At 45.5% G+C, this 72089-nt stretch overlaps 1 protein-coding gene across 2 annotated transcripts; it reads right to left on the reverse strand.

Moving 5' to 3' along the window:
- Positions 1–17339: 17339 nt before the first annotated feature.
- Positions 17340–55097, reverse strand: LOC148521801 (keratin, type I cytoskeletal 12-like). 2 transcript variants are annotated; one of them, XM_088474751.1, is made up of 8 exons: positions 54750–55097; positions 37959–38041; positions 36613–36769; positions 25206–25370; positions 22323–22448; positions 20451–20671; positions 20148–20200; positions 17340–17585 (listed from the first exon to the last, which is right to left on the reverse strand). In XM_088474751.1, coding segments are annotated over exons 1-8 (1155 nt in total). In that variant the 3' UTR covers positions 17340–17583. The 2 variants fall into 2 exon arrangements, with proteins under 2 accessions (XP_088330877.1, XP_088330876.1); XM_088474750.1 differs by having other exon boundaries at positions 17340–17606.
- Between the last annotated feature and the right edge of the window lie 16992 nt (positions 55098–72089).

Below are 72089 nucleotides of genomic sequence, written 5' to 3' on the forward strand. Positions count from 1 at the left end.
AAATATTTTCTGACGCTTTTGGTGAAGCAAGTGTATAACTGGCAGCCTAAGTATATCCTAGGTCCTGGTACCAACACAGACCCAAAAAATCAAAGGTAAGAAACGGAAAAATGTGTTAGTCCTTCCTGGATGGCTATGTTACCATTATATCTGCATTCAATATCCACCATCAATGCATGTGGTTTTAGCCGATGAGTTTAAATCATGTGTCCACGCTACTAAATTCCATCTCAATTCTATTTTACCATAACAGCAATTCCTCACCTGTAAAAATAAAGTTATTATTTGCCTAGAAAATGCTATTGTACCAATTATCCTCTTAACTATAGATCTGTGGACAAGTGGTACTGGTCAAACTAAAGATTACATGACTATGACAGCCCACTGGGTGAGTGAACGTATCAGCAGCAGCAGCATCTAACACACAACCCCAGCTCATTTAGATCAGATGCAGGCTGCTCTCTGTAACACTGGCTTCACTAGACATATTGGTGTGAATCTGTTGGGAAAACTCAGGGATGTGATAGCAAAATGGCTTTCTCCGCCAAGACTCTTATATCATTTCCGATAACGCTATTGATATTGTTCTATCATTACAACTGGGTCAATTTGAACATATACCATGTTTTGCACACGCAATAAATTAGGTGGTTCAGATTTTCTTTAAAAAATAACAGGTGCATACAGGACAAGCTGAGTGTGGCCCGTGAAATTTCTTGGCAGTTTTGGCTAGACTAGTAGTTTTACACTACTGACTGTGAAACAATCATGTCTTCAGTGATCCGCTGTGCAACAGGATGGCGGCTGGTTGGCTTGGTTCCTCTTGCAAATGATTGTTTCACAGACAATAGTGTAAAATGACTAGTCTTCTTGGCCCCCTTCTGTGAAGAAGATTCACAACCAGTAGCAGCAGCTCTAACACAATGGGGAATTCTGGATAGGGGAGGAGTCAGAAGCTTTCATAAATTGTATGCAATAGGACTACCTCCGATCATAAATTAGGAGGTTGATAATGAAGGTGTTGGCAGTGGAGATTGCATGTGCTGGGATCTATCCATGCTGCTGGCAGCTGATGCTGGACTGCTTGTTATTATGTTACTTGATTTTCCAGATTTTGATAAATAGTTTGCATGATATCACTGCAAAAGGTGGCTGACACAAATAGCATCATCCACCTGAATTTTTCAACTTGTTTTTGTTCAATACATTCATAATCAATGTCATCCTTATTAGTGTTAGATAAACAATTATCCCCCTTATCCTGTTGCAACTTATAATGTTGCATCCTCAATTTCTATGTCTAAACCATCATCATTACTTTTACTACAACTCATTTGGAGGAGGTAACAGGGGATGATTAAAAAAATGCAGGAGTGCTGAACTGCTTAAACACTGTTTTCTGGGCGTCCAAAAATTAGCCACTAGAAGTGTGTGGAGACCCTTTATGTCTATGACAGCTTAGACTTACTCCGAAGGCTGATGGCCAACTGATCAGCGTTCGATGTTTCTGGTTTTGTGCATGAGCAGCGAATGTGAGGTCATTAGCATATTTTTGCAATTGCGATCTGTGATAAATCACTGCTGCGATGACATTAGTGTCCACATCTGAATCAAGCCCAGACACACAGCACAGTCAGTATACTATTTATTTGGACAAATAATCTTGAAATCACACACTGTCTCTAGTCTATACCCTTATTATACACAAGTGACAATATAGATTACGTGTATATAGATTAGGTATTCTTGTGAAAAAATTAGTGCAACAACTTCAGTTTAACAAACATATACAGCAGCCTGTTTGCAGCACTGGATTGCAGATGCTACTATGTCATTCTGCCAAACAAACAAACACAGTAGTCTGTTTGCAGTTTTCTGTGCACTGAAATGCAGTTGCTAGCTACAGTAGTGTGTCTGACAAACAAACTAGGACAGGCCTTGGCAATCTCAGGGCTGCACTGGGGGGTTGATTTGTTCACCTCGGCCAGGGGTAGATCCAGGCGGCAGCAGCCTCCCTATACTCTCCACTGCTGTGTGCTGGGCTGGTGAACGAGACTGCTGCCACTGAATAGCTGCAGTATCCTCCCTCTCCCTTCCCAATGTGCTACTGACCCAGACCCCCGCCTGGCCCCTCCAGCTGGCCCGGGTAAGTAGTACAAACCCACCCTCAGCGCCCATGAACTGACCTCCCTGATAATGTTTACACCCAGACAGTCCAGTCTACTTGCAGTCACTGCTTGGTTGGCACTAGAATGTGGAAAAGGTACCTGTGCTTCAAGTTTGAAAACTAGTGTGACAGGAGAATATTACCATTATATCAATTAGGGGTGTGCACCGGCCACTTTTCGTGTTTTGTGTTTTGGTTTTGGATCTGGATATTTCTTCGTGTTTTGGATCTGGATTGGTTTTGCCAAAACCACCCTTCCGTGTTTTGGGTTCTGGGTTTTGTGTTTTGGATCTGTATTTTTTTGAAAAAAAGCATAAAAACAGCTAAAATCACATAATTTGTAGGTTTTTCTGCTCCTATGCTATTATTAACCTCAATAACCTTAATTTCCACTCATTTCCAGTCTATTCTGAACACCTCACACCTCACAATAGTGTTTTTATGTCCAAAAGGTTGCACCGAGGTAGCTGGATGACTATGCTAAGCGACACGAGTGGGCGGCACAAACACGTGACCCATCTAGGCGTGAAACTGCAGTGGCAGACAGGATGGCAGTTTGAAAAACTAGGCCCCAAACTGTACATAATGCAAAGAAAAAAAAGAGGTGCAAGATGGAATTGTCCTTGGGCCCTCCCACCCACCCTTATGTTGTATAAACAGGACATGCACACTTTAACAAACCAATCATTTCAGCGCCAGGGTCTGCCACACAACTGTGGCTGAAATGATTGGTTCGTTTGGGCCCCCACAAAACAAGCTGGCAATTAATGTGTTCCCTGCACAAACTGGCTCTACGGAGGCAAGATGTCATCCTCATCCTCCTCATCCACCGATTCCTCACCCTCTTCAGTGTGTACATCCTCATCCTCACAAAGTATTAACTCGTCCCCACTTGAATCCACCACCACAGGTCCCTCTGTACCTTCTGGAGGCTGGTCTCCCTGGAAGAGCTGATAATTCATTTTGATGAACATCATCTTCTCCACATTCTGTGGAAGCAACCTCCTACGCCTTTCGCTGACAAGGTTCCCGGCTGCACTAAACACTCTTTCGGAGTACACACTGGAGGGGGGGCAACTCAGGTAAAATAGAGCCAGTTTGTGCAGGGGCCTCCAAATTGCCTTTTTTTCCTGCCAGTACAGGTATGGACTGTCTGACATGCCTACTTGGATGCTGTCACCGATGTAATCCTCCACCATTCTGTCAATGGTGACAGTATCATATGCAGTGACAGTAGACATGTCAGAAATTGTTGCCAGGTCCTTCAGTCCGGACCAGATGTCCAAACTTGGTCCTGCCTGCCCTGCATCACCGCCAGCGGGTTGCTTAGGATACCTAAGTTTTTTCCTTGCAGCCCCAGTTGCGGGAGAAAATGAAGAAGGAGCCGTTGACGTGTCACGTTACGCTTCAGGTGACAGTGTGTTCACCAGCAGGTCTTTGCACCTCTGCAGGCTTGTGTCGGCCGGAAAGAGAGACACCACATAGGCTTTAAACCTAGGATCGAGCACGGTGGCCAAAATGTAGTGGTCTGATTTCAACAGATTGACCACCCTGGAATCCTGGCAAAGCGAATGAAGGGCTTCATCCACAAGTCCCACATGCCGAGCGGAATCGCTCCGTCTTAGCTCCTCCTTCACTTTCTCCAGCTGCTTCTGCAAAAGCCTGATGAGGGGAATGACCTGACTCAAGCTGGCAGTGTCTGAACTGACTTCACGTGTGGCAAGTTCGAAGGGCTGGAGAACCTTGCACAACACGGAAATCATTCTCCACTGCGCTTGAGTCAGGTGCATACCCCCTCCTTTGCCTAGGTGGATGTATAGGCTTGTATGGCCTTTTGCTGCTCCTCCATCCTCTGAAGCATATAGAGGGTTGAGTTCCACCGCGTCACAACCTCTTGCTTCAGGTGATGGTGGGGCAGGTTCAAGAGTGTTTGCTGGCGCTCCAGTCTTCGGCATGCAGTCGCTGAATGGCGAAAGTGGCCCAAAATTTTTCGGGCCACCCAAAGCGTCTCCTGCACGCCCCTGTCGCTTTTCAGAAAATTCTGCACCACCAAGTTTATTGTGTGAGCAAAACATGGGACGTGCTGGAATTTGCCCAGATGTAATGCCCGCACAATATTGGTGGCGTTGTCAGATATCACAAATCCCCAGGAGAGTTTAAGTGGGGTAAGCCACTGGGCGATGATTTCCCTCAGTTTCTCTAAGAGGTTGTCGGCGGTGTGCCTCTTACTGAAACCGGTGATACACAACGTAGCCTGCCTTGTAACGAGCTGGCGTTTCTGAGATGCTGCTACTGGTGACGCTGCTGCTTTTGCTGCGTAAGGTGATACATCTACCCAGTGGGCTGTCACAGTCAAATAGTCCTTAGTCTGCCCTGTTCCACTTGTCCACATGTCCGTGGTTAAGTGGACATTGTGTACAACGGCATTTTTCAGGACATTGAGGACACTTTTTCTGACGTTTCTGTACAGTCTCGGTATCGCCAGCCTAGTGAAGTGGAATCTAGATGGGATTTGGAACCAGGGACACACTACCTCCATCAATTGTCTAAATCCCACTGCACTAATGGCGGATACCGGACGCACGTCTAACACCAACATAGCAGTCAAGGCCTCAGTTATACGTTTTGCTTCAGGATGACTGCTGTCGTACTTCATCCTCCTCGCTAAGGACTGTTGGAGGGTCAATTGTTTAGTAAAAGTAGTGGTGTTCCTACTTAGTAGGCGTAGCAATGCAGGATCCTCCGGAGGATTCCCGGATAGGAGAGTCAGTCATGCCAGTGACATGGCCTGCAGGACTACTTCCGATCCTGACTAAGGAGGAAATTGACGAGGAGGGAGTTGACGGTGTGGTTTGCAGGCGCTTGGATACAACAGGACAACGGGATTTACGTGTCCCTGGACTGCTTACGGTCTTAGCCAAAGTTTCTGAACTTGACAGTAACTTTTTATGAACGCGCTGCAGGTGCCGTATAAGGGAGGATGTTCCTAGGTGGTTGACGTCCCTACCCCTACTTATTTCACCTTTACATATGGTACATATGGCAAGACAGTTGTTGTCCGGATTTGGATAGAAATATTGCCAGACCAAAGAGGTGGAATGTTTGGTCTTCTGCCCAGGCATGACCGTGATGGGCTTTTTCATCCCACGGACAACAACTGTCTCCCCCGGAGCCTGATTTAAACAAACCACATCACCATCAGAATCCTCCTCGCCAACTTCCTCCTCAGCGCCAGCTACACCAGTATCCTCATCCTGTTGTACTTCAACAGTGACATCTTCAATTTGCATATCAGCAAGTGGACTGTGGGTGCTCCTTTCAGCACTTGCAGGGGGCGTGCAAATGGTGGAAAGAGCCACCTCTTCCCGTCCAGTGCTGGGAAGGTCAGGCATCGCAACCACCACCACACTTGGACTCTCCTTGGGGATTTGTGATATCTTCTTAGAAAGCACAGTTCTTCGCTGTGCTTTTGCCAGCTTAACTCTTTTGATTTTTTAGTGGGAGGAGGGCTTCCATCGTCATGTGAAGCTGAACCACTAGTCATGAACATACTAGGGATCGACCTTAGCCGTTCCTTGCCACTCCGTGTCGTAAATGGCATATTGGCAAGTTTACGTTTCTCTTCAGCTGATTTAATTGTTTTTTCAAGGTCATTTTCCTGAACTTTGTCATTTGGGATTGTATGTGCCCTCTACTATGACATTTGGCATCGGCCTTGGCAGACGACGTTGATGGCATGTTATCGTCTATGTCATGACTAGTGGCAGCAGCTTCAGCACTAGGAGGAAGTGGTTCTTGATCTTTCTCTATTTTATTTTTATCGGAGAAAGTTTGGTCCTCCATTTATGTTATATCGATTTGATATATACGTGCGGCTAAACACAGAAAATATTTTTTTATTTTTGCTGGAGAGTAGTGCACTTTGTGGGTTACACCAGCCTTTAAGAAATGAGCCAGCCGGCTCTTTACTTATGGGACACAGGCGCACGCTTGGCGCTGCTCCTTTGTTGATGCACGTGCGGCTACTGCGCACACAATTCACAAACACAGAAATTTTTTTTTTTTTTGGTTTGGAGTGTTCTTTGGGGGTTACAGCACCCTTTAACGGTCAAGCCTGCCGGCCCTTTACTTATGACACAGGCGCACGCTTGGCACTACTTTGTTGATGCACGTGCGGCTACTGCGCACACAATTCACAAACACAGAAAATAATTTTTTTTTTGGTTTGGACTGGAGTGTACTTTCGGGGGTTACAGCACCCTTAACGGTCAAGCCAGCCGGCCCTTTACTTATGACACAGGCGCACGCTTGGCACTACTTTGTTGATGCACGTGCGGCTACTGTGCACACAATTCACAAACACAGAAAATTATTTTTTTTTTAGTTTGGACTGGAGTGTACTTTCTGGGGTTACAGCACCCTTAACGGTCAAGCCAGCCGGCCCTTTACTTATGACACAGGCGCACACTTGGCACTACTTTGTTGATGCACGTGTTGCTACTGCGCACAGAATTCACAAACACAGAAAATATTTTTTTTTTTGGTTTGGACTGGAGTGTACTTTGGGGGTTACAGCACCCTTTAACGGTCAAGCCAGCCGGCCCTTTACTTATGACACAGGCGCACGCTTGGCACTACTTTGTTGATGCACGTGCGGCTACTACGCACACAATTCACAAACACAGAAAAAAATATTTTTTTTGGTTTGGACTGGAGTGTACTTTCGGGGGTTACAGCACCCTTAATGGTCAAGCCAGCCGGCCCTTTACTTATGACACAGGCGCACGCTTGGCACTACTTTGTTGATGCACGTGCGGCTACTGCGCACACAATTCACAAACACAGAAAATAATTTTTTTTTTGGTTTGGACTGGAGTGTACTTTCGGGGGTTACAGCACCCTTAACGGTCAAGCCAGCCGGCCCTTTACTTATGACACAGGCACTACTTTGTTGATGCACGTGTTGCTACTGCGCACACAGTTCACAAACACAGAAAATAATTTTTTTTTTGGTTTGGACTGGAGTGTACTTTCGGGGGTTACAGCACCCTTAACGGTCAAGCCAGCCGGCCCTTTACTTATGACACAGGCGCACACTTGGCACTACTTTGTTGATGCACGTGCGGCTACTGCGGACAGAATTCACAAACACAGAAAATATTTTTTTTTGGGGTTTGGACTGGAGTGTACTTTGGGGGTTACAGCACCCTTTAACGGTCAAGCCAGCCGGCCCTTTACTTATGACACAGGCGCACGCTTGGCACTACTTTGTTGATGCACGTGCGGCTACTGCGCACACAATTCACAAACACAGAAAATAATATTTTTTTGGGTTTGGACTGGAGTGTACTTTCGGGGGTTACAGCACCATTAACGGTCAAGCCAGCCGGCCCTTTACTTATAACACAGGCGCACGCTTGGCACTACTTTGTTGATTCACGTGCGGCTACTGCGCACACCATTCACAAACACAGAAAATAATTTTTTTTTGGTTTGGACTGGAGTGTACTTTCGGGGGTTACAGCACCCTTAATGGTCAAGCCAGCCGGCCCTTTACTTATGACACAGGCGCACGCTTGGCACTACTTTGTTGATGCACGTGCGGCTACTGCGCACACAATTCACAAACACAGAAAATTATTTTTTTTTGGTTTGGACTGGAGTGTACTTTGGGGGTTACAGCACCCTTTAACGGTCAAGCCAGCCGGCCCTTTACTTATGACACAGGCGCACGCTTGGCACTACTTTGTTGATGCACGTGCGGCTACTGCGCACACAATTCACAAACACAGAAAATATTTATTTTTTTGGTTTGGACTGGAGTGTACTTTGGGGGTTACAGCACCCTTTAACGGTCAAGCCAGCCGCCCCTTTACTTATGACACAGGCGCACGCTTGGCACTACTTTGTTGATGCACGTGCGGCTACTGCGCACACAATTCACAAACACAGAAAATAATTTTTTTTTTGGTTTGGACTGGAGTGTACTTTCGGGGGTTACAGCACCCTTAACGGTCAAGCCAGCCGGCCCTTTACTTATGACACAGGCGCACGCTTGGCACTACTTTGTTGATGCACGTGCGGCTACTGCGCACACAATTCACAAACACAGAAAATAATTTTTTTTTTGGTTTGGACTGGAGTATACTTTCGTGGGTTACAGCACCCTTAACGGTCAAGCCAGCCGGCCCTTTACTTATGACACAGGCGCACGCTTGGCACTACTTTGTTGATGCACGTGCGGCTACTGCGCACACAATTCACAAACACAGAAAATAATTTTTTTTCTGGTTTGGACTGGAGTGTACTTTCGCGGGTTACAGCACCCTTTAACGGTCAAGCCAGCCGGACCTTTACTTATGACACAGGCACACGCTTGGCACTACTTTGTTGATGCACGTGCGGCTACTGCGCACACAATTCACAAACACAGAAAATAATTTTTTTTTTGGTTTGGACTGGAGTGTACTTTCGGGGGTTACAGCACCCTTAACGGTCAAGCCAGCCGGCCCTTTACTTATGACACAGGCGCACGCTTGGCACTACTTTGTTGATGCACGTGCGGCTACTGCGCACACAATTCACAAACACAGAAAATATTTTATTTTTTTAGCACTTGGGGGGAGCACCCCTGATGGACAGAGCACCCCCTGGACAACACTACAGCACCCCTTTAGGACTTGGACACTGCACAGGACTTTGGAGTGGACACAGCCCCTATGGAGAACTGACTGCACAACACAGTCCAGCCAGCCCCTATGGACTTTGAAGTAGTGGACACAGCCCCTATTAACAACAGCAGCACAGCACAACACAGCCAGCCCCTATGGACTTTGAAGTAGTGGACAACAGCAGCACTACACTACACTACACTACACTACACAGCCCTAACGCCCACCCTCCCTCTTCACTGTCCACAGCCGAGAGAGAAAATGGTGCCGACGCGGGTACCTTATATAGGATCCAAAACCCGCGAGACTCGGAAGGCGGGATGATGACGTTTTTCCTCGATTTCAGATCCGAGTCAGGCGGGAAAAGTCGAGCCTGACTCGGTTCGGACTCGGATCGGGGGGGCTCGGGGGGGTTCGGATTTCAGAAATCCGAACCCGCTCACCCCTAATATCAATATGTTTCACAGTAGAGGAAATACATGGGAACCAGACCACTTTATTGATAACTCTACTCTTTGACTAAACATCACCTCTAAAACAAACTTGGTAGTTTCAATCAAACTTGAAATTGTCTTTTAGGTAATGCAGCAGAGCTGGAACTCCATGTCTTTAGGACAAACACTTGCAGTTTTGTCATCTACAGTACATTGTTCTATATAACAGATATTACTGATCTCTGGACTCTACTGTTGCAACCAAGATCCATGGCTTCAGCAGTCTTGTACAGTCTTGCCCTGCCCCAGCCCCCCCCCCCCCCACACACACACGCACACACACACACAAACACATACACACCTCAAACCAATGAAAACGTCCTGGTACTAGTGGTGTGACGGTGCATTGCCACACACCTTTTGAATGCAGGGGCTCTTTACAGAAGGGGTTATCTTCAGTGGCTATGGGCCTGTAGGAGATGAGGGAGCCAGTAACCAATGCAGCCCAGCAATCACAGTATTTGCACCATTGCCTGTATATGCTATAATCTCAGAGCAAGCACCCATGTATTCTCTACAGACCAGAGACCACAGGAGGGTGAACTTCGTCACTGGGAACTCCCAAATTTTGCTGTGGGTTCCAGTGATGTAGTATTCCATCCCTTTTGTAACATTATATGCTTAGATTTAAAGGTGATTTTGTTTATTAGCTAATATAATGAGTTTTAAAAACATATGTCAGTGTTATCTGTATTAGAGGAACATTTGATGCCAATTAACTTATGCATTACCAGGTAGGTACAGTATATATGCAATTGTCATGCAGATACTGAAAATTTACATTGGCTACAAAACCCAAACAGTGAGTAGTTATACCATCTAAATTAGGGGTGAGCGGGTTCGGATTTCTGAAATCCGAACCCCCCCGAGCCCCTCCGATCCAAGTCCGATCCGAGTCAGGCTCGACTTTTCCCGCCTGACTCGGATTCTGAAATCGAGGCAAAACGTCATCTTCCCGCCTTCCGAGTCTCGCGGGTTTTGGATCCTATATAAGGTACCCGCGTCGGCGCCATTTTCTCACTCGGCTGTGGACAGTGAAGAGGGAGGGTGGGAGTTAGGGCTGGCTGGGCTGTGTAGTGTAGTGTAGTGCAGAGTAGTGTTGTGCTGTGCTGTGCTGCGCTGTGCTGCTGTTGTCCACTACTTCAAAGTCCATAGGGGCTGGCTGTGTTGTGCTGTGCTGCTGTTGTTAATAGGGGCTGTGTCCACTACTTCAAAGTCCATAGGGGCTGGCTGGACTGTGTTGTGCAGTCACTTGTCCATAGGGGCTGTGTCCACTCCAAAGTCCTGTGCAGTGTCCCAGTCCTAAAGGGGTGCTGTAGTGTTGTCCAGGGGGTGCTCTGTCCATCAGGGGTGCTCCCCCCAAGTGCTAAAAAAATAATATTTTTTTTGTGTTTGTGAATTGTGTGCACAGTAGCCGCACGTGCATCAACAAAGTAGTGGCAAGCGTGCGCCTGTGTCATAAGTAAAGGGCCGGCTGGCTTGACCGTTAAAGGGTGCTGTAACCCCCAAAGTACACTCCAGTCCAAACCCCCCAAAAAATTATTTTCTGTGTTTGTGAATTGTGTGCGCAGTAGCCGCACGTGCATCAACAAAGTAGTGGCAAGCGTGCGCCTGTGTCATAAGTAAAGGGCCGGCTGGCTTGACCGTTAAAGGGTGCTGTAACCCCCAAAGTACACTCCAGTCCAAACCAAAAAAAAAAATATTTTCTGTGTTTGTGAATTGTGTGCGCAGTAGCCGCATGTGCATCAACAAAGTAGTGCCAAGCGTGCGCCTGTGTCATAAGTAAAGGGCCGGCTGGCTTGACCATTAAAGGGTGCTGTAACCCCCAAAGTACACTCCAGTCCAAACAAAAAAAAAATATTTTCTGTGTTTGTGAATTGTGTGCGCAGTAGCTTCACGTGCATCAACAAAGTAGTGCCAAGCGTGCGCCTGTGTCATAAGTAAAGGGCCGGCTGGCTTGACCGTTAAAGGGTGCTGTAACCCCCTAAGTACACTCCAGTCCAAACCCAAAAAAAAATAATTTTCTGTGTTTGTGAATTGTGTGCGCAGTAGCCGCACGTGCATCAACAAAGTAGTGCCAAGCGTGCGACTGTGTCATAAGTAAAGGGCCGGCTGGCTTGACCGTTAAAGGGTGCTGTAACCCCCAAAGTACACTCCAGTCCAAACCAAAAAAATATATATTTTCTGTGTTTGTGAATTGTGTGCGCAGTAGCAACACGTGCATCAACAAAGTAGTGCCAAGCGTGCGCCTGTGTCATAAGTAAAGGTCCGGCTGGCTTGACCGTTAAAGGGTGCTGTAACCCCCAAAGTACACTCCAGTCCAAACCAAAAAAATATATATTTTCTGTGTTTGTGAATTGTGTGCGCAGTAGCCGCACGTGCATCAACAAAGTAGTGCCAAGCGTGCGCCTGTGTCATAAGTAAAGGGCCGGCTGGCTTGACCGTTAAAGGGTGCTGTAACCCCCAAAGTACACTCTAGTCCAAACCAAAAAAAAAATTATTTTATGTGTTTGTGAATTGTGTGCGCAGTAGCCGCACGTGCATCAACAAAGTAGTGCCAAGCGTGCGCCTGTGTCATAAGTAAAGGTCCGGCAGGCTTGACCGTTAAAGGGTGCTGTAACCCCCAAAGTACACTCCAGTCCAAACCAAAAAAATATATATTTTCTGTGTTTGTGAATTGTGTGCGCAGTAGCCGCACGTGCATCAACAAAGGAGCAGCGCCAAGCGTGCGCCTGTGTCCCATAAGTAAAGAGCCGGCTGGCTCATTTCTTAAAGGCTGGTGTAACCCACAAAGTGCACTACTCTCCAGCAAAAATAAAAAAATATTTTCTGTGTTTAGCCGCACGTATATATCAAATCGATATAACATAAATGGAGGACCAAACTTTCTCTGATAAAAATAAAATAGGGAAAGATCAAGAACCACTTCCTCCTAGTGCTGAAGCTGCTGCCACTAGTCTTGACATAGACGATAACATGCCATCAACGTCGTCTGCCAAGGCCGATGCCCAATGTCATAATAGAGGGCACATACAATCCCAAATGAAAAAGTTCAGGAAAATGACCTTGAAAAAAACATTTAAATCAGCTGAAGAGAAACGTAAACTTGCCAATATGCCATTTACGACACGGAGTGGCAAGGAACGGCTAAGGTCGATCCCTAGTATGTTCATGACTAGTGGTTCAGCTTCACATGACGATGGAAGCCCTCCTCCCACTAAAAAAATCAAGAGTTAAGCTGGCAAAAGCACAGCGAAGAACTGTGCTTTCTAAGAAGATATCACAAATCCCCAAGGAGAGTCCAAGTGTGGTGGTGGTTGCGATGCCTGACCTTCCCAGCACTGGACGGGAAGAGGTGGCTCTTTCCACCATTTGCACGCCCCCTGCAAGTGCTGAAAGGAGCACCCACAGTCCACTTGCTGATATGCAAATTGAAGATGTCACTGTTGAAGTACAACAGGATGAGGATACTGGTGTAGCTGGCGCTGAGGAGGAAGTTGGCGAGGAGGATTCTGATGGTGATGTGGTTTGTTTAAATCAGGCTCCGAAAGAGACAGTAGTTGTCCGTGGGATGAAAAAGCCCATCACGGTCATGCCCGGGCAGAAGACCAAACATTCCACCTCTTTGGTCTGGCAATATTTCTATCCAAATCCGGACAACAACTGTCTTGCCATATGTACCTTATGTAAAGGTGGAATAAGTAGGGGTAGGGACGTTAATCACCTAGGAACATCCTCCCTTATACGGCACCTGCAGCGCATTCATAATAAGTTACAGTCAAGTTCAGAAACTTTGGCTAAGACCGTAAGCAGTCCAGGGACACCTAAATCCCGTTGTCTTGTTGTATCCAAGCGCCTGCAAACCACACCGTCAACTCCCTCCTCGTCAATTTCCTCCTTAGTCAGGATCGGAAGTAGTCCTGCAGGCCATGTCACTGGCATGACTGACTCTCCTATCCCGGATTCCTCCGGAGGATCCTGCATTGCTACGCCTCCTGCTGCCGCTGCTGCTGTTGCTGCTGCTGGGAGTCGTTCATCATCCCAGAGAGGAAGTAGGAACACCACTACTTTTACTAAACAATTGACCCTCCAACAGTCCTTAGCGAGGAGGATGAAGTACGACAGCAGTCATCCTGAAGCAAAACGTATAACTGAGGCCTTGACTGCTATGTTGGTGTTAGACGTGCGTCCGGTATCCGCCATTAGTGCAGTGGGATTTAGACAATTGCTGGAGGTAGTGTGTCCCCTGTTCCAAATCCCATCTAGATTCCACTTCACTAGGCAGGCGATACCAAGACTGTACAGAAACGTCAGAAAAAGTGTCCTCAGTGTCCTGAAAAATGCCGTTGTACCCAATGTCCACTTAACCACGGACATGTGGACAAGTGGAACAGGGCAGACTAAGGACTATATGACTGTGACAGCCAACTGGGTAGATGCATCACCTTACGCAGCAACAGCAGCAGCGTCACCAGTCGCAGCATCTCAGAAACGCCAGCTCGTTCCAAGGCAGGCTACGTTGTGTATCACCAGTTTCAGTAAGAGGCACACCGCCGACAACCTCTTAGAGAAACTGAGGGAAATCATTGCCCAGTGGCTTACCCCACTTAGACTCTCCTGGGGATTTGTGATATCTGACAACGCCACCAATATTGTGCGGGCATTACATCTGGGCAAATTCCAGCACGTCCCATGTTTTGCTCACACAATAAACTTGGTGGTGCAGAATTTTCTGAAAAGCGACAGGGGCGTGCAGGAGACGCTTTGGGTGGCCCGAAAAATTTCTGGCCACTTTCGCCATTCAGCGACTGCGTGCCGAAGACTGGAGCGCCAGCAAACACTCTTGAACCTGCCCCACCATCACCTGAAGCAAGAGGTTGTGACGCGGTGGAACTCAACCCTCTATATGCTTCAGAGGATGGAGGAGCAGCAAAAGGCCATTCAAGCCTATACATCCACCTATGACATAGGCAAAGGAGGGGGTATGCACCTGACTCAAGCGCAGTGGAGAATGATTTCCGTGTTGTGCAAGGTTCTCCAGCCCTTCGAACTTGCCACACGTGAAGTCAGTTCAGACACTGCCAGCTTGAGTCAGGTCATTCCCCTCATCAGGCTTTTGCAGAAGCAGCTGGAGAAAGTGAAGGAGGAGCTAAGATGGAGCGATTCCGCTCGGCATGTGGGACTTGTGGATGAAGCCCTTCATTCGCTTTGCCAGGATTCCAGGGTGGTCAATCTGTTGAAATCAGACCACTACATTTTGGCCACCGTGCTCGATCCTAGGTTTAAAGCCTATGTGGTGTCTCTCTTTCCGGCTGACACAAGCCTGCAGAGGTGCAAAGACCTGCTGGTGAACACACTGTCAGCAGAAGCGGAACGTGACACGTCAACAGCTCCTTCTTCATTTTCTCCCACAACTGGTGCTGCAAGGAAAAAACTTAGGTATCCTAAGCAACCCGCTGGCGGTGATGCAGGGCAGGCAGGACCAAGTTTGGACATCTGGTCCGGACTGAAGGACCTGGCAACAATTTCTGACATGTCTACTGTCACTGCATATGATACTGTCACCATTGACAGAATGGTGGGGGATTACATCGGTGACAGCATCCAAGTAGGCATGTCAGACAGTCCATACCTGTACTGGCAGGAAAAAGAGGCAATTTGGAGGCCCCTGTACAAACTGGCTCTATTTTACCTGAGTTGCCCCCCCTCCAGTGTGTACTCCGAAAGAGTGTTTAGTGCAGCCGGGAACCTTGTCAGCGAAAGGCGTAGGATGTTGCTTCCACAGAATGTGGAGATGATGTTCATCAAAATGAATTATCAGCTCTTCCAGGGAGACCAGCCTCCAGAAGGTACAGAGGGACCTGTGGTGGTGGATTCAAGTGGGGACGAGTTAATACTTTGTGAGGATGAGGATGTACACACTGAAGAGGGTGAGGAATCGGTGGATGAGGAGGATGGGGATGACATCTTGCCTCCGTAGAGCCAGTTTGTGCAGGGACACATTAATTGCCAGCTTGTTTTGTGGGGGCCCAAATGAACCAATCATTTCAGCCACAGTTGTGTGGCAGACCCTGGCGCTGAAATGATTGGTTTGTTAAAGTGTGCATGTCCTGTTTATACAACATAAGGGTGGGTGGGAGGGCCCAAGGACAATTCCATCTTGCACCTCTTTTTTTTCTTTGCACTATGTACAGTTTGGGGCCTAGTTTTTCAAACTGCCATCCTGTCTGCCACTGCAGTATCACGCCTAGATGGGTCACGTGTTTGTGCCGCCCACTCGTGTCGCTTAGCATAGTCATCCAGCTACCTCGGTGCAACCTTTTGGACATAAAAACACTATTGTGAGGTGTGAGGTGTTCAGAATAGACTGGAAATGAGTGGAAATTAAGGTTATTGAGGTTAATAATAGCATAGGGGCAGAAAAACCTACAAATTCTGTGATTTTAGCTGTTTTTATGCTTTTTTTCAAAAAAATACAGATCCAAAACACAAAACCCAGAACCCAAAACACGGAAGGGTGGTTTTGGCAAAACCAATCCAGATCCAAAACACGAAGAAAGATCCAGATCCAAAACCAAAACACAAAACACGAAAAGTGGCCGGTGCACACCCCTAATCTAAATAATATATCATGACTGTTCTATGTTAGCATATAATTTGCCTTAGCCAGAAAACCATCCTATTCATTGAAAAGTAGTGCCCAGACTGGTAAAAACAAAAACTAACAGAATTGAGGTTAACATTTTATTTTACAAAGTACTTAAATATAAGAATATTTTCAATCAAGAGGAACAGAAGGTGTGCTATTTGCTTGTCGTGTATTAAACACCTAGTATGTGTATGTCTATATTTGGCTCAGCAGGGGTAAATGTATTGTTGGGTTTTTTTTCTGTGTTATGGCCAGTTGATAGTTAGACAATCAACTGTTTAAGGGTGTGTTTGTGGGTGAAGTTTGTGGCGTTGTTCTGGTTGTTTCTGGGTAGAGGTGGCCTCTTTGTTTTCCAGACATTCCCTCCCACCCGTCCCATTTTATTACTTACTGTAGTTTTCAGCTTTATCAGGAAAGAATGGTAGCAGTGGCTGTCTCACTAGTAGATCTTGAGGTGCTCTCCTTGTTAATACATGGGTTAGGCTGATTGTACCCTACTGGGGTCAGCAGCACCACTGGTCCTGGTGAGCCTATTATGTGTCATTGGGAGGGAGCTTGGATATCTTAAAGGAGCGTACACACTAGACGATATGCTCCCTGAGCGATATCGTCTAGTGTTCCCCGGCAGGGTGTGCTCAATGCCGTTCATGACATTGAGCACACCCTCTGAACGATATCATTAACGATATCGTTCAGCGCCGGGCTCTCTCCCCCATTCCCCAACATGCAGCAACCTGACAATATCGTCAGGTTGGCCTGCAGGTTTACCCGATGAACGATAATGACGAACGACCCGCAGTAACGCGCATTGTCGTTATCGTTAATTGTTTTGGTGTTAGAAATGGACGATAAAGTGGACGACTGAACGATAACGATATCGTTATCGTTCAGTCATCCACTTTAATCGCCCAGTGTGTACGCACCCAACGTGTGTATGATGGGCTGACAAAAGGCTCCCACCTAGGCCTGACTGGGGTGGTGAGCAGATAGTAACACTGCTGTATAGAAATGTGGCATGGTTTTGGTTCAGAATCAGATTTGGTTTTGGTTTTCTTTATGTGCAATCCAAATCTGAGATTCGTTTTTTAAATCCTAGTTCTGAACTAACAGCATCAAGATTCGGTTTTACTCGGCGTCGGAACCCCAAAAGTGATCCGAGCTGGGACGCGATTCGTCTTGGAACCCCTAAGTTTTAGTGTGTTTGTTTTTCAGGAAATCCGCTCATCTTTACTGCTGTGTAAAGCCGTACTTTCTTCTCCAGCATTATTTCCCTTCCTCCTCTTTACATATTATTATTAAATAAATAAATAAAGCCAATACATCTATTTGTATTTATTTATTTAGTGTAATGGTTTATTGTTAACACCTGCAAAAATGTAGACAGACATTAGATAATAGGTAATTTAGCGAATTGAGACAACTCTGTCCTGGGAATCAATACATAAAAAATTAAATATAATCATGACTTCTGATTTTCTATATTAATAAATAGTTTTATTTAACTTTGTCATGGGACTTTTAGAAACCTGAAAGGCCACCATTTGTTGTGTGTCCACTTGTCAAATCTTCAACTGATTAGTTTTTGCTGATGACGGAAAATGACTCTGAAATCAAACACAGTAACACTGAAAACTTCAATGAGCAATTGTGCTTTGATATAGACATAGTATTAAAATAAGACATGCTAATGAGAGAGTCTAGGCATTCTCAGTAGAGACATTAACATATGGTATGTTATTTGTAAGTCTTTTTCCTACAAGCTCTGTATTTGTTTTACTGCACTCTATTACTTAACACTTTAGTAACTGATTACATTTGCACTTAGAATTTAATGGCCTCCGGGAAATGGAGGCCATCGCCGCCTCCTCCCGCCCACAAACGGCTGCAAACTGTGAATCACTGACAGTCTGTTGCCAGACTGTGGGCCTGATTCAGACCCTCTCGCGAGCGCTGAGTGCTCGCAAGCGGGTTGATGGTGCCCTAGTGCGTATGCGCACAACGAAGGGAGCTCCGTCGTGCGCATGCGCGAGACCCGCATAGCGACGGCCAAGCCATTGCTATGGGTCTCGCACCAAAGTGGGCGTGCTGTCGATGGTGAGTGACAGCACGCCCCCTTTGGTGGGCGTGCCGGGGGCGTTGCTGCCCAGACGGAGGCGTTCCCATGGGAACGCCTACCGTCTGGGGTCGGCCCCACTGACATCACTAGTGATGTCAGTGGGAGTGCTTTTGGCTCTGATAGAGCCAAAAGCACTCCTGGGCTTGCGGCAGCGAGACCCTACCGCAGGGTCTCGTCGCAAGCCCGATGGTCGCGATGGTCTTGACCATCGCGACCATCTTTTTGGCCGCACGCATAAGCTGTGGGTGGTCACCCACAGCTATGCAAGCGGCCAGGAGGCCGCTAAAATTTTAGGTGGGAGGGACTGATTCAGAGCGAGCGCTCTTGTCAGAGTGTCCAGCTCTGAATCAGGCCCAGTGTGCGAACATGCAGGACCCATACAGTACATGCGCAGTAAGGGTCCGGCACCTGCACAGACTCCCGACCATCCGGAATCTGCGTTCAGAAGTTTATTTAATCCATGGAGACTTAAAAGTAGACTCAATACAGAGCGCAGAAGATTTCTTATGTTTTTTTTTTGAAGGATCAAGATACTGTAAAAGCTATTAAGCCAACATAAAAAGCCTTTTTAACAATTTACAAATGATTAGGAGTTAAAAGATTTTAACTACCTATTTTCTATATTCTTTCATAAGCATCTCTGTGGCTCGATGCCACAATTTCACTTCCGCAGTACAACCAATCTATAAGGATTTATATTTTACCCCATAAGAGTGTGCAGTATTATTTATTTATGAACAGTTATTTATATAGTGCAGACATATTCCACAGAACTTTACAGAGAATGTTACAGTCATTCACATCAGTGTGTGCCCTAGTTGAGCTTACAGTACATATTCCATATCACATATACACACCAGGGTTAATATTTTTTGCCGGAATGGGATTGTAATGCCGGCGGTTCAAATCCCGACACTGTGAGCCCGACAGGAGGAAATCCCAGCAGTGTGAGGTAAGTACCCTAACCCTCCCCTCTCCCCCCCCCCTAACCCTCCTTTAGGGGTGCCTAACCCTAACCTCTCTCCCTAGTGCCTAACTCTAACCTCCCCCCCAGGTGTGGCTATACCTAACCCCCCCTTCCCGCACACTAAACCTAACCCTCCTGGGGGGTGCCTAACCCTAACCTCCCCCTGGAGTGCCTAACCCTAACCCCCCCTTCCCCTAGCCTAACCCTAACCCTCCTGGGGGGGTGCCTATCCCTAAGTCCCCCCGGGGTGCCCTAAACCTAACCCTCCCCTCCGCGGCTAATAGGACAGGCGCACCGTACTTACCTCGGCCGCCGGTCACATAACTACATACCTTTTTTGTCAGAAGCCAATTACACACTCTACATCGCCGCTCACTCAAACCAGGGGATATATTTACTGATGTGAGGGTTTTTAGATGTGGAGATGTTACCCATAGCAACCAACCAGATTCTAACTATTATCTTCTAAAATGTGTTAGATAAAGTAAAATCTGATTGGCTGCTATGGGAAACACCTCTACTTCTGAAAACCCGCATTGTGGTAAATATACCTCCAGGTGTCTCCTGCTGAATGGCATATTGAGGCTAGGTTATACATCTGTAACCTACCAGTATGTTTTTGATATGTGGGAGAAAACTGAAGTACCTGGAGAAAATCTACACAAGCATGGGAGCAAATACAAGGGGCCATGACCAGGAATTTAACTCATGACCGCACTGCTCTGAGGCAGTAATGCTAACCACTACACCAACCTTTTTGCCCATATGCTTATAATGAGATATGATCATTATTGATAAACTCGTGAAATTATATTACAATTAGAGATGAGCAGTTTGGTTTTACTCAGTTATGTTTGGATCTCAAAAATGGCATCTTATTTACTATCCAGCTCTCACGTGTTTTGAATAGAAAATAAGATAAATCCAAACTTGCTTATTTCGCAAAAATAACCGAGTCAAAAGTGAACCGCTCATCCCTAATTAGAATACACATTTAAAATAATTGGCAACAACTGTATCCAGGTTTAATAAGACATATATTTTCTGGATATCTGTGTTTTAAATGTAATATGGCAAACTTACAGTGTCTGTTATTTGGAGTTCCACAAGATGACTCACTGATCACATCTTCCATCCTATGGAAAGAGCAATGTGTCATGGTTAGAAATAGAATCAGCAAAATCCAATGAAACTCTGAAGCAATGGGTAGACCCCCAAAGCTCACCATGTGCATCCGCCCTTAGATCTGTCATAACACCAATTTTATTTCATATTTAAGCCAATTTAATGTGTGACTTAAACATCAGTGATTTAGTTTCCACTCGAATTACACTGATATTTCATATTTTCATTTAATTCAATAGTAACCTGTAGATGTCTTCCTACCTGCTACTCTCCTCATCCATTAGCATACTGTATGTTCTTATTTCCATCTCCAGAAGGTCCTTCAGATAATACAGTATTCTACTGTCAGAATTCAAACTATCAGCTTCAGATCTAATTTTTGCCAACTCATCTTCTATCTTTAACATAACTTCCTGGATATTCTCTAACTGAGCAGCATAACCAGACTGAACTTCATATAGAGCCGCTTCCCCGAGAGATTTCTGCAAAGGAAGAAACAGCGGAATCAGTTAATACTCCTGGATTAAATGACCAGACAGAGGTAGAGGACAGAACTGTCCAGAGAGTGGAAGAACAATTACTTAGTTTAGTATATGTTAATTTTCTGGGAAAAAATTATGTAATCTGAGGTCTAGTTATTGCTTAGCACTGCTAAATTAGCAGATACCTGGATATGAACACGATTTGTCAACAAAAATAGTATTTTGTAGTTACTACTTATCTAATTAATTGGCAAATGGGAGAGGGGAGGTGTGCTATATACTGTATACATATGCCCTCTCTCTCTTTATTAGTAGATGACCCCATAATGAAAAAAAAAAATAATAAAAAAAAATATATATATATATATATATATATATATATATAGACACACACACACATGTGTCCTCTGATATCTGGTACCAAAATGTTAGCTGCTGATCCCTTAAGTCCTGTAAGTTGCGAGATGGGTTCTCCATGACTCTGACTTGTTTTTCCAGCACATCCAACAAATTCTCGATCGGATTAAGATCCTGAAAAATGTTTGCAGTGTGGTAGGGTGCATTAACCTACTGAAAGAGGCCACTGCTAGCCATCAGGGAATGCCATTGCCATGAAGGGGTGTACCTGATCTGCAACAATGTTTAGGTAAGTAGTACGTGTCAAAGTAGCATCCACATGAATGCCAGGACCCAAGGATTCCAAGTACAACATTGCCAAGAGCATCACACTGCCTCTGCAGGCTTGCCTTCTTCCCATAGTGCATCCTGGTGCCAACTCTTCCCCAGGTAAATGACACACATGCATGTGGTCATCACCATGATGTAAAACAAAATGTGATTCATAAGACCAGGCCAACTTCTTTATTGCTTCATGGCCCAGTTCTGATGCACACATGACCATTGTAGGCTCTTTCTGCGGTGGACAGGGATCAGCATGGGCACTCTGATTGGCCTGCAGCTATACAGCCGCATATACGCAGCACACTGTGATGCACTGTGTGTTCTGACACCTTTCTATCATAGCCATCATTAGCTTTTTCAACTATTTGTGCTACACTAGCTCTTCTATGGGATAGGTCCAGACAGGCTAACCTTTGCTCCCCACGTGCATCAATGAGCCATGGGCACCTATGACCCTGTCACCGATTTACGTGTTCTTCTTCTTTGGACCACTTTTGGTAGATACTAATCACTGCATACCGGGAACACCCCACAAGACTTGCTGTTTTGGAGATACTCTAACCCAGTCCTCTAGCCCTTACAATTCGGCCCTTGTCAAAGTCAAACAGATCCTTACTCTTGCCCATTTTTACTGCTTCCAACACATCAACTGAGTGTTCACTTGCTGCCTAATATATCACACCTTGACAGGAGCCATTGTAACATGATAATCAATGCTATTCACTTCACCTGTGAGTGCTGTTAATGTTATGGCTGATTGGTGTATAATCAGTGTATAATCAGTGTTTAAATCATGAACATATAGAGTATAATTATACATTTAGAAAATATGAAATACAAATATATAATTCCTGTAAATAATCTGCACATCCACTGATTGGACTATTTTGACTGGTGAAGCTTATTTCCTGAGGTCAGGCTATTGCTTTGGTAGTAAGTTCATGCCAAATTGTTCTTGCTGTATTCATACCATGCTATAAAGAACTTCGATTTCAACCTTCAGGTCCTGCACTGTCCTCCTCAACATACTCAGCTCTCTACTATGGCTGTCAAGAAAGTCTGTGCCAACTCTGCTCTTCTGGACAACTTCCTCACTCTTTAAGAAAAAAAGAAATACAGTATGTAGATCAGAAACATTAATAATCAATTTATATACACCCTTTTCAAGATTCTATCTATCTATCTATCTATCTATCTATCTATCATGGGCTTAAATGTTAAGTGTCAATCTAGCAGTTGCGCTCTAGTACAGAGGAAAAATCGTACTTTGCCTCACAACTCTCAGCGACTACTAGTGAAGAGATGGAGTGAGGCCCCTCCTGCTCACGTGCACTGAAGGACAGAGCAGGGAAAGATGAACAGAGGCATGTCTCACTGACTGCTTGATGTTCGGACAAAGCCTCTATTCTCTCCCCAGCACTGTATGGATGTACAGGTCTGTGCCTTCCTGTCAGCACCCAGAGCCAACAAGACTGTGGTAGCGGTGACAGAGATAAGAGAGAGAGATGGATGGGGGGGGAGAGAAGAGGAGAGAGAGACAATTGTGAGTGGGGGCAGGGATGAGAGAAATGGGGAGGAGGAACAGAGATGAGAGAGAGATAAACTGGATGATAGGGGGCAGAAATGAGAGAGACTGTGCTTTGTTTAGGCTAATTTGTACCCTACTGGGCTCAGCTGCATCATCTGTCCTGATTTGCCAGTCATGGTGGTCATTAAAAAAGAGTATGGATATTTAGGAAAGTTGATGTGGAATGGGCTGGCAGAAGGCCCCCATCGTCATCAAATCTTTATGTTAGTTATCCAGGCAGGTGGAGTTTGTAGTGCAATAATTAGTCGATCTTTCACATTTAAGCTGACCTTTTTGCCCCCCCCTCCCCTATACTTGTCTGGTCTAATTATTTTTAGATAAGTGGCTTGGATATGTAAGTTGCTGCTCCTGGTGGGGGTTTGATGGAGGATGCCATCAGCCACAGGGAGTTTATCAACACAAATATAAAAGTATATCCTTACTAAGAAATTGCACCCTTAGCCATCTGAAAAGAAAGCACGTTAATGCGCCTTTTTTATTTTTTATTAATAACTTAGTGCTTAATTACCATGATAGGTTACTGGAGATCTGAATCCACAAAAATGGAAAGGATTCTACCACCTCAATATTCATGAAAACTACTAAAACTACTGGTTCAGTAGACTATTATTATGCAGTCTTGTTTCATATCTGCATTAATTCCCAATTTCATTCCTGTGCAGAATATGCTGGTGCTATACACATAATTGTTAATAACGTATATAATGTTATGTCGAGTACACACTGGACAATGGCCCTGATTCAGAGCCGCTCGCTCTGACCAGAGCACTCGCTCTGAATCAGGGCCCTCCTCCTTTAAAATGGAGCGTCCTCCTGGACGCTCGTATAGCTGTGGGTGACCACCCACAGCATATACGAACGTCCAAAAAGATGGTCGCGATGGTCTTGACCATCGCGACCATCGGACTTGCGAGGGAAACCCTGCAGTCGGGTTTCCCAGCCACAAGCCCTGGAGTGATTTTGGTTCTATCGGAGCCAAAATCACTCCCACTGACATCACTAGTGATGTCAGTGGAGCTGGCTTCAGACGGTAGGCGTTCCCATGGGAACGCCTCCGTCTGGCCGGCACGCCCACCAAAGGGGGCGTGCTGTCAGTCACCATCGACAGCACGTCCCCTTTGGTGCGAGACCCGGAGCGACAGCTTGGCTGTCGCTGTCCGGGTCTCGCGCATGCGCACGACGGAGCTCCCCCCGTCGTGCGCATGCGCAGTGGGGACCATCGACCCACTTGCGAGCATACTGCCGCTTGCGAGTGGGTCTGAATGACCCCCTATGTGTAGATATTGCACCATGGGTATACTTGAGAATGATGTAATGAACGACCACTCGTTCCGCCTTTCATTAACATGATTGGGGCCGCATGCAACATCGTCAGATTTGATGTGCAGCACATCAAACCTGACAACATTGCATGCGACCGTGGGATCGCGTATCTCATGTATACACACTGCACAATATCTGTGATATATAGATGCAATTTGTAAAAATTGTAACAACATCGTCCCAGTGTGTAACCGGCATTAGTGCCCATTATCCACTATGTGCATGCACAGGCATTTGAAATGCCTCCAATAAGCATAACGACATATTACTAAACAATAATGACCTCAACATGTGAACAACTATGCTGCTACTTATAGGAACAGGAACAGAAACTGACGTAAAAAGTAAAATTAAACACCACTAGCTCTTTTATGTTGTGTCCAGATGAATGTACTCCATATTCTGTTTGCACCGATGATGGTAGCATATTACCGTACATATGCACCAACCACAACCATTGAGTGGACATAAACCTGTGTATCATTGCCTGTAAACATGTAGGAATCTTAACATTTATTGTATGTATGCTAAGAAAATTTGAAATGGCCCAATGTGCAAACTGACTGCAGGCCCAGCACTGTGCGGCAGCATCTTTACTCTGGTCTAGAGATCCCCTTGCCATTAGTATCAGGAGGTGGCTCCATATTTCAGGTGACAGTGAAATGCTAAGACATGTACTTTCCTGAGCAAAATGCATCAGTCGTGAAGACATAATCAACACAAAGAACGAAAGACTGGCCTGATAGATGTAAGCAAGTGAAGCAAAAGCCAACTATGACATAACCTAATGAGAACATAAATCCTAATTGCAGGAGTTATGAACTTGCGGTAAACATAAGCTCAAACCTGGTCAAACCTGCCCAGCTCTTCCTAATATTTAGCGATGTGTCGCTCAAACTTCTACAGACCCACCAAGATGTATCCCAAAATAATTATCCAAACCTTGTGCTTATACAAAGCTTCTAAGGCCTTCTGGTAATAGCTGGCTATTTCCTTGTATCGCTGTCTCATTTTCTCCAGGGCTTTGGCTAGGTCTGGTGCTGGTGTGCTGTCTACTTCAACATCTACTTGACACCTTGATTTCTCTTGGTGATTATGTTCTCTTCTCTGTAATTGAAAGAAAAACAGCATGTTTATGTTATTGGTAAATATATTGGAGAAATATCAAGACATCTACTTTTAGCGAAGTTTTTAGCTTGAAAGGTGTGTTATGACTGTTACCGCTGTGACTACATGGCTGGATTCATAGGTAACCACAAACAGCAACATTTTTGGGATTGGTTCAATTAGGAAACAGTTTAAATTTTCACCTCCCCCACACTTTTCAAAATGAAATCAAGCATGTTTGTTTAATACACACACATTTATATATATATATGAAATGGTATTTCAGCTAATATATATATTAGCTGAAATACCCGGGTTTAAATCTTCAAGTTATTAAGTTTTATTATGTGATGTCATCCAAAGGCACAGAACAGGCTATCTGGGTCAAAGTTCTACGCAGCGCACGCCTCCATGAGGTCCGACTGGGACCCCAACCACTCCATTAGGCATCCCAGACCAATTGCCACCCCTCTGTGAAGTTTTCATGCAAATCCATCCAGTGGAAGACCCAGAACAGGCTCCCCAAGTCAAAGTTCTGCCCAGCGTACATCAACGGGTGGTCCGACTGGGACCTCAACCCCCTAGTATGTCTTTTTGGATCCAATGTTACCGCTCTGTGAAGTTTTTGTCTAAAACCATCCAGTGGAAGGCGAGGCACAGATACTGCAGGTCAAAGTTCTGCCCAGCGTACACCAACGGGATGGCCGACCGCGACTCTAACCTCTTTAAAGCCTGGCCAGGATCCCAATTCATGGCCAGGATCCCAATTTTTGCAGGATCCCAGTCGGTGCAGGGATGTTTCTTCAAGTTATTAAGTTTTATTATGAGATGTCCTCCAAATCCATCCAGTGGAAGGCCCAGAACAGGCTCCCTGGGTAAAAGTACGGCCTGGTGCACTCCATCATGAGGTCCAACTGGGACCCCAACCACTCCATTATGCATCCCAGACCAATTGCCACCCCTCTGTAAAGTTTTTATCCGAATCCATCCAGTGGAAGGACCAGAACAGGCTCCCCACTTCTGCCCAGTGTACACCAGTGGGAGGTCTGACCTGGACGTTGACCCCCTAGTATGTCTTTTGGCCTGTAATGTTATCTCTTTGTGAGGTTTTTGTCCAAATCCAACCTGTGGAAGGCCCAGAACAGGGTCCCCGGGTCAAAGTTCTACTGAGTGTCCCCAGGTCAAAGTTCTGCCCACCATACACCAACAGGAGGTCCGACCGGGACCCTAAACCCCTTAAAGAATGCCCAGGATCCAACTGGACCACCTCACGTTGGTTTCATCCCAATCTGTGCGGGGGTGTCTGAATGTATAATTAGACAGACAAACAAACAAACAGACCAATGAATTTTATAAATAAGAGGAACATGTCATTCATCAGGGTGGCTACCTATCAAAAATTACCCTTGCACAGATTGTTCCAGGAGTAGGCAAACAAAATATTATCAAAACATCAAAACTTTATTACTGTTAATAACGTAAGTATCAAATATCTTTTACAAGACATTAAACATTAAATATTGTGGAAATTAGGGCTGAAAAGAATCATGAAGTATATGGAGGGATCACGTACCCAACAGTCAGGTTGTACTCCTCCTAAATGGACTGGAACACATTCTTACACTAACTTATACTACTGTAACTGACTCTTTATTAGCAACAGATTGAGGAGTTTCACCTCTGAAATTGGATTGGGTGCATTTTATCTTATTTGTCATTTATATATTATATGTGCGTTTTGTTTTGTTATTTTCGCCACTTATGAGGATTACGAACTGACTGTTAAATATAGCACTTTTTATCACCACAGTTTGTATTTATTGTGAGATTTTGTCTTCTAAGTGATATTTTATACTTAATTTTTTGACATTAATAAAGGTTAAGTTTTAATATTTTGATAAGAGTGTCCCCTCTACAGAGACTTTTTCTATACTCCAATATACTAATCTCTACTCATTGGGAAGCATTGCCAGTTATCATATAGTACATATAGGACATTTTAGTCCTTATTTATTATAGCAGTGGTACATATTTTGTATGAACATATAGCTACTGCATGAGTCCATCTTTCAAATTCATAATTCATTATATGTGTGCAGATTGTTTTTTTTTAAATGAAAACTGAAAAGACTAGTTTTTTGTAGAAACACCATTTGCTGCGATAACAGCTTTGTCTGCTGTAGTAAGTTTCTACTAGGTTTGCAAACTGATTTTTGCCCATTCTGCCTTGCAGATTTGCTCCAGGTGTTCAAGTTGGTTGGATGTTTGTTTGTGGACTGCAATTTTCAAATAGTGCCACAGATTCATATATTCTCAATCTGATTAAGATCTTGACTTTGACTTGACCATTTTAGAACATTCACCTTTTTGTTGTTCAACCACGCCAGCAGTGGTGGCTCCATTGGTGAGGCTGTAGCCAGTGGTGGGCTGGGCCAGGGTGCCATGTGCCCCCTGGGCTGCAGCGTCATGCTGGCCACGGGCAGTCACTGTGACACAGATTGCACCGCGTGTGTAGCGCTGACCGGACGGAGTTCGGTCAGCACACACAAGTGACAAACACACAGCTGCCGGCAGCGGCAGCTGTGTGTTTGTTTTGATCATCAGCCAATGAGAGTCTGTCAGACTCTCATTAGTTGCTGCTGCGCCCACTGCAGGAGCCGCTCCATTTTCCGGCTCCCGCAGTGGGCAATGGAAGAGGCATCATGATGTCATGACGTCTCTCCCATAATGCAGAGCGGCCCGGCCCGGGAAGGACAGACAGAGGAGCGGATGGCGGGAGCGGGGATTGAGGTAAGTGTTTTCTTTGTTTTTTTTTTATTACGTGTGTCTACTGGGGGAGGGGCAGGCACTACAAGGGGGAGATCACTACTGGGGGCACTACAAGGGGGGGACTACTACTACTACTGGGGGCAATACAAGGGGGGACTACTACTACTGGGGGCACTACAAGGGGGGACTACTACTACTGGGGGCACTACAAGGGGGGAACCACTACTGGGGGCACTACAAGAGGGAGGGACTATTACTGGGGGCACTACAAGAGGGAGACCACTACTGGGGGCAGTACAAGGGGGAAATCACTACTGGGGGCACTACAAGGGGGGGCGACTAGAGGGGGGCACTACAAGGGGGTACCACTACTGGCGGCACTGCAAGGTGGATACCACTACTGGGGATTATTACTGGGGGCACTTCAAGGGGGGGACTACTACTGGGGGCACTACAAGGGGGGGACTACTACTACAAGGGGGGACTACTACTGGGGGCAATACAAGGGGGGGCTACTACTACTAAGGACACTACAAGGGGGGACTACTACTACTAGGGGCACTACAAGGGGAGGGGACAACTACTAGGGGCACTGCATAGGGGGGAGGGGACTACTACTAGGGGCACTACATAGGGGGGAGGGGACTACCACTGTGGGCACTGCATTGAGGGATCACTGCTGGGGGCTCTATAAAAAGGGCAATACTGGGGGTACTGCATAGGGGGGAGGCTACAACTGGGGCCACTATTTAAGGGGCACTGCATAAGGGTTACCACTATTGGGGGCACTGCATGGGGGGTGGACTGCTACTGGGGGCACTATATAAGGGGCACTGCATAGGGGGTACCACTACTGGGGGCACTATATAAGGGGCTTACTACTGGGGGCACAAGGGGCACTGCACAGGGGGGAACCACTACTGGGGGCACTGTATAAGGGGCACTGCATAGGGGGATCACTACTGGGGGCACTACTGGAAGCCTGCATAAGGGGGTCCTCTCCTGGGGCACAGGGGGGCACTGCATATGGGCACCATGACGGGGCTGCCCCTAATCTTCATTAATCCCATATGGACCCGCCTCCTCCCTGGTACACTTGAGGGGGGTGGGGGGGGGTGCCGTAGTAAATACATTTTTCGGGCACCCTGGCTACATGCTACTCCTCTGCCAGGGCCGTCTGCATGCATTTGCCCTCCAGGCTAAAAGTTGCCAGCCAGCCCCTGGCTATAGCACAGTCCAAAATTCAAATTGGGGAGCCACAACAACTGCCCTTTCAAAAATCACCGGCCATGACTCACTGACAGTTGGTGTAGTTCTCCTATTTCAATTTTGGACTTTGGAGCTGCCACTGCACACCAGTGTTACTTTGGCCTTGTGCTTGGAAACATTGTCTTGCTGAAAGGTGAAGTTTATCACAATCTTTAGTTTTCTAGTTATCAGTCATTCAATTTTAACAAGATGCCCAGTCCCCATTAGGGAAAAGCATCCCCACAACATGATGCTGCAACCGCCATACTTCAAGGTTGGGATGGTGTTTGCTGAGGAATGGGCAGCCTTAGGTCTGTGCAACACATAGCATTTTAAATTGGGTCCACAAAACCTTATCACAGGTTTTAGCTGGGTCACTGATGTTTTCTAGCATTCTCCAGACATGTTTTTCTTGGGATGGGTACGGAATGCCGGTGCTTGGGATCCCGGCGGTCAGAATCCTGATACTGGCAACACGACAGGTTACAATCCAATGCCTCCAGGTAAGTAAGACTAACCTAACCCCTAACCCTTCCCCTAACCATAACCCTCCCTTCCCACAGCCTAAACCTTACCTCCACCCTAGTGCCTAAACCTAACCCTCCTTCCCCACAGCTCAACCCTAACCTCTCCCCCGTGGCCTAAACCTAACCCACCCCTAGTGCCTAACCCTAATCCTCCCCCTAACCCCAGTACACCTTCAGGATACCGGCAGTCGGGATGTCGGCGCCTGTATTCTGATAAATTTCAAGATTCCAGCATCGGCATTCTGAATGCCAGTATCCCAGTGGTTGGGATTATGACTGCATCCCGCTTTTCTTCAGTATTGGATTTTTTTCCAGCCACCCTGCAATACAGGCAAGATGGCTGCAGAGCTCTTGATATGGTTGAGTTCTGCACCTTCACTCTAGTCTCAGCCACTGAACTGTGTAGCTCCTTCAAAGCAATAGTTGGCCCCTCTTTGGCTTCCCTCACAGGTCTCCTTCTTGCTCTGATTCTGAGTTTTGTCAAGGCAATGCCTGGTTGGTATGATGCAGCTTACAAGCCTTTTCTATTTTTGTGCAGGTATATAACATTATCTTTTCTTAGATTGTTTTTTGATCTTTTTTTAACAGCTTTAATTCAGATTCACAGAAAGATAAATATTTTGGAATTGGGGTGTCACTGGTAGAAGCTAACTGAAAGCCAATTGTTAGTGAAATATCTTTAATATATGTAAACTTGGGGCTCCCACAGCACAGAGGGTGACTAATGATGCAAGCAGTATTTTTCAGAAAAAAAATATCTGTAGACAAATAATGCATGAGTTTGAAAACTGTTTTGCAATAAAATCACTGTGGAAGTTGCCTTTGTAATACAGCCAAATCTGTTGACCTTTTTTAGGGGGCTGAGTATTAAATATTAAAAAACTGTTTGCTGTAGTTCAAATTAGGGATGAGCGGGTTCGGTTCCCTGAGAACCGAACCCACCCGAACTTCGGGGATCCGGGGCGATCCGAGCCCAAGCTCGGATCTCCCTGTCTGCCCCGGATCCCTCTCCCGAGGCAAAACCTCGAGATCTGCTGTCGGATCTCGAGGTTTTGCCTCGAGCGGCCATTTTAAAAAAAATGCCTTTGCCTTTAATGGGCAAAGTGCTGATTGGCTGACAGAGCCGTCTGTCACGGCTCTCAACCAATCAGCATTATGGTGCTCATTTGCATGTAGCACGGACTCGTGAGATCCGTGCTACATGCATCTGTGTGACTGACAGTGACACAGAGCAGGTTATTGACTACAATGGAGGGAGCCGTTCATTGGCTGAGAGACGGGAGATGACCTTTCTCAGCCAATGAACGCTTAGCAGCGGGGTTTCCATGGTGATACCCCGCCGCTAAGCTCTCATTCTAGGTTTGTGGATCGCGTTTTCGTTTTTTTTTTTTGCCAAGTCTGGGGATGCCTACTTTGGAACGAAGAGGACAGAACCTCGCATAGGAGATGGTGAGTATGTTTTTTTTTTCACAGGTCCCCTATGGATACTTTACCGGACAAGTGGACCGATGCTACAGGTTACATAGGTGAGTATGTGTACATGTGTGTGAACTACAGGTACTAGTGGGCCCTTAATGCCCTGCATGCTGGTACTTGTGGTTCTCCAAGTACCAGCATGCGGGGCAGGCTAGCTGGGACAATGTTTGATATTCTTTATTTACACCACACCACACAATCAACCCGCCACCCACCGCCACCAGGGGTGGCGGGGATAGCCCCGGGCTATCAGCCTGGGCCTGGGGTGCCCTGGAGAGGGCGACCCCTTTATTGGGGGGGTCCCCAGCTCTCCAGGGATCCCCGGCCTGGGCTGACTAGCGGTCAGGGCTGATGCTGCGGCTGAGGGGCCCGGTGAAAGGGCTCCCCTGGCTGTGGCATCAGCCCCCCGCTAGAAAAAGTCCAGTGCTGGTTCTGGAACATACAGGGGAACCCTACTAATTTTTTTCCCCTGTATTTCCAGAACCAGGACCGGATCAGAGCCCAGAGCTGGTTGCGCAGAATACGGGGGACCCCTACGTCGTTTGTCCCCCGTATTTTGGCAACCAGCACTGGTTCTGACTAGCCCGGTGCTGGTTGTGCTTAAGTACAGGGGACCCCTACGTCATTTGTCCCCTGTATTTAAGCACACCCAGCACTGGGTTACTAATGCCCGGGGCTGGTTGCTCTTTTTTGGGGGGGTGCACGCCATTTTTTTTCTTTTTTTACACAGGTTTTTTTTTTTTTTTTTACCACAGCAGCACAGACGGGTCTCACGGACCTGTCATTGCTCTGTGCCAATCACACAGATGCATGTAGCACGGATCTCCCGGGTTCGTGCTACATGCAAATGGGCACCATAACGGTGATTGGCTTCCTGTCTGCCACTGCAGTGCCACTCCTAGATAGGCCACGTGTTTGTGCCGCCCACTTGTGTCGCTTAGCGTAGTCATCCAGCTACCTCGGTGCAACCTTTTGGCCTAAAAACAATATTGTGAGGTGTGAGGTGTTCAGAATAGAGTGGAAATGAGTGGAAATTAATGTTATTGGGGTTATTAATAGCGTAGGAACAAAAAAGGCCCATTTTATGTGATTTTAGCGTTTTTTTTTATTTTTTAAGAAAAAATCCAGATCCAAAACACAAAACCAAGAACCCAAAACACGGAAGGGTGGTTTTGGCAAAACCAATCCAGATCCAAAACACGAAGAAAGATCCAGATCCAAAACCAAAACACGAAAAGTGGCCGGTGCACACCCCTAGTTCAAATGCAGTTAATAATTTATACTTACCAGGTGTCAAAGCCACAGAAACACAGATCTTACAGTTTGTTAAAGGGTTCCTAAAGGCAACTTACTATAGAGGAGAACTCACAATTGTGGGTGGGATAGTTTTACAACTCAGAGCCCCATTTATCAAGTATCGCTTTTGCAATGCGATCAGGGCATGCCAGTAACGCCCCTGATCGCATTGAAAAATGCGATCCTATCGGCTGGATGTATTATCTGGGACATGCAGGGAGACAGGTTTCGAAAAAGGAGCCCATCCCTGTGATCTCTCCGTAGGGCAGTCGGGACTGCCGCGCATGCGCAGTCCCGCGGACTGCACATGAGTGGCTCTCATTGCCGGCGGAGGGTTCCGTGAGAGCCCTCAGCTGGCTGATATGCGGTAAGTTGCCATAGACTACAGCGGCTAACGCTATCTTCAGATGGCGTTAGCTGCTGGGGCCAATATCGGGAATGCGAATTGAAACCTATGGGGTAGGCGTTTGCCAGTGGCAACGGAGGGACCGCAGCAGGTATCAGAGATACCTGCTGCGGTCCCTCCTTCATACATCCGGGGGATACTTAGTATTTGAGGTAAACCCCGAAAACAGGTGCTTTCAGGGATTTTACCTCAAATATTGAATGATAAATGGGCCCCGTAATCTGCTATCACTACTGTACTTCACACAACTCACACAATGCAGAGTTTAACCTGTGATATGAGCAAGATAAGCTTTTGATTGCATTACATTAAAGGTTATGATTTTTATAGTTAAAACATCACGCAAAGTCTGAGTATATAAAATAAATATATTCAATAAAAATAGTAATAATCAAAAAACACATTGGCGCAGGTTCTGAGTCAGACGCAGCAGCCATATCAGTTGCAGTGGAGCAATGTTTTTTGTTGCAGTTACGATGCATACAGTATGCATCCCGATTCTGTACAGATCAGATTTGGACGTAAGGTAGTAGACACGTGAGGGGCATTCCTAGACAGTGACTGGGAGGTAACGGGGATGGCTAAAAAGATGATTGTAGGTGTTGCGTGTTATGGAAGTGTCGGAGGTGTGTTGTGAACATGCCGGGAAAATCGGTTGTGTACAATGGCGCTGAACTGCTCACATAAGAGGCCACATGGAAAACCTGCTCCTGCCATAGGGCTGCAGCAAGTTTCAATCGTGCACAAAGAGAGAGGGAAAATGTCTGCCGCACTAGGAATTTCCTAATAATGAACATATTGAAATAACCCCCTATATATTATGATTAGATCAAATAAATTATTCACTCAATGTCCATCCATGTCTATGGATGCTGACAATGGGCATCTCACATTGCGCATTCGGATGCACAGATCTCCACCAGGGAAGGACTTTATAGCGACATTAGCATAATGATGCAGATGCAACTGCGGCAAAGGAACTCTGATTCAGAATCAGCCCCATGTTGTTCATCTATAATTAAATGCACTTATACAGAGTCATAGCATAAATATAATAGTGTGATCGTAAGAAAGTGCGCCATGTACTATTATATTATTTGTGGAGGAATAGAAATGTTGGTAGTCCCAGGATAATGCAGATGCCTGGAGATACAGTAAGGTTATTTAAAATGTATCTCTCTCTCTCTCTCTCTCTCTCTCTCTCTCGCTCTCTCTCTGTCTATCTATCATATTTTTGCAATCGTTATGAAATGCCACCGGATCTATTCCTGGCAGAGCAAATACCAACGCCTGAAGCCCGAACAGTGAAGATCCCAACTAGGGTCGGTAAGTGGTACCTAACCCTAACCCCCCCCTTCCCGCACCCTAATCCTAACCCTCCCGGTGGGTGCCTAACCCTAACCTCCCCCCAGTGATGCCTAACCCTAAACCCCCCTTCCCCTAGCCTAACCCTAACCCTCCTTGGGGGGTGCCTAACCCTAAGTCCCCCCCCCGCGGGTGCCTAAACCTAATCCTCCCCGCCCTCCCCACTGCTAACTGCTAGAAAGCCCCATCTTACCCTCATTCAGGATACCAGGCGTCGGGATTTTGGTGTGGGGCTAAAGATAGGCATCGGGATTTAGATGCCTGTCTTTAGTTCCTAGTTGAGCTTCCAGCATCTGGATTCTGACAGGCGGCATTCCGGGCGTCGGTATCTTAACCACATCCCCATATTTTATCCTTATTACATATTATATTCTTTCTATTTCACATTGCCAGAGTGGAAATATGCCAGGGGAACATTTAGAACCTTGCCCTCTGCATTGCAAGACACAATGATTCTGCCTGGCATATTGTATGATAGATTGGCTGTACTCATGAAGGGGCTGAATATTGGAATATACTTTCTGGGGGCGATTCAATTGTTTTGCCAGCGGCTACTTTTTTAGAGTGCCTGACAGAGCATTTCAATAGTTGCTCCATCTGAGCGCAATAGGCGCCGGTACAGACATTTCTGCTCACACTCTCAGGAGGATGCGAGCAGAAATGTGTGAGAAACCCATGGTTAAGGCATGCTAACTGCAGTTAGGGCGCCCTAACCAGAACTTTAGATATTTAGATATTACCCCTGAGGAAGCCTTCATTAAGGTGAAATGCGTTGGGCCACAGCCTCACTTCCACTTACCTTTATTGACACCCTGAACCCCTGGAAACCTGCCCTGGGAGACCAGCCACAGAGAACTTTATAAGATAAGCACCTTCTTTTTTATCTTGTGTTAATTTTAATGTGCATTTTATTAACAAATCTAAGTTGATATTTACTACACTATGGTAGCAAATCCTCTGCATTACTAAGGAGCCAGAATATTGTGAATGTGGTGTATATTGAGTCCGGGACAGAGGAGTTACAGGAGAAAAATGTCTAGATTTGGAGTCTGGTGTTCACCGCAAGTTGTTATATGATACGCTTACATAACAAGCGTATACAGTGTACGCATATATATTGGAGTCTAAAGTAATTTTGATTGGTTATCTAAACTACTACACTATCAGGTGCTCGCTCTTTTTCCCCTTTTTCTCCACAGAACTTTAGATGGGTTTAGCCATTTTACACGGCTTAACCCGGTCTAACAGGGCACGAAGAAGACGATAATTAATGAGTGCCCAAAACAATTGAATTGCAAAACTGGCTGCTCATTATTTATCCACCTCCCACGCAACATTTGAGTCACCCCCTCTGTGTCTATTGTTGTTCCATGTACAGTATACAAGTTTAACTAATGCTGAAGCCTTCACTTTTTCGTGATGTACTCAATGGTATTTAATGTTATTGAGCAACAGCACTTGTTTTCTTCTTCTTCTACCACCATAGTCAGTATATTGTAACACTCCTTCTTTGAACATGTCAGCAGACTAGTCCATTACAGCATTTTAATAGACCAGGGAGACACTAACCTGCCCACCAAATCTTTATGGAGACAGGTTGGCTTAGGTGAGTACCAGTAACTTTTTTCCATAGTACCAATATCTTTAACTAAAAACCCTTCTGAAGCTTAAGGATAAAAACATTCTGAGTTTAAGAGTTGGACTGGCAGTAAAGCAGTATTGTCCTTGGCATGGGCGCCGAGATGGGGGGAGCGGGTACAGTTTACCCGGGCCCGGGATTGCTAGAGGGGCCCGGCGGGGCCCGGGTAAGACGTCGCCCCCCCTCCTTCACAGCAGCTCAGCACACAACTTGTGCTGGGCTGCTGTGTGAGACTGCTCGCGGCTGCTGCAGCAGCAGGAGCAGTCTCCTATGGTTGTGGGGGAAAGCGATTACACTGATCGCGCCCCCCCTCTGCTTAATGCTGGGTTGGGGGGCTTACAGTGCCCCCCTGCGCGGCGCTGAAAAAATTATATTTTTTTTTCAAGGGGGCATGGCCACGCCTCCCGCAATTAGGCCACGCCCCCTTTACCCGGGCCCAGCCCGACTTTCTACGGCCCTGGTCCTTGGTGAACTACAGTAGGACACATGTCCTCTGATACTGACTCATTACTGTACCTCTTCAAGGTCTCTTTTGAGATTCTCAAGCTCATCACCTAAGATCTGCAACTCCACTTCCAGACAACGTTTCTCCATATCCAGATCACTGCTGCTATCCTTTAGCCTCTTCACATCAGCAGCTATTGTGTGACGCAGGGCTAGTTCAGATTCATACCTGGGTGATTTAAAAATAAACTTTTGAAAAAGCTTGTAAACCTTGCTGAGGACATTTATTGATCATGTCCGATATGCCACTTTCAAAACATTGACACAGTGCTCAATAATCAATAGTTAATACTTCAATTTGCTGTTGCCATTATTTTTAAACAACTAAGGGCGGTATTCAATTGGTTTCACACCCGCGATAAACTTTTGCATGCTGGACTTTTCGCCTACATCGCGTAGTTTAGCGCGGAAACTTATCGTGCAGGCCCCCGCTATTCGCCGTATTCAGTTGCAAAAGACCCGAAAAGGGCGACACACAAAGTCAGAACAGGTGAAAAGTGGTGTAGGAATATGGGAAATCAGCCTGAACCCCCCAAAAAATGCAGAAACATTGGGGATGTATGTAGTAGTTCCCGATTAAAACTGTTTGGGGTATTTAAGTTCGCACAATTGCCACTAATTAGCGTTTTTGCACAAGTGGTGAAGAATGGCATAAAGCAGTATTTTTTGGTGAAAATAAGTAGTCCTGGCACATTTGGGGAACCTGAAAATGGGTGCTAGCATCTTTTTATGTCGCTAAAGTGAACTTTTAAATAAAATGAAATTCCTCCATCATAAAAGCACCTGCAATCCCCAAAGCACTTGACCCCTTCTTAGAGCACCCCCAGAACCTTATTTCGCTAGTTTGCGAACTTGTCCCCCCACTTTGCACTTTTTCGCCCCCAAATTCAAAGTACTTTTTTGGGGTGTCTTACAGGTTTTTGGGGAATTTTTTGACGCAGTTGTCCATTGGGGGCTGTCCCAAGAGTTCTGAGTGGTTTCCCCACCTTTGCACCCCCAAACCAAAATGTTGCACTTCTTTTCTCCACCTATTCAGAGACTAATCTTTTTCGCTTATTACATTGCATTGAGTTTCCACGTACTCGAAAAGCGGATGGAATTGAATACGGCGATACTTTTCTGACAGGCGAAAAGTAGCAATCGGCGATACTTTTTCGCAGATCTCGGCTTTTCGCTTCTAATTGAATAGGGTCCTAAATGGACTAATCATCATTGTGCCACAGTTTCATTTTGTCATCTATTCTATTCACGTGTTTCTATTCTAAGCTGGTGCTGCAAGGCTGGTCATACGGAATGCCATGCCAACTATGTAATTGATCCCTATGGTAAAAAGTAATGTGAAGACTTTGAACACTCACTTTGCTTTAAGGTCTTCTGCTGCTGTTTTTGTATTCTCCATGTTCAGCCATAGCTCTGAGTTTACAACCTTTGCCCTGTGTATCTTCAAAATAGAAACAAGAGACTTTTTAAACTTCTGGAACAGATTGTTAATTAAACTCTTCACAAACGTATTTTTCTTGGTAATACCACACTTCTACAAATACCCCATCACTTAACTTATTTATTATTTATATATTAATCTACTAAGGTCTGTTCCGTCTCCAACATGAATGCACAGTGGGAGCCAGGGGACACGCACCTCAACTGCTCCCGCTGCTACGGAGATAGGACAGACCCAAGCCTAGCAGGAGCTAGGAGAGTAGAGCAAGAATGCTGTAAGTATGGGGATGGGAAGGAGCAGAGTGGGAGGATGGCGCATGGGATGAGCAATACACATTGGGTGGGCAAACAGAGTGAGCGCAGTGCAGGACAAAGCAGGGGATGGAGCGGGATAAAGCAGCATACAAAGAGTGGGCAAAACAGAGCAGGGGGTGAAGCAGTGATTAGAGAGGGGGGGTGTCAACCAGCTGGTGGACACTGAGTTCAACCAGCATATGCCGGGTCCCTTTACTAGAATATTTATTATTTGTTAACTAATGATGAACCATTTAGACTCAAGACCTCTCCCATGTTCTTTTACTATTCACTTTATTAATTCCGTTGCTTATGAATCTCTTCATTAGTTCTCAGAATTGTTTATATGACTTTTAAATCCAGTACAAACTTACAATTTTCAACATGTATGAGATGTTATCACGTGTAATATTAAGTATTGCATTTATTTATTAGAATGCTCTTGCGGATTCCAGTACATCGGGAAGACCACACGCACGCTAAAAGAAAGATTATCTGAGCATGCCCGGAACATTAAGAAGGGCATGATCACACATAATGTGTCATTGCACTTCAAAGAGAAGCATTCATGTGATATCTCTCATTTAACTGCCTTTTGTGGGATACAGGTTATACATCCAAATTGACGTGTAGATAATAGGGATGTGAGGCTGGCGAAAGCAGAGATGAAAAATATTTATAAGTTAAAAACTCTATCCCCTAGAGGTTTGAATGCGGATTTTGAAGTGAAGTGGTTCCTGATGGAATAGAACTTATGAACGAGTATTCATACAAATGGCATATAATAAGTGAGAAGCTAGTGGTCTGGTATACTACCTTTTAAAGAATAGTAATATTAAGATTATTAATGTGTATTCCTTTTTTCTTTTATATGTACATCTATGATGAATATGGAGCTTAACCCCTATTGTTACCCGAATGTATCTATTGAGCCGTATACAACTTTCGGAGTTGTGCGTTCCATCCCTCTACTCTTCCGTCTTGTGCGTTCCACCTATCAGCAACTTCTGGTTCTCATGACGAGTAGAAGTTGGAAGTATACTATGGTGCGCTCAGCTTTGATACGGAGGATCTTATGTGTGGATGGAACCGTTTATAAGAGGCAGCGGTGTTGTCCGGACTTTAAGTATAGATCCACTCATCAGCACTAATATTAAATTATGAGGGGATTGGATCTAAACCTCGGAGTGGACCTCGTAGAGAATTATACGGACTATTATACGAATTGTTTTCCGGAAAGGATATTCGTGGCTCCATGATTTTATGGGGATTGTAATTTTCTGTGTAGCTAATTTAGCCTATTTTTATCATTTATATCATGTTTTAGGTATACATTATTAAGTTTTAGGATGTCTTATACATATAGCAATATCGGGGTATCTGAATGAAGGGGTATGGAAATTAGATGTTTGCATCTAATGGATAATAAGGTGTAATATATGTTAATCACCTGAATAGAGAAATGGTATAAATATAATTTCCTGTTGGGTCTTAGCCACATCCTGAGGAAGGACCGTGTGATCTGAAATGCATAGAGCGTGGTGGACCTCTATTATACCTTAACAGAAGAGAATTGATGTCATCCGGCTAATTGTTTCCATCTGGCTGAGATTACCTTGACTCTCGGGTTTATATAAGGAGATCTGTATGCCTGTAATAGCCTCATCCTTCTGTTTTGAGTTTGCATATGGTAATCCATGTTTTATGCTTTTTATGGAATAAATTAATGTTTTTGGAGAAGCTTATCTTTTCTTCTTTGGAGACGGAGGTGAAATAAATTGGAGACCATCCCACCATAAAGATACCTTTATGTGAATGTGACAAGGGGTGTATAGGTGAGTCCCATTCCATATGCTCTATGTTTGTGGGGAGAATCGTTATAAGAAAGGAAGAAAAAGTTAACAAAAGAAACCTTTCAAGGACCGCTATGGTTTTTACTTGGTGAGTTCCTCTATCCAGATTAATCTGAACACAGCAGTGAATTGAAAGCCTGTGGAGAACACGAATTGGGAAAATTACATATCCCAGCTATACAAAACCTGTATGTTTTCCTGTGTTTTTGTTTAGACAGCGCTGGTGTATTACTCCATTTGTATATGTATAATTTTCAATATGTATTTGTTCACATTATTCCACACAGCGCCCACAGTTCATATTAAGCCACACAGTGTACTTTATTCAAATTATGTCAGACAGTGCCCACAGGTCACATTCAGGCTTGGACTGGGCTGCCGGGGAATCGGGTAATTCTCCGGTGGGCCCCCGGGGTGTTGTGGCCACGCCCCTTTCCGTGAGGGGGCGGCGCTTAGCGGGTCGCGAGCGGGGGGTGGGGGCATGCTGCTATGCATGGTCTGGCCCTGGGTCACTCACTTTCCGAGTATATCACTGTCGGAGTATGACAGTCAGTCCCTTACTGTGCCTGCAGGCAACAGCAGCCCCATGCAGTGCACCAGTGAACTTTCCCCTTCCCTCTCTCACTGTCCACTTCCTCGTGCAGAGACTAAGCTCCGCCCCCGCCAGCCAACAGGGAGCTGCTGCTGATGTTAAAGGAGAGTAGAAATGCTGCCTTGGTAACTGGGAAGAGGGGAGATTTCCATGCACAATACATGTCATTTCACTCTGAAAAGGTAACCCTCATTTTCATCATATCATTGTGTGTGTTTAAATTCATTATATATATATATATATATATATATATATATATATATATAAATCATGGGTGAAGAAACAGCAGCACTCCGGGAGTCTCTTTAAAACAAGTAGAATCTATTTAATCCATTATATGGGATAGCAGCGATGTTTTGGGGTAGTGTCACCCCTTTATCAAGGTGAATAATATGGCGGGGTGTGTGAGCCCGGGAGGTTCCTTGGACGGTGGTCAGTGTTTGCCTGGTGGAATATGTTACAATATCACATGGTAACCAGCCCACAGTTATTGTAAAAGTACAAGCAGATCTATAACATTGCATTGTTTTAGTGATACCTTTTTCATTGAATAAAAACGTTCATTGCACTATGGAGCGCCCCTTCTCTATTTTGCTCTAAACTATATATATATATATATAGAAGAGAGTGGCACTTTATAGAGAAAATGGTGCTGGACGGTTTTATATATTTATTGGCATTGGTTTGCGCAAATGTATCTTTTGTTTGATATAATATATATATATATATATGTGTGTATACAGACATACTGTATGTGAGTACATTTTATGAAATAGCTTTTTTTGGATGGGGGTGGGTTGCATGGGCAGTGGAGTGACCACGTCTGGGCCAAGGAGTTGGCGAGCAAATAGCAGGGGGCCCTGTCAGTGTAATGTGTACTGGTCCTCACAACTTCTGCTGGCAGACCTGGGGCCCCCTGCTTAGGTTGTCAGTCAGACTTGACAGCTGCCCCTTCCCAGTGGCACATACCTTCTCTATAGTTAGAGCGGGATGTACTAAGCAGCGTATCCGCAATGCGGTACATCCCGCCGGTTATCAGGTACATACCACGGTTGGGTACAGTGGTATGTACTTAGAATATCGCAAAGGACAGCTCTCCCAATTAAAGCTGTCCTTTGCGATGCCCCTGGGATAGAGGAACTTCTGGATTTAACATCCAAAAGTCCTTCTGTCGTCCATAGGTTTCTATTGAATAACACCACCTGACGATGACGTTACCCACCAGGACGATGCATTCCAGAGCTTTGTACATATGGAAAATGCGCTAAAACCCCCGAAAATTGCATTTTCAGGGCTTACTGCATTTTGCACTTTAGTACATCCAGCACTTGGAGACGGCCATCCTGAACTACGGTACTATACCACACTAAGGGCCTGATTCTGAGTCGTATATAATGGCAATATCAGATGCAGTGGAGAAATTAATTTTGTTTGAACATGCACCTGAGCCGCACCACAAATGTGTCCTGATTTTTCTTGTGCAGAGCCACAGTATGAATTTAGATACACGGTAGCAGAAATGTGTGTGGCATTTCTGGGTGGTGACTGGGAGGTAAGATGTGGGTGGCTAAATAGAAGCATGTAGAGTTTGTGTGTTATGATAGTGTTGCAGGCATGCCATTGTTAGTGGTTGCATTCATTGACACAGAACCAATCACATAGTAGGCTAGATTCAGAATGATAATCAGCATCTGCAATGGTTCTGGTGCAAGTTCGATGGTGCGACAATGGTGCATCTAAAGACGCAACGTATTGCAGCGTTTATGGACCCTGAAAGTGTGCACCTCAGTCCTTGCACATGTATGTCCACCATGTAAGGGCTTTAGAGTGCCTTTTGTATTTTGCATACAGTGCCAGAAACAACTGTGGCAAAAGACACAGACATGGATACGGCTGCCCCTGGCTTGGGCAGCCTGGGCAGAATAGAAGTTTTCCTGCTAGGGCAATATTGTAAAGCTGAGTACACACTAAATGATGTGTACCTAGCACAATGTCGTTTGTGGTGGGACCTGGCGGAGATGCTGGCATCGGCAAGCACATTTGCCAATGCTGGCAGTGACGGCGTTACGTTGGGGGCCATAATGCATTCGGCAACATAGCCTCCACTGACGATATCGCCTGTCGGACCTGCATGCAGGTACAACGGGCAATGTCGCTGACAATGCGCAGTAGCGACATAGCAGGTACACACTGTCCGGATCGGACAACAAATTGTCTAGTTTGTACCCAGCATAACAGTTGAGAATGTGTGTGAAATTAATAATCTTTATTCTAATCTGTGTTACTGAATGTGGAGAAGTCTGATGGCATGATAGTGGTAGGCGGAGAAGTCTGATGGCATAATAGTGGTATGCAGAGAAGTCTGATGGTATGATAGCGGTAGGCGGAGAAGTCTGATGGCATAATAGTTGTAGGCGGAGAAGTGTGATGGCATAATAGTGGTAGGCAGAGAAGTGTGATGGCATAATAGTGGTAGGCGGAGAAGTCTGATGGCATAATAGTGGTAGGCAGAGAAGTCTGATGGTATGATAGTGGTAGGCGGAGAAGTCTGATGGCATAATAGTGGTAGGCGGAGAAGTCTGATGGCATAATAGTGGTAGGCAGAGAAGTCTGATGGTATGATAGTGGTAGGCGGAGAAGTCCGATGGCATAATAGTGGTAGGCGGAGAAGTCTGATGGCATAATAGTGGTAGGCAGAGAAGTCTGATGGTATGATAGTGGTAGGCAGAGAAGTCTGATGGCATAATAGTTGTAGGCGGAGAAGTCTGATGGCATAATAGTGGTATGCAGAGAAGTGTGATGGCATGATAGTGGTAGGCGGAGAAGTCTGATGGTATGATAGCGGTAGGCGGAGAAGTCTGATGGCATAATAGTTGTAGGCGGAGAAGTGTGATGGCATAATAGTGGTAGGCAGAGAAGTGTGATGGCATGATAGTGGTAGACGGAGAAGTGCAATGGCATGATAGTGGTAGGAGGAGAAGTCTGATGACATAATAGTTGCATGCAGAGGGGTCATTCCATGGTAACTCACGTTGCAGGGTGATGTGGCGAGTGTGTGCATGACTGTCAAGAGCTAATGGAGTTTGTGTGAGGTTGGTTTTGTTTGCTAAGAAAGTGAGACGGGTCTTGCTTTGGAAGACTGTATACTGGAGTTGCTGATTGTTTGCTATGTGACTCTAATGTGAGTTACCATGGAATGACCCTCAGGTGTCTGATGGTATAATAGTGTTGTGCAGAAGAGTCTCATGGCATAATAGTGGCTTGTGGAGGAGTCTACATGCTGTCTTTGCAGGGGTTCCGTCTACTGGGTTTTCTTGTGCCATCTATCATGGTGTCTGTGCCTACATCCTTGTGGATTCTTTTTGCCCTGTGTATTTGCACTTTGTTGTTTCTGTTCATTCCTGTAATTGCTTGAAAAAAGTATCTTATGGAATATAGGGCCGGATTCAGACCCGTACACTAAGCCTCAACTCTCGCTATGGGCGATTGTCGCCCTTCTGCGCATGCATATGCGTCACAGTGCGCGTGCGCAAGCCAGTCATTGCGATCGTGAATCGTGCGCTCGTTGTACACAGACTGAGCGCTACTTTGAGTGACAGATAGTGCCGTTTGTGGGTGGTAACAGGGGAAGGTGCTTGTGAACAGGAGAGTGGTGCTGCGAACGCAGGCATGTCTGGGCGTCAAAACGGAGTTCAATGGGCGTCCATAATTAGCATGGGGGCGTCATTGTACGCGTCACCTGGTTGTATTTCAGCCTGCAGTGATCGCAGTGCTTGCGGCGGGGTAGGGTCTACCTCAAGCACAGCGTGCAGCTCTGATGGCTCTCGATGTTACTGATTAATCATACACTTCCTGGAGATGACGTGTGCTAAGAAAGAAAAGTGGGCGTCATTACACCAGCATGCGATCACTCTGCCGTCGCTCTCTAATACATATAGGGGTTGTCCTTACACCAGATGTGCGATCGCGGAATTTGCATACCCGGCCCCTGACGGCTGCGAGAGAGTGCAGCTTAGCGTCCAGGTCTGAATCGACCCCATGGCCCTCATTAACTCCATGGTCAAACACATTTAAACTAAAAATAATAATCCTAAAATAATATGTATTCAAAACGGGATTAATACTCAGTCCCAGTAGTTAGATTATTTTCAGTAGTTACATTTATATCATCCTCATAAAGTTCAAAGCTGTATTGGCATATCTATAAACACATTATTTTTTTATTAATGTCACTCTGTGGGGTCTATTTATTAATCAGGACAACCCTTTCACTGTTTTTTTTTCAGTATATCACTAGTTAACTTCTCCTTTATCTATTTACACATATTATTGCCAGGTCTCTGTTCACTGGGTACACGCACTTTGACAGATGGTTACACCACTTCAGCGGGCCCCTACTTTTGCAATCCCCTGGTGGGCCCTTCAGGCCCCAGTCCGACACTGGTCACATTATGCCACACATTGTCCCAGTTCACATAATTCCACATTGTGGTGGCCCTAGGTCACAATATGCCATACAGTGGCTGCAGTTCATGTTATGTCACATGTAACATTAATTATATTCCTCCTGCCCTGATATCAGCCAAATTATCACATGTTGATATAGTGCAACAAAGCTGTGAATTTTCAGGACAATCATTAAAATGATTAGATAATTAAACAACATACTGTATATTGTATAAAGCAAACAAGATTCTATCATTAACAAATATTTTTATTTTCCTTACTGTCTGTTCACAAAATTCTGCAGTAGACCTAAATTAAATCTTTCTATGTCCAAGCCTCTTTCTGGAAATGTTCCACTGCACATGTGCTGCTTCTCAATCACTTCTGATGCGTTTCATCATTACTGATTTCATCAGAACGTGGTTTTTGGATCACAATATCACAACTCCCTGATAAATTTAATAATAATGAAAAGCAATAAGCATGATTGTGTAGCAACAACAGGTGAAACCGTCAGCTAAACTCAGGATGATGCAGGCATTTGTTACATGATTTGTGTATATTATTTGAATATAAATTAAAGTGAATATTTTTGTTCTACTTTACTATCAACATATATTTACTATCAACATATATTTTGATCAACATATATGTTAGTAGGTATGTGTACTTAAAATACAAAAAATCCCTCATACTTCATCTTTTTTAAAATCAACTTAGAATTTACATTTACCAGCAAATATTTCATTCTATGAAGAATAAAGACCCAAACAGTTCTACAACTTCCCTTTCTTCTCAAATCAATTTAATTGACTCTGACCCTTGGTAAAAGCATTGAACTATCCCTCCCATATGATGTGCCTATCATATGCATCTTCTAAATAGTATTCAAGGTTTTTATCCCATTGGAAAGTATTGAGCCTGATCATTGCTGGATGTTGTTGTTCATTACCCTTTTATTAATGTCGAAAAAGATAGACTAAAGCCAAGCTGTCTCCATAAAGTGATATTTTGTGAATGTGTTCCATGGGACATAGAATGGGGAGCTGCTGCAGAGTGACTACTACCCAGTCTGTAAGGTGCTGTAAGAGGGAGGGGGACACTATATTGTGTGATCCATTCTGTGTGCTTGTGTATATATGTGACTTGCCTGTCACAGAAAAGCTTGTGGACATACTTGGGAAGTTTTATGACAGACTTCATCCTTTTCAAAGCCTGCTACAGATAGCTTTATTTTTGGGATGAGCAGATCTCATTGAATTTGGCACAAAGACCAAGCAGAGTCATCACATGCCCAAACCCATAATTTAAAGTACAATCTAATGAAGCGGGTTGCAACCCGTGAAACACATCATATGCTAGAGAAAATGGAATGCTATTTATGAAGTCTTTTTGGAATAATAAATTACCTTTTAATTTAATATCACACGGTTAGAAAATATTTTATTATCATCACAAAGACAGGCATTTAATATCGTAAAAAGTATATGGTGCCTATTCATCATTCTTAATGGGCCCATTACATGTTTCTGCATGTTTTATATAATGGGCCCCTTCATATTTAGGGACCTGATAGGGCCACCTAATGATCAGCAAACTCTGAAAGCTAACAGTTTTCACAGTTTGCTTTCGAGAATCAACGTAATCTTCATCGTCAAGTAGTAACAATAAACAGAGGTATGTTTTCAATCATATATATATATATATATATATATATATATATATACAGTCAGGTGCATAAATATTGAGACATTGACAGAATTTTCATATTTTGGCCTCTATTCACCACCACAATGGCTTTGAAATGAAACAAACAAGATGTGCTTTAACTGCAGACTTTCAGATTTAATTTGAGGTAATTACATCCAAATCAGGTGAACGGTGTAGGAATTACAATGGTTTCTGTATGTGCCTCCCACTTTTTAAGGGGCCAAAAGTAATGGGACAAACTAAACAATCCTAAATCTAACTTTCACTTTTTAATACTTTGTTGCAAATCCTTTGCAGGCAATTACAGTCTGAAGTCTGGACCGCATAGACATCACCAGATGCTGGGTTTCATCCCTGGTGATGCTCTGCCAGGCCTGTACTGCAAATGTCTTCAGTTCCTGCTTGTTCTTGGGGCATTTTCCCTTCAGTTTTGTCTTCATCAAGTGAAATGCATGCTCAATCGAATTCAGGTCAGGGGATTGACTTGGCCATTGCATAACATTCCACTTTTTAGCCTTAAAAAACTCTTTGGTTGCTTTTGCAGTATGCTTCGGGTCATTGTCCATCTGCACTGTGAAGCGCCGTCCAATGAATTCTGAAGCATTTGACTGAATATGAGCATATAATATTGCCCGAAACACTTCAGAATTCATTCTGCTGCTTTTGTCAGCAGTCACATCATCAATAAATACAAGGGAACCAGTCCCATTGGCAGCCATACTTGCCCACGCCATGACACTACCACCACCATGCTTCACTGATGAGGTGGTATGTTTTGGATCATGAGCAGTTCCTTTGCTTCTCCATACTCTTCTCTTCCCATCACTCTGGTACAAGTTGATCTTTGTCTCATCTGCCCATAGGATGTTGTTCCAGAACTGTAATGTCTTTTTTAGATGTTGTTTGGCAAACTTTAATCTGGTCTTCCTGCTTTTGTGGCTCACCAATGGTTTACATCTTGTGGTGAACCCTCTATATTCACTCTTGTGAAGTCTTCTCTTGATTGTTGACTTTGACACATATACACCTACCTCCTGGAGAGTGTTCTTGATTTGGCCAACTGTTGTGAAGGGGTTTTTCTTCACCAGGGAAATAATTCTTCTGTCATCCACCACAGTTGTTTTCCGTGGTCTTCCGGGTCTTTTGGTGTTGCTGAGTTCTCCGGTGCGTTCTTTCTTTTTAAGAATGTTCCAAACAGTTGATCTGCCCACACCTAATGTTTTTGCTATCTCTCTGATGGATTTGTTTTGATTTTTCAGCCTAATGATGGCTTGCTTCACTGATAGTGACAGCTCTTTGGATCTCATATTGAGAGTCGACAGCAACTGATTCCAAATGCAAATGTCACACCTAGAATCAACTCCAGACCTTTTACCTGCTTAATTGATAATGAAATAATGAGGGAATAGCCCACACCTGTCCATGAAATAGATTTTGAGTTGATAGTCCCATTACTTTTGGCCCCTTAAAAAGTGGGAGGCACATATAGAAACCGTTGTAATTCCTACACCATTTACCTGATTTGGATGTAATTACCTCAAATTAAATCTGAAAATCTGCAGTTAAAACACATCTTGTTTATTTCATTTCAAAGCCATTGTGGTGGTGAATAGAGGCCAAAATATGAAAATTCTGTCAATGTCCCAATATTTATGCTCCTGACTGTATATATAGAAACACACTTGACAGCAGTTTTCCTTTTTCAGATGTCTTTTTACTGGTGCAAGATGTTATATCAGCACTTTTACATCCCGCATATGGCTCCCTGACACTAAGCTAACATTAGCAGCTCACTCTCACCTGGCCAACTAGTTCGGCATCAGGAGCACCTTCCCCCTGAATCCCACAATCTTTATGCATCATGCACACACACACACACACACACACACACACACACACACACACACACACACACACACACACACACACCAAACAGACCCATGTGGTGCAGTTGTGTTTTAAAGGTATCCAGCCTCTTTGTTCCAGGAGTCATGTTTTTTTATAGCTGAACATGGCAAAGAACTCTCTTTGCCACTATATATATATATATATATATATATATATACAATACATATAAAACAACGGGATAACAGTGTGAATAAGAGTAAAAATAATAGATTTAAATAGATATGAGTGGTTCGGATTCCCAGGTATCCGAGTAGATCTGAGCGGTGGCTCGGATCTTCCCATCTGACTCGGTTTCCCCTTCGAGGCAAAATATCATCCTGGTGGCGTTATATTCTCATGTGTTTTGGATACTATATATAAGGCGCTGTGGTCGGGACTCAGAGCCATTTCTTTTTTAAGCCTGCTGTTGTATGCTGTTCTTAAATCTGCTGTATAGGCCAGTGGTTCCCAAACTGTGCGCCGTGGCACCCTGGGGTGCATCTGGATACTTGCAGGGGTGCCTCAGGCTGGTGGTCAAGCACCAAATAAAATTATTTGTGGTCAATGTAATGTAAATGTGTGGACAAACAGAAGCTTAAACCTGTCCCCATCACAAAACTAAACCTAAGGATGACAGGTAAGCACAATTTGCTTCACTTTACTACTTACTACATTTTTTTCTGAATTTCTCAATAACAAACTTTCGGCTTAGGCATGCCATGAAAACAATACTGCTAGTCTAGTGTGCTGTGATCCAAAAAAGTTTGGGAACCATTGGTATAGGCTATGCTGTTTAGTTAATGCGTATATGAATAGGGAGTGCATGCTGCTGTGCTGTACTCTGCTGTATAGGCTTTGCTGCTTAGTTAAGGTGTATATAGGGGTGCATGCTGCTGTGCTGTATTCTGCTGTATAGGCTGTGTCCAGACTCCAGACTTACAAGTGGCTGTGCTGCTTAGTCAATGTGTAGTGTAGAGGGGTTGCACACTGCTGTGTGCTGTGCTGTACTCTGCTGTATAGGTTGTGCTGTGTCCAGACCCCATCAGTAAGACATTCAGGTGCATATATAAGCCCTGTGACTACACATAGTTGAATAGAGCTGTGCCTGTGACATCAAAAAATGAAACTAAATAATTGTATTGTTTGTATTGTTTGGTGTGCTTTGTTTTGCACATGTGCATATATAAGCCCTGTGGCTCCAGTCCACACAGGAATAGAGCTGCGACCATAAATTTTTTTTTTTATTGTTTGTACTGTTTGCTGCGCTTTCTCGTGCATATATAAGCCCTTTGACTCCACACAGTATGAGCCATGTGCCATATTTGTAGTTGAACTGCCACATGTTTGTGCCACCCACTGCTGTTGTTTAGCTTACTCAGCCAGCTAGTTCGGTGCAACCTTTTGGCCTAAACTGGATCAAAACAATATTGTGAGCTGTGAGCTGTTCAAAATTGATAGGAAAATTAGTGGAAAGTAGGGTTATTGAGGTAAATAATACTCTCGGAACAAAAAAAAGGCTTACATTATGTGATCTTAGCAAAAATGGACTGGCGCACATCTCTAGATTTAATATTTTAAAGTACTAAACAAAGGAATTTATATAACATATATTTAAAATTGCAACAATTCCTAAAACATATTACTAAAAATCAAAAAGCGAAAATTTATCCTAATGTGGAATTATTGTAGTTCACCAGATAAATGCTGAATTTAAATCACTTGCTCCTTCACTGCATACAGTGAGTAATAGTTATTTTGCAGTCATTAATGAATCACAGACATAGTTACCGCTTATCCAAAAGAGTCCATTGAGGTCTGTTGTAATAAGCCAAATTTGATCCAGTCTGAAACATTTTGTAAGAGACGTGTCACCGGTGAAAGAATCAATAATAGGTGAATTCCAGTGCTGGTGTAATTTAGTCAACGCGTTCCTCTGTCTTTGCACAGCTTCTGCAGAGGCAATGTGATGATCTTCCACATAAACACATAAAAATACCCCCCCCCCCCCTCTCATTACAACAAATCAATTAATCTGGAAGAAAATGGGTGGGTTCATACATAACAATTAAAACTCAAGGATTCAAACACTTTAGATACAACACAGATAGTATTCGTTGACAATCTTAAAAACCCTTCAAATCGGTTATCATATTCAATGCCATTATAACATGACAATGACGTCATGTGATCGGGCACTATGTTTACATGGGTTTTTGACATTACCATTGTTGTGGGTATATGTAGTCTTGGTATATTATATATACAGCACAGACGGTGTAATGGTTAGCATTACTGCCTCATAGCACTGAAGTCGTGGTTCTATTCCCACTACAGACCTAACTGTGCAGAGTTTGTATATTCTCCTTGTGCTTGCGTGGGTTTCCTCTGGGTACTTCGGTTTCCTCCCACACTCCAAAAATATACTGGTAGGTTAATTGGCTCCCAACAAAATTAACCCTAGTGTGTATGTGTGTGTCTGTGATAGGTAATATAGATTGTAAGCTCCACTGGAGCAGGGACTGATGTGATTGGCCAAATATTCTCTGTAAAGCGCTGTGGAATATGTGTGCGCTATATAAATAAATATTATACTAGATCATGTGATCATGGGCCGTATCAGGAGACTGCTCTTGTTGCTAATGATGCGGGTGCTATGGGAAGGAGTTCTGGGGTTGCAAAGAGGGATCCCTCCGCACATCATGACCGTCAGCTACGAACAGGCGTGACTCAGGATACACACGCACAGTTGGCCGACTACAGAGGGGTAAGTAATGATGCTACTTTTGTAGCAGTGTTACTGATCGTGAGAACAGCTGCTTTTCAAAGCAGTGGTCCCCACACCAGAACAATAGTGAAATGCTCCAGTACTTACTTATCCACTGCAGCAACTTACATCTGGCCCCTGATGATGGACCGGCCATCTATATCTTCTCCCTGGTTTACCTACTCTCAAGTGTAACCACATTATTGTTCATTTTACCTCTAAGGAGATACTGGATTCTCTTAGAGGTTGCAAATTATACCGGCTACCTCTATATCGAGGAGTGGGTCTGCTCTTACTTTTCAATGTGTTTGCATACGTGAGAGTCTTCTGTAAGAATTGTGTGAATGGTGTATCCAGAGCTGGATTAAGGGGATGATGTAGGCTCATTAAAAGAAGGTGCCTCCACTGTGTGCAGCAATTAAATGGCTCTGGAGGCATGGGACATACCCACTATGATGCCATTCTGGTGCCTATTTTACTCTTTGCTCCTCCTCACTTCAAAACCTGGCTACACCGCTGTTGCTGGGGTCCACATGTTATGGGGTTTCCCTGATATATTAGCACCAACCTTGGCTGGCATAACCTAGTGCTAGTATTGGTGTTTGCATTTTGGTTTCCCTATGTAGCTGATGACTAGCTGCTGGAACTATTTTTGTATTTCTTATGTTTAAATATTGTTAATTGTTTATTTATTTAACTTATGTTAGCAATGTCCATGCCAATAATTATCACCATTATCACAGATCTTGCACCAGGGAGAAGCAGCAGCAATATATACTCCTCCTGACAGTCAGTGACAGGTGTATAAACTGCATATTCTATTCCTACATGGTAAATAAGATGTATGTGTTGTACTTGGGTTAAGCTAGCCTGCCCCTTCTCTCCACGTGCCTTCCTCTTTATTGGTATAGAGTTGTAAGTGTAAGATACAGTAATGAAAAAGCATTTAGCAGCTAATATAAGACTAACATCAAACTCTACATGAGCACCTGAAAATCATGTACGAGTAGTTTTACATGCAGATAACAGGTCCATTTTAAATCTCTGGTACTGTACTTAAGGCACCCAAACATCTGTGCTTAATTGAGATAAATTGGCATTTTGCAGATGATTGTCCAAAAAAAAAAAAAAAAATCGTCAATGTATGGGGTTCTGATTAAAAAAAAGTGATCGGAATCGCTAAATTAGGTTGTCCAACATGTTGAAATTCAGTGATCAATCGGGACAGTAGATTATTAAGTTGGGTACACACTATATAGATATATCTGCAGATCGGGTGATCTGCAGATGATGGTCGTTCATACACACTAAACAGTCATCATCTGTGTGTGGCTGCGGGTCCCGGAGGTCAGGAGGGCGTGTCAGGGGCATGTCCCGGTGGGCGGGGGGGCGGGTGTGTACGGGCGGTCTGCAGACCGCCCGTACACACTTGCCGATGGACAGATATGTCTGCAGACATATCTGTCCATCGGCTGTGCAGAACTGCCAATGCGATATGTCGGTGAATGCCGACATTCACTGGCCGACGGGCAGCAGATATATTGGCTGATCAATTGATCGGCCAATGTATCTGTCAGTGTGTAACCAGCATTAGTGTATGGTAATGATTATCTGATTTGCTAACCATTACTAATAAATAGGGATGTGCGCCCGGACCATTTTTGCCGGATTTGGTTCTAATTTGTTGTCCGACTTTGGATTTGGATTTGCCAAACTGAAGTGACTGGCTTTGGATTTGGATTTTTTACAAAAATTTACAAAAAAAGGTGAAATCACACAAAATGGGCGATTTTTTCTTCCTAGAGTTTTATTAACCTCAATAACATTAATTTCCAGTCATTTAAAGTCAATTTAGACCACCTCACAGCTTATAATATTGTTTTCACCATTATTGGCCAAAGGTTGCAGTGACCTGGCTGGTTAATAAGCGTCAGAGCAGCTGTGCAGTGGCACAGACACCACAGTTTAAAGCACATCTTTGAAACATTGCCACACAGCAGTGACAGAAATGAAACCTAGTGCAAGATGGTATGGTGTATGGGCCCTCCCACCCACCCAGTAGGGTACAGCCAGCAAAGTCACATTTGTAGTGCCCCCAGTAGTATGCCCCCATTAGAACTTGAAGTGCACCTAGTAGTATGCCCCCAGGAGTAGCGTCCCTAGTAGTATGCCCCCAGTAGCATGCCCTCATTAGAAATGCCCCCAGTAGTACTGTATGCCCCCATTATTAGTGCCCCTTGTACTATGCCCCCAGTAGTATGCCCCATGTGTAGTGCCCCAAGTAGTATGCCCCCATTAAAACTTGAAGTGCCCCTAGTACTGTATGCCCCCATTAGCAGTGCCCCTTGTAGTATGCCCCCAGTAGTATGCCCCCATGCCTAGTGCCCCCATTAAAACTTGAAGTGCCCCTAATTGTATACCCCCAGTAGCATGCCCTCATTAGAAGTGCCCCCAGTAGTACTGTATGCCCCCATTAGTAGTGCCCTCGGTAGCAGCCGCCATCCCCCCATCCCATGAAGTGCCCCCAGTAGCGCCCTCTTACACAAACACACACAAAGAAGAAAAAAAAAACTTACCTGAATCCCCCTTCCTGCCATGATCGCGGCCATCCGCTCCTCTCTGCACCCGCAGCGGGTGGAGCTGGAAGACAGAGCTCATGACTGAGCTCCTGCCAGCTCACTCCTTTTATGCAGCAGCCAATGAGAGTCTGTCTGACTCTCATTGGCTACTATCTCAAACACACTCCCGCCAGTGTGGCAGTGTGTTTGTTACAGTGTAGGGCAGACCACTCTAACTGCATTCTGCCCTACACTTGTGAAGCCCTGACGTCGGATTCTCTCGTGAGGATACGATGTCAGGAGGCTGCGGCTCGGCCTCGAAGGGGGATCAGAGTCAGGCGGTGAACACCGGAACAGCGTTCGGGGTGGACTCGGATCCCCTATGTTCGGAGCTCATCCCTACTAATAAACTGACGAGCCTTTCAAGATTGGCAGATCTGTGATTGGCTAAAATGATCTGCAAATCACTGAAAACTATCTGTAATGTATGGGTGCATAATGGATTGGAGAATCTTTCAATCATGGAAAAAAAATCACAGAATCCGTGAATTGTTTTTTTTTTTTGGATTGCTAACTCATGACTAAAAATAAAGAAATGATCTCACCTGACTTTGAAGTTCAGCAATGTTCTTATAATAGTGTCTGTTGTCACAGCCTCCCGTCCATTTCTCAGACAGCTCTTTGATCTTCAGCTCTAGTTGTTTGTTAGACTCTTCCAGGGTCTTCACTCTTTCAAGATAAGCAGCTAGGCGATCATTCAAATTCATCAGGATTTCCTTCTGACTTGGACAATAGATGTAGCCATTAACCGTTTTCATTTCATGGGTTGGTCTGTGTCCAGTATCTTGGAACTTGCTTGTTCTTGCATGCAGTTGACTAAAAGACATTATGGGTGATAATGGATAAAAAGATGCAGCAGAGGTTAGGTTTGCAGACCTGCTACTGTAGAGCATAATGATTAGTACTGCAGTGTGATTATACTGCTCCCATAGTAACACAACATAAGGAAGTCTTATTGCTTAACTTTAACAGAATGTTATTGGCTCAGCAAGTAAACCATGTCTGCCAGCTCAAATTTCTCTCACCTTGGGCTCAATATAATCGTTTACCTGCTACTTAATTGACTTAGTTTGCATTAAGGGATTGGCAGGACTGCAGTGGGTGATTATTCAGATAATAGCTTTACTTTGGCCAGGCTGAGAATGCCTGCTGGAGGTCACAGGCATTCCTGGAATGCCAGTGGCCGGAGGAATATCTAATATCTTCATTTAACCTCCCAAGGAGTTAAACTGGTTCACCAGAAGGAAGGTAGTGAAACAAAGTTAGTTTTATTCATTGTTCCCTGGGGATATGTCATGTTGACTCTGGACCACAAGTTTTAGAGAATAATAGGCTATTATTGTGCTCTGATTACATTTGCCATGAGCCTCACCTGTATTTTTGCACATGCATTATGCATTACAATTAAGCCTTAGAAAACATGTTGCTTTTCTCAGCCTGTGAGAACTAGCAGGACAGGAATGATTGGGAATGGTTACTTCTTCGCCCTCAATGCAACTATTATCAACTGTGTGAATGCCACAGAGGGGCTAAGATATTTCAGTGCGTTAAATTGAGAGGTGCATATAATGTGGTCAGAATACGCTCTGGTGACCAATGGAAAATTACTTTCTTTACTAGATATGAAGATTTTTAATATTTGGTTATACCATGTATTTCAATGAATGTGTTGAGACATCTTGGACCAGTTATCATCATATACTTAGATGATATACTAATTTACTTGCAATGTACAGCGGAATTTCATAGTCATGTAAAATAGGGGCCTATTCATTAACACATAAAATTCTCTGGAGATAATTAGGTTTAGAACTCGCATGGAGTTCTACCTAATTACCAGAGGAATTCATCATTCCTCCTCCCCATAAGTATCTATTCCACAAAGCTGTAATTTTTGTGATGACAGCTTTTTGAAAAATAGATACTTTTCCCTGCCTGTTCTAACTTACTGCAGCTGTAATCAGTGCTGCGCATGCGCTGTTACATCCGTAAAAGCTGCGCATGCGCAGCATTGCCTACAGCTGCGGTAATTCTGTCCCAATTTTTTAACTTTTATATATTTATGAATATGTAGTCTATGTATTTATGCTTAATTGGGACTGACAAACAAGAATGCTTATCCCTGTCCCATTTAAAGTATTGTTTTACTAATGAGCACATATGTTTTTTATTCATGATTACCAATTTTTATTATGATTGGTTAGGAGTGGTATTTAAGAGCATCTCTATGAGCACGGTTGAAACTTACCTTCTGAGGAAACCGTCATTTTATCCAGACGGAGAAACGCGTAAAGGACAGCTACCACTGCTGTATACCTTCCACTTGGCACTTATCATTGGAATCTTATTCAACCTTAATTCCTTCTACACCATCTAAGTGAGTACATACTGTGCTGCAAGTTGACTGGATGAGACAGTGTCTCTCATATTATTGCTGTCCGGAGCCAAGTAACTGCAGCCCGAGCAAGACGAATAACCTGTGGGGATTTACACCTGTTATCTGACAATCTGCTTGGAGCAATAGTCGCAGCCGGAACAAGGTAAACACCAGACCAGCAATACCCCAGTGTCTTTTGGGAAGATAGCTGGGATCATATACCGGGACACTACAAATCCTATGTTGCTGCTGACTAGCTAAATGGAACATTCTTAATCCTATATTGCAATTGACTAGCTTACTTTACGGGATTGTAATCCTCACTAATTACACTCCTTCATGTGTATCACCTGGTGAGGGGTGATTACACATTGATTTCTGCATAAGATTGATACTGCTTGCCAATACTGACATTTGGTACTACGATTTCTTCAGTGGATTTTTGGTATACATGTTCTGTAATGCTCTTAAGTAATCAAATGCTAGTTTGATATGTCATTGTGGCATATCTAACTGTTTCTTACAAGTATCTGACCTGAGCAAACATGCAAGTGAGCTCTCCACTGGGGACTAGTCTGTACTATCCAGTGGCAGAACTAGAGAGTGGTGGGCCCAGGTTCAAGAATATGCTTTGGGCCCCCCTATGCAGTGCCCCACGTAATGGTACCCCTATGCAGTGCCCCCAGTAGTGCCCCTTATATGGTGCCCCCAGTAGTAGCCCGCCTATAGAACAAACACACACACAAAATAACCACTTACCTGAATCCCCGCTCCTGCGCCCGCCGCTGTCTGCTCCTCCGTCCTCCCGACCCTCTCTCACTCTGCACTATGGGAGAGACATCATGACATCTCTCCCATCAACCACTGCGGGAGCTGGAAGGCGGAGCTCATGAGTGAGCTCCAGCCTGGCTCCCTCTATCTACGCAGCAGCCAATGAGAGTCTGTCTGACTCTCATTGGCTGCCAAAACAAACACACCGCTGCTGGGTACAACGAGTGTACTACCTGGGGCCGGCGGCAGTGTTTGTTGTGTAGTGTAGACCGCACTCACTGTGGTTCACACTACACTGTTGGGCCTGGGAGACACCGGCAGAGGGTGCAGTGGCGCTGTTGGCTGCAGGGGCTATGGGTGTCTGCACCACAGTGGGCACCGGTGCAAGCCAGTTCTGCCACTGCTACTATCATCTGTGTTCCTCAGTTCAACTGGAGACACCTAATCCCTGCTTCTCCTCCTATCCCACTACTGTAGAATGCCAATGGATCCACTGAACTGTGTCTGTGACCCTAAGGACTGCGTCTGTTTATCGAGAGAGGGGTTGTAGCCTACAAAGCCTTTCATCTGGCAGCCAGGGAGATCTCTCCATCATGCTCTCTACTATTCATATACTCATATGGAGTTGCCCATATTATTCAAATCATGTATTTTCTATGGATGCAATGTATGTCTACCTTGAGTCCATCTCTACAGAAGCCTCTGTGTGTTTACTCAGATTGAGTAAACAGGGAGTGGGTGCTTAAGGAAAGGTAAACAATAAAATGTTATGTAAAGGCAGTGTAACATTTAAAAAGGAACAATAATGCTGTGTAGCATAAGTATTTGAAGTACTTAATAGAATATTTAACAACTACAGTTTACACGTTGCTTAATTTGTACCAGGATTGCAGAGCTGTTCCATGCAGCCCTGAATATGTTTCCTTTGAATATGTGCAGAGGGTGGAAGAAAACTACAAGACACATGGGAGCAGCTCAGGGTCCGGTCACTTAGAACAGTACTTGCATAAGGCTGTGCCTGTACTTCCACTGCCTGGGCACATTAGATACAAATGACACAAATTAAATATCCCAATTTTAAAGTACTACAGACTATGCTAGTACTATATAAATAAATGCTGATTAGTAATGTATCACAGCACCAGACAGTGGAGAAAACAGTGGGGAATACAGGGTATTCATAAATTAGGGACATACAGGGCAGACACGGAATGGGTATGATATACTGCCGGCCGCATGGCCGGCGGTTCGACTCCCGTCAGCGGCAGCCCGACAGGAGCAGAGTGCGAAGCAGCGCAAGCCCGACAGTGCTGGAACTCCCGATCGTGGCTAGGTAAGTATCTGCTAACCTAACCTAACCCTCCTTAGGGGTCCCTAATTCTAACTTCCCCCCCAAGTGCCTAACCCTAATCCCCCCTCTAAGTGCCTAACCCTAACCGCCCCCTTCCCCGCTGCCTAATCCCCCGGGGGGTTGCCTAACCCTAAGTCCCCCCCGGGGGTGCCTAACCCTAACCCTCCCTCCCCCTAGCCTCCGTCGCTACGGGTTTCGCACCAAAGCGAGGCAGCTGACGATTGTGATCGACAGCTTGCCCTGTTTTGGAGGCGGGCAGGGGGGGTGGCTGGCCAAACGGAGTTGTTCCCGAAGAAACGCCTGCCGTTTGGGGGCGGCCCCACTCACATCACGATTGATGTCAGTGGGTGAGCTTCCAGCTCTATTAGAGCCGAAAGCTCACTGGGGCTTGCGGGAATGAGACCCTACCACAAGGGTCTCGTCACAAGCTCCGATGGTTGCGATGGTAGTGACCATTGCAATCATCACCTGGCCACTTGCTAAAGCTGTGGGTGGTCACCCACAGCTTAGCGAGCGGCCAGGAGGCCTTCTTTAAAAAAAAACAGGGACTCCCTGATTCCGAGCGAGCGCTCTCAAAGAGCGTCCGGCTCTGAATCAGGCCCTTAATCCGTTAATTTAAAAAACAGATGAACCTTTTTGCCTTATAAATATTATAAGTGTGAAGACATTGTCTGTATGCCTTTCATCCTATTCTAATCCACCGCAAGTATGAGCTGAGCACCAAGACTGATGCTGCCTCACAGTACTCGCAAGCTGGCGCTGCTACTGGAGCCGTGGACAGAGTGTTGCTGGATGCACGCTGTTTGTGCTGTGCCGCTGGCAGAAGAACACCATCAGAGTCTTGGCTACGATAACACAGACCTGGAACCCCCGCAGCAGATTAGGTGACGTAACCCACTGCTTAGATAGGGAAGGTCTAGTGTGGTTGCCCGCTTGTATAGTGAACAATCAGTGGATGTTCACAGAATAGGACATAACAATGATTTATTACTCCTAGGATGAAAGGACAGACTCAGATTATATAATATCTGCTACCAGTTTTTTACTGATTCCCCAGTGAATGAAAGGAACTGTTTTGATTAGATATTGACTACATACTGTGTGTGTTAGCTTTGAGCACAATAAAGCTGAAGTCTGAAGGCTGTGCTAACAATGCCAGATAATATCTCCAATTAAAGGAAAGAGCTGGACTTCCGTGACCTTTTATTGAGATATATATATTTTTTCTTTTCTTTTTTAATTTTTTGTTTTAAAATAAGAGCCTAATCAGCTCAGTTTTATACAAATACATATACTAATTATACAATCTTATATATACATGTCAATTGAATCGCTGTTAATTAACATCTGAAATAATGCCAAGGTTCTTTCATTCTGCATGGAAATGCATTTAGCATATTATACTAATTGAATAAATAATTGTTTATTATATGTGTATGTTTTCTATATGCCGACAAAGGTGTTCTCAGCGACGTAAATTATTATCTTCTTCATTTGGGTGCACTATCTTATGCTCCTATTTGAAAAATGGGGGGGGGGGGGCTATGCTCTTTCTGGCACAGGGCACGTAAAAGTCTAGTTACGGCTCTGGTGCCAAGTGTCTTTTCATGAAACTTTTTACCTTTAAATGAGCAGCTTCTGCTGATTAAAATGATACACTCGCAGTCACACACAGTATGTAGCCATGCCGCATATCATTTTAATCAGCAGAAGCTGCTTGTGCTTCCTATTTGCATCAATTTGCGAATGAAACATATATGAAGTAAAAAGTCGCATGAAAAGAAGCTCAGCACTACCGTGTCGAATGGCGCTCATGCATTATGTTTAACGTGACTTGTAGCTCACGGCGGTAAGATGTACAGTACTGTGCAATACTTTTAGGCGGGTGTGGAAAAAATGCTGCAAAGTAAGAATGCTTCCAAAAATAGAAGTGTTAATAGTTTATTTTTCTCAATTAACAAAATACAGAGTGAATGAACGTAAGATAAATCTAAATAAATTCAATATTTGGTGTGATCACCCTTTGCTTTCAAAACAGAATCAGTTCTTCTAGGTACACTCGGACACAGTTTTTGTAGGAACTCGGCAGGGAGGTTGTTCCAAACATCTTGGAGAACTAACCACAGATCTTCTGTGGATGTAGACTTGCACAAATCCTTCTGTCTCTTCATGTAATCCCAGACAGACTCAGATGATGTTGAGATCAAGCCTCTGTGGGGGCTATATCATCACTTCAAGGACTCGTTGTCCTGCTGCAGAATAAACTTGGAACCAGTCAGATGCCTCTGATGGTATTGTATGATGGATAAGTACCTGCCTGTATTTTTCAGCATTGAGGACACCATTAATCCTGACCAAATCCCCAACTCCATTTGCTGAAATGCAGCCCCAAACTTACAATGAACCTCCATCATGCTTCACTGTTGCCTGCAGACACTCAATATTCCAGTCCTTCGATAAACAAACTGCCTAATGTTACAGCCAAATATTTAAGTTTTTGACTCATCAGTCCAGAGCACCTGCTGCCATTTTTCTGCATCTCAGTTCCTATGTTTTCATGCATAGCTGAGTCGCTTGGCCTTGTTTCCACGTCAAAGGTAAGACTGTCCACAATTCTTCCATAAAGACCACTTCTGGCCAGACTCCTCTGAGCAGTAGATGGGTGTACCTGGGTTGCACTGGTCTCTACCAGTTCTGAGCTGATGGCACTGCTGGACATCTTCCAATTTGATGGAAGTAAGCATGATGTGTTTTTCATCTGATGCACTAAGTTTCCTTGGCCGACCACTGCGTTTATGGTCCTCAACTTTGCCCGTTTCTTTGTGTTTCTTCAAAAGAGCTTGAACAGCACATCTTGAAACCCCAGTCTGCTTTGAAATCTTTGCCTGGGAGAGACCTTGCTGATGCAGTATAACTACCTTGTGTCTTGTTGCTGTGCTCAGTCTTGCCATGGCGTATGACCTGTGACATGAAACTGGCTTCCACAACCTCACCACAGAGTTTGGCTCTTCCTCACCCAGTTTGAAGCCTCCTACACAGCTGTTATTGACTATGTTTCAACCTACATATGAAATGATAATCATTATCACCTGTTTGTTATGATTTGTTAATCATACACCTGACTATAATCCTACAAATCCCTAACTTTGTGCAAGTGTACCTAAAATAATTGATGCTGTTTTGAAGGCAAAGGGTGGTCACACCAAATATTGATTTGATTTAGATTTCTATTCATTCACTTTGTATTTTGTTAATTGATATAAATAAACTATTAACACTTCTATTTTTGAAAGCATTCTTACTTTGCAGCATTTTTCCACCAATTCCTAAAACTTTTGCACAGTATTGTATGTGGCCACATCTGTATGCAGAGAAAGGTTACCCACTTTGAGCGGCTTCAGTCGCAACCATCTGAAGTGCCATCGGGACTTGTACCAGCCCCATACTGTCACCATCCTGGCTAGTTTTTACCTTTTGTGACTTACCTCTGCCAGCTGCTCCATGGATCTGTGTTTGTAATTCTCCTGGGACATCTGCTCTGGCTGAATCATGCTGGCTGTGACATCTCTGTGTGTGCAGACTGCTCTCCTTCCCACACTGATTGATTAATCACCTGGACCCTGCTCTGTCTGTGAGCATTGCTAGTCTTAATTGGAATCACAGGTGTGGTCCTGATTCTCAAGGGCTGCAGGGATGATTACTTCCTCTGCATGTTGTGCCTTGCTCCACTCAGAATGCCACTGTCAGACCACCTGTCTGTGTCCACCAATCGCTGCCAGACTCTAGGTATATAGATCCTCCTCTAATAGCACTCTGTGCTTGAACATCTTGTTACGTTCCGTGGTGTACTACTTTTGCTATAGCTGTACCTCTGTGTACCAGTATGTCCCAGGCTCCTGCTGGTTCCTAGCCCAGTGCTATCCGTAAGCCTGCTACACTACAAGCCTCTCACCTACGGCTACCAGGCCGCTCCAAGTGGCTTCCATGCTACTAGTTTCTCCACACGGCTCCCAGGCTGCACCAAGTAGCTTCCACGCTACCATCTCTCACCCATGGCTCCCAAGCCGCACCAAGTAGCTTCCACGCTACCATCTCTCACCTACGGCTCCCAGGCCGCTCCAAGTGGCTTCCACGCTACCAGCTTCTCCACACGGCTCCCAGGCCTCACCAAGTAGCTTCCACGCTACCATCTCTCACCCATGGCTCCCAGGCCGCATCAAGCAGCTTCCACGCTACCATCTCTCACCTATGGCTCCCAGGCCACTCCAAGTAGCTTCCACGCTACCATCTCTCACCAACGGCTCCCAAGCCGCTCCACGTAGCCACCCAACTGCCAGCATCTACCCATGGCTATCCAGCCACTCCATGTAGCCACCCAGCTACCAGCATCTACCCATGGCTATCCAGCCGCTCCAAGTAGCCACCCAGCTACCAGCGTCTACCCATGGCTATCCAGCCGCTCCACATAGCTACCTAGCTACCAGCATCTAGCCATGGCTATCCAGCCGCTCCACGTAGCCACCCAGCTACCAGCGTCTACCCACGGCTATCCGGCCACTCCACGTAGCCATCCAGCTACCAGCGTCTACCCACAGCTATCCAGCCACTCCACGTAGCTACCCAGCTACCAGCGTCTACCCACGGCTATCCAGCCACTCCACATAGCCACCCAGCTACCAGCATCTACCCACGGCTATGCAGCCGCTCCACATAGCCACCCAGCTACCAACGCCTACCCAGTATACTTAACCTACTCAATCCACACTCAGCTAGATAAGTAACAGGCAACAGACCCTATGTAATGGGGGCTGTATTAGGCAGGGTCGGATCTAGACTGCTCTTTTAGGGGGGGGGGGCGATTTAATGATTAATCTCAACTCATCCTCTTTCCTGTCCTGGCACCTCCCCTTTCTGGTGCCAACTCCTCCCCTTTATTGTTTTTTTTTAATGGGTGGTCATGTGGACTATTCCAATTTATATATCTTTATTTATTCACTGTGTGACTTGTGTACATGTATAATACAGTACAAAGGGGGATATCCAATTAGCCCTGATATATTTTCAGGGATGAAAAATGGGGATTTTTTGCCGATAATCCCTGTTATTCACCCATTTTTTATTCCAGGTATCCTATTTGTTTGGCAGAACCAAGAGGATATTTTGGTCGAAAACACAGGATCTGCAGCTGCGAAAAACACATCACTTTTCAGGAATAATTTTTCGTGACACCTCAGGTCCCCCCAAAAAAGTGCCAATAAGTGCCGACATCGGGCCGGACTTTGAGGCTAAGTGGATAGCCCCGGGAGATCCATTAGTGCCCGAATAATGTTTAGGGATAATTGGATACCGCCCAAAGTGTGCTAAATGCATCGATACAACCAGGGCTTAATATGTTCCTAGAAAGGTGGTGTAACTCACCTCCCTTGCCGCCTACTCCACCCCCACAAACATTAGAGGCCAAAACAATGTGAAGACTCTTGACACACACACACACTCTATTGTGTAAAGGAAACTTTAAAGTGAATGGCCGAGGGCCTGGGGGCTAGAAGCTTTGGTGGCTATGACAGTGTGTAATACATTTTAGATGCTTTTTTAGCACTCTTGCCATCAGTCTACAATGTTAGGCCACTTAAAAAGGAAAAAGAAAAGTTCTCTATCCCACCATCTCTACAGCACCATCTTCCTGTGTTTCACAAGCACCAGCACCCCATTCCCATGTCTTTACTCCATCACCACCCCCCTGTGTCTCTCCAGCTTACCCCCTTGTGTCTCTCACCATTAGTTCCCTGCTCCTGTGTCCCCCACTAGCAGCTCCCTGCCCCTGTGTCTCCTCTCCCACCAGCAGCTTATCCCTTCCCCCTCTTGTCCCTCTAGCAGCAGTTCACCTTCGTGCCTGCCCTGGCCCTTGCTCCTCTTCATGGCTCCTCAGTGCACTGTGCAGCAGAAGTGAAGGCATGAAGTCACATACACTGTGCCGCATAAGGAACCGCCGGGACGCAGGGCCAAAAAGTGAGTGACAGGGAGGGACAGGCTGCGGGTGGAGGAGGAGGATGAACATGGAGCAAGAAACCAAGGATGGGGAGGTCTCCCCTCCAGACATGTGTGGGCAGTTCCTCCTACACAATGCTTGGGACACATAGCACCAGATCCTACTGAAAGTAGGCACAGGAAGAAACAATTAGTCATGTGCCAGCCCCGGCTGGGTAAACTCATTAAATCTGCAGCCACTTACCTGGGTGAGGCAGACCTGGGTGAGTACATGCCACCGGGTGTGCAGTGAGAGGGTGTAGTGTAGCCGGAGAGCTAGAGAACACCTGCTGCTGGCTGCTACTACATTTTCTAACTCTGCTACTATAACTGAAGCTGAGTCGCTCCGTTGACTGAGCTTTCAGCCCTCCCTTCCCCCCGAACTCTGTGCCTGACTTGTGCAAGACTCGGTGCTCTGTGCCCTTAGCCAGCGTTATCCTGGGAGCTGACTGCAGTGCTGCAGCTCTCCCAGGCACCCGACCTCTGATGACAGCACAGCGCTGCCTCACCAAGCACATGGGCTTACGCTGCTGAACTATATATGAAAAGCTCCTTATTAGAGTTCTCAGCTGGGGTGTACCGATAAGTGGATGGGGAGGAGCGGACCTTAACCATTTCAATACAGGATGCATTGCAGAGAGATAATCAAGGATGATCATGATCAAGGAGTCAGACGGACTGTGCTAGGGGGAGGGCAATCCCTCTTATCGCCCCTCCCTGGATCTGCCACTGGTATTAGGTAACCCAAACTAGCAGCAACACCCTAATTTCAAAATGATTAGAGAATGTGTTTCAGTGTGCAGGGACCTCTTGACTTTTGACAGTGCCTCAACCCCACCTACCCCCTGCGACCATCCATCTAATGACCATACCGGTGGGCCACTGTCTCAGTACAAAGTGACCCTGCACAATATAATTTCATACCCCTCTACAGCCAACTATTGACCTTTCCTAGTCAGTTCATACAATATAATCACAAACTCTATCTATGATCCTCAATCCAAATCAATTCATGCCAATTCATCCATTAAATTTAATTCATGCTTCCAGGTAAATTAATTCACACCACAGTAAATCAATGCCTCCAATAAAATGAATTACTCCTTCAGCACCCTTCACTTCAATTTATTTCTATTCCAATATCTTGTATATGTTTCTGCCACAGCATACACACACGTACAGACACATGCACACACATAAACTGTGTCACATACACAGAGTCACAGACACACACAGGAGTTAACAAAGAGAGAGAGAGAGAGAGAGACTCAAAGGGTCATATGCATTCAAAGGGTCAGTCATACAAAGCCGGACACACACAGTAAAGGAGACACAGGGTCACATATGCATAGTCACATAGATATACACAAGGATATAAAGTCACACAAAAGGTTACACACACACAAAGACATATAGAAAAGACTCACATGGACTCAAATACACACACACAGACACAGACTGGGGCTTAAAAGATAGTGTTCTCCTGGGGCAGATTGGGATGGAAATCCAGACCGGACATTTTTGGAAGCAGCCATAATGAGAGCGGGGTCTGTTGAGGGGGGACGGGATCCCTCCTCATAGGGCCTGATTCTGAGATGGACGCAGTTGAAGCCTTCCTTGCATCTTTGCTGCAGTTGTATCTGTGACTTTATGCTTATGCCACTAAAATGCCCTTCCCTGAAGTACATACGTGTCCGAATATGCAAGTACTGAGACTCCCATTTTCAGTGTCTACAGACACTGCAGTCATGCTTTGTGCATCTCCAGACGCCACCATCGGTCACACCATTGAAACTTTCACCATCTCTATGCTAGCTGCAGATCTTCCATTTGATTTTGACATCCAATGTGAGCAGTTCAGCATCTCTGTAGGCAACCACTTTCAGCAACACGTCCATGTCACTCCAATAAAATGGCCATACTACGTTACATCTGCGTCTTATTAGCTAACCCCCTATAACCGCCTGGGAACATCGAACACATTTCTGATACACTTCTTGGTGCATGCGTCTGATTCTGTATTGAAAATCTGTATAAACTCCAGTGGGACGCATGAAAGGTGCAACTCAGACACATGTGCAGATGAAAAACATTGCACAAGAAAAAAATAAAACACATTGACTCCCACAGGAAAAAACACACACTGGCCCCACAGATAAAAAACAAAACACATTGGACATCAAAAAGCGAGTGCTCGCTCTGAATTTTAAGCCGGCCTCCTGGCCGCTCGCTAAGCTGCGTGTGACCACCCACAGCTTTTGCGAGCGGCCAGGTGATGGTTGCAATGGTCACGACCATCGCGACCATCGGGCTTGCGACGAGACCCTTGTGGTAGGGTCTCGTCTGCCGCAAGCCCCAGTGAGCTTCCGGCTCTAATAGAGCCGGAAGCTCACTACTGACACCACTGGTTATGTCAGTAGGGCCGCCCACAAACGGCAGGCGTTCCTTCAGGAACGCCTCCATTTGTCCAGCCACCCCTCCTACAAAATGGGGCGAGCTGTCGATCAACATCGATAGCCGCCCCATTTGTAGCGAGCCCCGGAGCGAGTGAATTTCTCATGCACAACCATTGACCCGCTTGCGAGCGGGTCTGAATGAGGTCCATTGGCCTCAATAGGAAAAATAAAACACAATGGCCCCCTACAGGGGAAAAAAAATAAAACACATTAGCCCTCACAGGAAAATGGCTTCCACAGGAAAAACAAACAAACACATTGGCTCCTATAGGAATAAATAAATAAAACACTTAGGGCCTGATTTAGACCCGCTTGCTAGATGCGTTCGCACGCAGCCAAAGTATGCAAATCCCGCGATTGCACGGCAAGGCATTAGCACGCCCACTATGTCTTGGCGTACGATCGCGGTGTGTATTTTAGATGCCCACCAGCCTGTCATAAGACGCCCAATTTCCCTTAGCAATACACATCATCTCCAGGAAGTGTATGCAACAATCGGTAACAGTGAGTTAAATCGGATCCATACGCAGCACTTGTGGCTGGCCATACCCTACTGCAAGCACTACGAGTGCTTCAGTAATTCAGCCATGTGACATGTATTATGACTAGAGATGATCGATTTGGATTCTGTGGAATCCGAAGTGCTCCGAACATCGGGGATCCGAGTCCACCCGAACGCTGACTCAGATCCCACTTCGAGGCAGAACGGCAGCCTCCTGACGTCAGATCCTCACGAAATAATCCGATGTCAGGGCCCACACTCCACAGAAACAAACACACAGCCGCCAGCGTCCAAGGAGGGAGCCGGCTGGAGCTCACTCATGAGCTCTTCTTTCCTTCTCCCCCTGCTGCGGGTAATGGGAGAGATGTCATGATGTCTCTCCCATAGTGCAGAGAGGAGTGGATGGCAGCGGTCACGGCAGGAGCGGGGATTCAGGTAATTTTTTTTTCTTTGTGTGTAAGGGGGCGCTACTGGGGGCATGCTACTAGGGGCACTACTAATGGGGGCACAACTACTAGGGGAACTTCTAATGGGGGCATACTATTGGGGGCATACTACTGGGGACACTACTACTGGGGGAATACTACTACAGGCATACTACTAGGGGCACTACTAATGGGGGCACACTACTGGGGGCATACTACTAGGGACACAACTACTGGGGGCATACTACTGCACTTCTAATGGGGGCCTATTACTAGGGGCACTACTAATGGGGGCACAACTACTCAGGGGCAATTCTAATGGTTGCATACTACTGGGACATACTACTAAGGGCATACTACTAGGGACACTACTACTGGGGGCATACTACTGGGGCACTACTAATGGCATACTACTGGGGGCATACTACTAGGGTCACTACTAATAAGGACATACTACTGGGGGCATACTACTGAGGGCACTGCATAGGGGGCACTACTACTGAGGGCATTGTGTAAGGGACACCCCTGCTGGGGGCATTGTGTTAGGGACACTATTGCTGTGGGCATTGTATAAGGGGCATTACCAGGGCCCCTTATACAATGAGACTTCCATTGGGCTTGTTGGGCAGTTGCCCAAGGGCCCGTAGCTTCAAGGGGCCCGCCAGCCCCCCTGCAGCTGCAGCCAGTTGGCAAATGTTTTTTTTTTTTTTTTTAAAGTACTGTGTTTTCCGATCTGCGAGGACCCCTCCCCCTCCCTCCCTTGGTGAGCGAGGGGGAGCGAGCCCCCACCCCCGGGCGGATTAACAATGGGACAGGTGGAGCTTCAGCTCCAGGCCTCCCATGAAAATCAGACCACACAGGATCCCCTGCAGTGCACAGTGACAGTGGTGACAGGAACAGTTTTTCTTGTCACCATCAACAGCCCAGCACATTATCCTCCAGACTGGCCAAGGCATCGTCTACTCCATACCCTCCCTACACCCCCCATTGACCACCAAAGACCCGCCCCCTACTCACGCTAAGCCCTGCCCCCAAACCTGTGCTGTTAGTGTGTGGGCGCCCTGGTCACGGTAAACACCGCCTTCTGTTTTGCCTTAAGCTCCGTCCCTGGCCTTTCCGAAGTTGTGTTCCCACAGTAATGGTGGGTACACACTGGGCGATATTACTGAGCGACTGCACGATGACATCGTAATCGTGCAATCGCTCAGTAATCGTGCACAAATCGTGCACTTTTATGTCGGAAACGACTACTGATGTGCACTCCCGCTGGTCGTTTCCGACATTGTCCATCGCCTGAACATGCAGCACAATCTGACGATAACGACAGATTGGCATGTTCAGGAATGATGGACAGTGCCTCCACTGAACGACTGATCATTCAATGCAGACACTACAGGGGATCAGGAACGACGGTACGATTATGATGTCATAATCGTACTGTCTTTCCTGATCGCCTAGTGTGTACGCACCTTCAGAGTGGGACTGTGGGAGCACACTTGTCACTCTAAGCTCCGCCCCCTTATCGCAGTAGGCTCCGCCCCCTGGCCACAGTAAGCTCTGCCCCCTGTCATACAACGCTGTGTCACCAGTGTGCTAGTCCTTGGTCTCCTCCCCTGGTCACCTGGAAAATGTGCCATTAGTGTGGGAGCTCCCTAGTCCCCTGGCTTTTTTTCTGGCAAAATCCTCCTAACAGCCATCTGGGAGCAGCAGTACCTGAGCCTAACCAAGTACAGCTTTCTAATTCTGCAACCCAGGAGGGGTGAGTGGTACAACTGATTTTTACCTACTGTACTTGGTTGAATTCCTTGTAGTTGTCTGCAATGCAGGCAGCATATTGTGATTTAAGAACATCAGGGCCAGAGATGTACAGAGGCCCTGATTCAGAGCCGGACTCTCTGATAGAGCGCTCGCTCTGAATCAGGGCCGTCCTTCTTGATTTTTAGAGCGGCCTACAGCTATAGCGAGCGGCCAGGAAGATGGCGACCATTGGGCTTGCGACGAGACCCTTGTGGTAGGGTCTCATTGCCGCAAGTCCTGGAGTGCTTTCGGCTCAAACAGAGCCGAGAGCACTCCCACTGATATCACTTGTGATGTCAGTGGGGCCGGCCCCAGACGGTAGGCGTTCCCGTGGGAACGCCTCCGTCTGGGCAGCCACGCCCCCGGCACGCCCACCAACATCGACAGCATGCCCCCTTTGGTACGAGACCCAGTTTGCCCGTCGCTATCCAGGTCTCGCGCATGCGCACGACGGAGCTGGCTCCGTTGTGCGCATGCACACTGGGCCAACATCGACCCGCTTGCGAGCGCTCAGCCCATTGGTTTATGTCAGTGGTTCTCAAACTCGGTCCTCAGGACCCCACACAGGTCACGTTTTACAGGTTACCCAGCAGGTGCACAGGTACATTCATTACTCACTTACACATTTTAAAAGATCCACAGGTGGAGCTAATTATTTCAGTTGTGATTCTGTGAAGAGACCTGGAAAACATGCACTATTTGGGGTCATGAGGACCGAGTTTGAGAACCTGTGGTTTATGTACATCTCGGATGTTTGCAGGTCTGCACATGCGCAGGAGTCATGCATGGTCACTCGCAGTCCCCCCTCAGCCACAGCATGATTGACATGCTGTGGCATTTGTGAGACCGAGTGTGGGTGGCGACCTGGACCGCTCTACAAAATAGGGCATGTCACCTCATTTTGTAGGTGTGTCAGTGCTTGAAGTGTGCCGGTATGCAAAGGTATGGCATACCAGCACTTCAAGCACTAAACCTATTTTTTTTTCAAGTTGCAGGGACAGGCGTGGCTTCAGTGCTGTGCAGGGAAGCTACATACTTTCGCCCGTCTGTCAGTGAATGACACACTGCTCACAGGAGGAGCCCCTAAACCCAGCCGCATGCGCCCACTAGTGCCTGTCCCTCCGCTGGGGCCCTTCCCCTGCCTAGGGCTGTCTGTTTGTACAGTATAGGTTTGATGACGGCTTGCTGCCGCGGCCAGTACAGCCGCCATCCCCCGGCCCATGAAGCATGCACTGCAGCCGTGGCGAGTAACAGCCGCCACCTCCCGACCCCTGAAGTGTGTACTGTGGCAGGTAACCGCTGGCCCCTGAAGCGTGCACTGCAGCTGCAGCGGGTAACACCGGCGAAACCCCCCCCGGCCGCTGTCCAGTAACAGCGGACACCTTTCCCGGGCACCCGTAGCGTGCATTGCGGATGGTGGCCGGTAACAGACGGGCCCTCCCCCAACGGGCCACAGTAGCCTGCAGGGCAGCCGCAGCCTCCTCACGCGCAGCTCCGTCTGGCTGGGCCCTTCATCAGCCCCGACTCCTGATAGAAAAGCATGGAAGCAGCGGTAAAGTGGCACTTGCCTCAGCCCAATATTATGTCATAAAAGAAGTGAACATACTTTAGTAAATTGCTTTATACATGTACGGTGTACAGTACATACCATATTTCTTGTCAGTGAGTGTACATAATCTTATTTTGTAGCACATACTGTATATAAGTAATTGACAGTATGTTCATGCAAGGTATTATAGTAATGTATAGACAATAGATAAAACTCAAGCACAAGAGCATGTACTGACTGACTAAAATGAATGCACATAACTGATCTGGTAGTAACCAATATAACTGTAGAGCAAACAGCATCCTCCACAACAGTGTATGTTTATTTTCTGCGGCGGGGGCCTATGTGGTTGTTTTTTTCCTATGGGAGCCAATGTGTGTTTTTTTTTTCATTCAAAGTTTATGTCATTTAATTATTTCCTGCACCGGCCTATGGCCCTGATTCAGACCCGGACGCAAGTGGCCGTTCGTACGTTCGGCGTACGTGCCTAAATATGTAAATTTAAGCGCTCGCTCGTAATTTCGTGCGCAGCTAATCTTCCTCCCCAAAGTCTTCCAACCCCTCCTCTAGCTAACGAGCGAGCCATATAGCGAGCGTACATCCCCAATGTGGCTTGCAGGGAACGCTCGC

Source organism: Taudactylus pleione, unplaced genomic scaffold (genome assembly GCF_031769625.1).
Source record: "Taudactylus pleione unplaced genomic scaffold, aTauple2 ptg000155l, whole genome shotgun sequence".
Taxonomy (NCBI): Eukaryota; Metazoa; Chordata; class Amphibia; order Anura; family Myobatrachidae; genus Taudactylus; species Taudactylus pleione.

Coding starts and splice junctions, on each gene's coding strand:
- LOC148521801 (XM_088474750.1), bottom strand. CDS start 55,097: ATGCTCTACAGTAGCAGGTCTGCAAACCTAACCTCTGCTGCATCTTTT. Junction 20,672..22,322: donor TCGAAGTTCTTTATAGCATG/GTATGAATACAG, acceptor CTTCCTTTGCAG/AAATCTCTCGGGGAAGCGGC. Junction 17,607..20,147: donor AACTCCAAATAACAGACACT/GTAAGTTTGCCA, acceptor TGAAGTTTTCAG/TGTTACTGTGTTTGATTTCA.